At 37.2% G+C, this 72089-nt stretch overlaps 1 protein-coding gene and 1 pseudogene across 1 annotated transcript; both read left to right on the top strand.

The window, feature by feature from the left end:
• Positions 1-13408: 13408 nt before the first annotated feature.
• On the top strand, positions 13409-17199 carry Gm31230 (annotated as a pseudogene).
• Positions 17200-21802: 4603 nt separating this feature from the next.
• Positions 21803-48431, top strand: Ugt2b36 (UDP glucuronosyltransferase 2 family, polypeptide B36). Its single transcript, NM_001029867.1, has 6 exons — positions 21803-22557; positions 23372-23520; positions 24809-24940; positions 32761-32848; positions 33269-33488; positions 47888-48431. Exons 1-6 carry the CDS (start codon positions 21834-21836, stop codon positions 48165-48167), a joined length of 1593 nt encoding a protein of 530 aa, NP_001025038.1. The 5' UTR covers positions 21803-21833; the 3' UTR covers positions 48168-48431.
• Positions 48432-72089: the final 23658 nt, after the last annotated feature.

The following is a 72089-nucleotide window of genomic DNA, read 5'->3' as shown; positions in this document are numbered from 1 at the left end:
CAAAATTCAAGTCTCAAGTCAAAAACAAATATGAAAAAAATACAGTTCTCTGTAAATTTCATTTCTTCTTATGCAGAGACAAAAATACTTCAGTGAAGTTATGAGTTTAAGAACTTTTATGTAGAAACATCTCTTTTCAGTTCCTCATAGTATACATTTCTCCTTATGTTTCTACAGCTTGTAATTAATGTTAACCTGAATTCATCTTATACTAGGTCATCCGATATCCTGTCCCGTGGGATTCAGTTATTCGTGGGTGCGAGGGAGACCGCAAACCTGGAAGGAGATGGGAGGAAAAGAAAGAGGAATAGGAGATCAGGAAGGATACCTATCAAGGTCTCGTTTACTATGATGAGGTGCCTTCTTTTTAAAGCATATATTTCGGGGAATGTGGGAGGGGTCGAGGGAGAATTATACAAAGAACAAAGAAGTGGGCATCTGCTGACATAGGGGCCCAGGTCAGGCACCAGGCAGCGGGCACTCTGCATCTTATCTCTGGAACATCGATCCTCCTTGACAGCCTTGGGTGTCAGGCTGGGCTCAGGCGTATCTCTTGTCCTTGGATGGCATGGGAACTCAGGAAGAGATAGGGAAGAGGGGACTGTAATTCAGCTTTTACAGCCTCAGGTGCCAGGAATGGAATAGGGAGGAAGGGGGTGATTACCAGCTCTTAGCACAAGGCCATTTGGCCTGTTAGGGAGATTGTGAAGGGCTCACTTTCTCACGGGATGGTCTCTGACAATCCAAAACCCAAAGCCTTCCTAACTCATAGACTCATGTCTCCTGGACCCTGGCTCCTGTCAAAGTTACTGCCCTGCAGCCCCCACAGGAGAAGTGTGGCTTTTAGTCACATAGGCAATGTCCCAAGCTTCTGACCTTCAGGCTAGACTCCTTCCCAGTTACCTAGTAACACTAAAGATAACACCATACCATAAGAAGTGCTGTTTAGTCCCTTCTCTTTTGTTGCTCTGACTCCTCTTACTCCCTGTACTGCCTAGTTTTGTGTCAACTTGACACAGCTGGAGTTATCACAGAGAAAGGAGCTTCAGTTGAGGAAATGCCTCCATGAGATACAACTGTAAGGCATTTTCTCAATTAGTTATCAAGGGGGAAATGCCCCTTGTGGGTGGGAACATCTCTGGGCTGGTAGTCTTGGTTCTATAAGAGAGCAGGCTGAGCAAGCCAGGGGAAGCAAGCCAGTAAAGAACATCCCTCCATAGCCTCTGCATCAGCTCCTGCTTCCTAATCTGCTTGAGTTCCACTCCTGACTTCCTTGCTGATAAACAGCAATGTGGAAAATGTAAGCCGAATAAACCCTTTTCTCCCAAACTTGCTTCTTGGTCATGATCTTTGTGCAGGAATAGAAACCCCGACTAAGACACTCCCCTTACTCCCTTTATTCTCCTCTCTCCTCTCCCCTCTTCACTCACTCTCTCCCTCTTACTGTCTAGCCTTTCTTCTCTTGCTTTCTTTCCCCTTTCTCTCTTTTTGGCCATTGCCAGGGACTCCGGTGGAGTCAGCTTAACAGATGAAAGTCTGAAAGCTTTCTCATGAGAAAAAAGTTTCAAGGAAACTTACTCCCGGATCTTTGGCTATTTCCCTAACCCATAAAATTAATTTTCCAAATCCACTTTAGTCTAGTGTATGGATCCACGTGCACTCTATATAGCTTTACCTTATAGTAAATGCCTTTTAAGGTTGTATTCTAACATAGCTAAAGCCTTTTCCCAGTATTCTTAGACTCCAGATAGCAGCAAGGAGCTTTACCCATTCAGTAAACAATTAAGCACTTGCCATTTTACTCAGCTGTTTACAGATAGAGACTAAAATTCTCACTGAGATAGAAATTCTTATTACAGACTACATTCCATGCCAAGAGCAAATTAGTATACTATACTGAAAAGAGACAGTCTTCAGATATTGATAATAATTAATGAGGACTAGAGAATTTTGGGGTCAGTGACACTACATTATTCTTGAGGCGTGTCAAGAGTTAACTACCCTGAGGCTATTAACTCTAAGTGTAAAACTCTTGCCTGGCAGAAAGTGCTAATCTCTAATGTAAACATTTATCTGGTCCCTACAAATTCCCTTTGTAGTCACTCCCCTTGCATCTGTGCTAATTTCTAGTGTTATACATTTATCTGGTTCCTTTTGAAGTCACTCCTTTTGCACCTGGAAAAATTCAATGTGCCTTGTTCTGCAATTTATTCTGTATTATAAAAGTCTGATGCTCAACTGTAACATTACATTCAGATCCAACACCACTCGTGTGTCTGGCTGTTTGTCTCATCCTAATCTCTGCCCATCTACTCTAGAGACTCTTTTCTACACAGGCACAGGGGACCAGAGGGCCTGTGGCAGGCCATGACTGCTCTCTCTCTCTCTCTCTCTCTCTATCTATCTATCTATCTATCTATCTATCTATCTATCTCCACCTTTTCTCTTTCTCCCTGCCTTTCTATATATAATACAGTTCTAAAACTGTTTCTGTTCATCAAGACCCACTGCACTTACTCTCACCTCATAGAAATCTCTCTCCCTCAGCCCTCACCTGTAACCCTGGCTCTACAGGGTGGAAGCCCAGGGCTCCTGGTTTTGGGGGCTTTCCCTTGTCCACCCCCCACTGAGTGGGGTCAGTGGCTTAGATGCCCACCTGAGGCTGAGTGGAAAGTGTCTGACAGCCCCCCCTCCATTCACCCGGAGCATAGGAGGAACTCTGGCTGGACATGGGCTATCCTCCCTTCCCCCTCCTTCTCCTGTCCCCTTTTAGTTTCCACGCCAAGTTAAGCTGGGCACTGGACAGCCTGATCTGCAGTCTTTTCTCTGTTTTTGTCTCTGCAATTCTTTTAGACAGAAACAATTCTGGGTCAGAAATTTTAAGTGTATGTTGGTAATCCTGGCCCTCCACTTGGGGTTCTGTCTATCTATATATGATTCTTTATTCTAAGATATTTTTCTGTACATATAGCATTTATTAGGAGTACTTCAATTCTAATTTCTTCAAATGACTTGACAGCATTCTGTAGTAATTTAAAATTACCTTATTATTTCCTATTATGAAATCTTTAGAAGGAAATACATCACTTTTTCATTTTTAGCAGTCTTTTGGGAGAAAGGTTCCTGCTTCTTTGGAGCCATTTGTTGTCTTGTTCTTTCATAAAATTTGTATTACTGTGTTATGATTTGTCCATAAGGCAGGTCAATGGTTTTATTTTATATGTAGGAAAATTTGATGGCTAATTTCAACTATAACTTTAATTGATTAAGAAATACAAGGAATCCCAATTGGGTCTCTGCAGGTTGCAGCCAGCAGAGGTGAATTACACACAATCCCCTGGACTCCATTGTCTAGCTCTGGACTCACTCTTCAGTCCAAGAGGTGTTTGTAGAACCCCAAGAGTATCCTGCTTCCATATGGAAGCCTTCAGAGTCCCAAGCCAAATCATATTGGAACCTTGCCCCACCTATCTATCTTTGTCAGGTCTTTCTGCGATACAGAAAATATTCCTGACATATAATAATCAAAATATTAAACATGCAGAGCAACTAAAGAATATTAAGAGCTCTGAGGGAAAAAGGCCAACTGACATTTGATCACAGACCTACAAGAATTAAACCTGACTTCACAACAGAGACTCTAAAAGCTAGAAGGCCCTGCACACATATCATATGTGTCCTAAGAGATCACAGATATCAGTTGAGACTACTGTACCAAGCAAAACTTTTAATTACCATAGATAGAGAAACCAAGATATTCAATGACAAAATCAAATTTAAACAATATCTTTCCACTAACAGGCCCTACAGAGGATACTAGAAGGAAAACTCCAGGCCAGTGAGGCAAACTATAGTCAAGAAAACTCAAGGAATAAATAATTTCACACCATTAAAACAAATACACAAGAGAGGGAGTTATGTCATGGTCCCATCAGCAAAATCTTTCTGGCATATGCAATAGTGTCTGGGTTTGGTGGTTGAATATGGGATGGATCCCAGGGTGGGGCAGTCTATGGATGGTCCTTCCTTCCTTCTTAGCTCCGAAATTTGTCTCTGTAACTCCTTTCATGGGTACTTTGTTCCCTGGGGCTACAGAAAACAGATTTTGACACTCACAGTCATCTATTGGATGGAACACAGGGCCCATAATGAAGGAGCTAGGGAAAGTACCCAAGGAGCTGAAGGGGTCTGCAACCCTATAGGAGGAGCAACAATATGAACTAACCTTCAGAGCTGAACTAACCTTCAGAGCTGAGTCTCTAGTTGCATATGTATCAGAGGATGGCCTAGTCGGCCATCAATGGGAGGAGAGGCCCTTGGTATTGTGAAGATCATATGTCCCAGTACTGGTGAATGCCAGGACCAGGAAGCAGGAATGGGTGGGTTGGGGACAGGGCAGCATGGGGGGAGGTTGTAGAGGGCTTTGGGGATAGCATTTGAAATGTAAATAAAGAAAATATCTAATAAAACTTTCTTAATTAAAAAATAATTAATTAAGTAAAAACAAATATACACACATACAAACATATACACTAACAAACAAACAGTACCACCACCAATATCAAAATAGCAATCATTGGTCATTAATATCTCTCAACAAAAATTGGCTCAATTCCTCAGTAAAAAGACATGAGTATAAACAGAATCCATCATTCTGCTGTTTATTAAAACTAAATCGCAATAGAAAAGATAAACATTATCTCACAATAAACAGCTAGAAAAAGGTTTGAGAGCAAATGGAATCAAGAAATAAGGAATAGTAGCCAGTCTAATATCTAATAAAATAGATTTTCAACTGAAGTAATTGAAATGGAGAACGATGCTTCATGTTTATTAAAGAAATATTCACCAAGATATCTTCTCAATTCTTTTGTTAAATTTTATTTCCTTTATTTACTTTTCAACTGTTATTGCCTTTACTGGTTTAACCCTCAGAATTTCCTATCCTATCCCACTCCCCCTGCTTCTATGAGGGTGTCCCCCTACCCACCAACCCACTTCCCTGCCCTGCCATTATCCTACACTGGGAAATCAAGCCTTCACAGGACTAAGGGCCTCTCCTCCCATTGATACCTGACAAGGCCATACTCTGCTGTAGCTGAGTATGTGGCTGAAGCCATGGGTCCCTCCATGTGTACTCTTTGGTTAGTAGTTTAGTCCCTGGGAGCTCTGGAGGACTGGTTGGTTGATATTGTTCTTCCTATAGGGTTGCAAACCCCTTCAGCCCCAATGCCTCAATTCTGAACAAGTACATCATGAATGCAAGGGCAATAATATTTGTAAAAAAAAATTACTAAAGCTTAAATCACACAGAGAACCTCACACATGAAATATAGGAAACTTCAACCCCTACTCTTAACAATGGACAGGTTATCAAGACAGAAACTAAACAGAGAAATAATTAAAATAACAGAGGCCTAACATATATCTACAGAAACATTATCAGTATATACATCTTCTCAGCATCGCACAAAACTCACCAGTTTCAGACAGAAACCAAACAGAGAAATAATGAAACTAACAGAGACCTAATATATATCTACAGAAATATTATCAATATATACGCTTTTCTCAGCATCACACAAAACTTTCTCCAAAATGGTTCATACAATCAGGCACAAAAGAAGCCTCAACTGAAACAAGAAGACTGAAATAACATCTTTGTATCTTATCAGATCACCATGGATTAAAGTTGGACTTCAACAACAACAGAAACAACACAAAGCCTACATATTCCTGAAAACTGAACAACTCTCTACTCAGTGATAACTGGATCAGGAAAGAAATAAAGAAATTAAAGATTTCCTGAAATTCAATGAAAATGCTGCCAACATTTTCCCAAACATATGTGACACTATGAAAGCAGTGCTAAGAGTTCAGTTACTAGTACTAATCGTCATTATAAATAAATTGGAGAATTATCATACTAATGAGAGTAAAACTGAAGGCTTTAGAAAAAAAGGCATAAATACACCCAGGAGGAGTAGATGACTTGAAATAATCAAGCTGTGGGGCTGAAATCAATCAGTTAGAAACAAATAGAATAATACAAGCATTGAGGAAACAAAGAGCTGGTTCTTTGAGAAAATAAAGGAGATAGACAAACACTTAGCCAGCCTAACTAAAAGACATAGGGATAGTACTCAAATTAACAAAATCATAAATAAATAGGAAGACATAACAACAGATACTGAAAAGATTTAAAGAATCATTAGTTCTTAATTCAAAATATTATACTCCACAAAATTTGAAAATCTAAATGAAGTGGATGATTTTCTAAACATATCCCAATTATCAAAGCTAAATCTGCATCAGTTAAACGATCTGAATAGTTCTATAACCCCAAAGAAAATAAAGCAGTCATTAAATGAATCACAACAACAAAACAAAAAGCAAAAAACAAACAAACAAACAAAAAACACCACAGCCAGAGGGCTTTATCACAGAGGTCTACTAAACTTTTAAAGAAGAGCTAATTCCAATACTTCTGAAAGTATCCCACAAATAGAAACAGAATAGAAATAAAAGGAACACTAGAAACACTGCCAAATTCATTTCATGAGGACACAGTCACCCTGATACCTAAACCACATAATTACTCTAAAAGAAAGGGAATTTCAGAACAATTTTTCTTATGAACATTGAACATAAATACTCAATAAAAATACTCACACACTGAATCCCAAAACACATCAAAGACATTATCCACCATCATCAAGTAGGCTTTATCCCATGGGAATAGGGGTGGTTCAATATATGACAATCCATCAAAGTAATCCACAATATAAACAAGCTCAAAAAATAATCATCTGATTAGATGCTAAAAACGGAATTTCATAGAATTCAACACCTCTTCATGATAAAAGTCATGGAGAAATCAGGGATATGAGGTGCATACCTAGACACAATAAAGGCTAAAAAGGCTAAATACAGAAACCCAATAGCCAAAATCATGTTAAATGGAGAGAAATTTAAATCAACTTCACTAAAAGTGGTGAAAAGAAAAGGCTCTCCACGCTTTCTTTATCTCTTTAATATAGTATTTGATGCTCAAGCTAGAGCAATAAGAAAACTAAAGGAAATCAAGGCTATATAAGTGAGAAAGATAGAAGTCAATTTATTCCTTTTTGCACATGATATAATCATATACATTAATAGCCCCCAAAATTCTACCAGGGAAGTCTGACAGCTGAAAAATCACCTTCAGCAAAGTGACTGAGTACAAAATTAACTCAAAGAAATCAGTAACCATCCTTTATACAACTGCTAAATGGATTGAGAAAGGAGTTAAGGAGACAATACTTTTAACAATAGCCACAAATAATACTAAATATCTCGATGTAATTCTAACTAAGCATGCAAAAGACCTATATGCCAAGAATTTTGAGTGCCCTAAGAAAGAAATTGAGGAAGATATAAGAAGATGGAAAGATCTGCCATGGTCGTGGTTCAGTAGGATTAACATAGGGGAAATGATCATCTTACAACAATCAATCTCCAGACTTAATACAATTCCTATCAAAATCCTAACACAATTCTTCACAGATCTTGAAAGAACAATTCTCAACTTCATATCGACAAAAACAAAAATTCCAGGATAACTTAAGGAATCCTGAACAATAAAAGAACTTAAAAAAAAAAAAAAAAGACAGTGAATATATCACTGACCCCGAGATCAAGTAGAACTAGAAAGCAATTGCAAAAAAAAACAAAAAACAAAAAAACATCGTATTGGTATTGCAAGAGAAACGTGGGTGAATGAAATTGAATTGAAAACCCAGAAATAAACATGCACGTGTATGCACAATTAATTTTTGACAAAGAGGCCGAAACCATAGGGAAAAGGGAAAGCCTCTTTATCAAATCCTGCTGGTCTAACTGTATATCAGCAGGTAGTAAAATGCAAATATATATATATATATATATATATATATATATGTTTGTGTGTCTCTCTGTGTGTGTGTATATATATATATATATCCCTGCATAAAATTCATGTACACATGGATCAAAGACTTCAGCATAAAACCAGATCCACTAAATCTAATAGGGCAAAAAGTAGGGAATAGTATTGAACTTGTTGGTACTGGAGAAAACTTCGTGAACCAAACACCAGTGGCTCAGTTGCTAAGGTCAAGAATTACTAAATAGGACTTCATGGAACTGAAAAGCTTCTATAAGTCAAAGGACACCATTGTTAGGAAAAAACAGCCTACAGATTGGGAAAACACCTTTACCAACTCTTCATCTGACAGAGGTCTAATATCCAAAATATATAAAGGAACCCAAGAATTCTGACAACAACTAACCAAACATCCATTTTAACACTGAAGTTGAGAGTTAGACAATTCCCAAGAGTGAAATCTCAAGTGGATGATAAGCACCCAAGAAAATGTTAACACTCATCAGGTAAATGCAAATCAAGACATCTCTGAGATTCAAACTTATACCCTCAGAATGCCTATGATAAAACTCAAGGGACACATATTCCATCAGGGTTGTAGAGCAGGGAAAGCACTCCTCCACTGCTGGTGGGAGTTCAAACTTGTGTGACCACTCTAGAAATTAATTTGTGGGTGTTCTCAGAAATTTGAGAATAATTCTACCTCAAGACTTAGCTATACAACTCCTGGGCATATACCCAAAATATGTTCCAATATCCCTAATTAGTGCAGACTTTGAATATTTCTTTATGTGTTTCTCAGTCATTCAAAATTTCTCTGCTGTGGATTCTGTTTAGCTCTATACCCAATTTTTTATTGGAATTTTTTGTTTTTGTGGAGGTTGGTTTCTCAAACCTTCATAGTACCAAGTGTCTCTCTTCCTACTGATAAGCTAGAAGGCCATTCTCTGCTACATATAGACCAAGGGCCTTCAAAGGACCAAGGGTCTCTCCTCTGATTGATGACCTAAAAGGCTATCCTCTGCTACATATGCAGCTGCAGCCATGGGTTCCTCCATGTGAACTCTTTGGTTGGTGGTTTAGTCCCTGTGAGCACTAAGGTCACTGGTTAGTTCATACTGTTGTTCCTCACATGCAGCTACAAATCCCTTCAGCTCCTTGGGTCCTTTCTCTAGTTCCTCCAGTGGGGACCCTGTGCTCAGTCCAATGGTAGACTGAAAGCATCTACATCTGTAATTGTGAAGCACTGGTAAAGCACCTTCGGAGAGAGTTGTATCAAACTCCTGTGAGCAAGTATTTGTTGGCATCTATAATAGTGTCTGGGTTTCCTGACAGTATATGGGATTGATCACCAGGTGGGGCAGTCTCTGGATGGCCTTTCCTTCTGGCTCTACTCCACATTTTGCCTTGGTAACTCCTTCCATAGGTATTTAGTTCCTTATTCTAAGAAGGAACAAAGAATCCACACTGTGGTCTTCCTTTTCCTGAGTTTCATATATTTTGCAAATTGTACCTTGGGTACTTGGAGCTTGTAGGCTCATATCCATTTATCAGTGAGTCCATACCATGTATGTTCTTTTGTGATTGGGTTACTTCACCCAGGAAGATATTTTCTACTTCCATCTATTTGCATAAGTATTTATAAATTCATTGTTTTTAATAACTGAGTAGTACTCCATTGTGTAAATGAAGCACAATTTCTGTATCCATTCCTCTGTTTAGGGACATCTGGAATCTTTCCAGCTTCTGACTATTATAAGTGAGGATGTTATCATCATAGTGGAACATGTTCCATTATTGCATGTTGGAGCATCTTCTGGGTATATGCCCAAGAGGGGTACTATTGGGTCCTCAGATAGTACTATATCCAATTTTCTGAGTAACCACCAAACTGATTTCCAGAGTGGTTGTACTAGCTTACAATTCCACCAGCAATGGAGAATCGTTCATCTTTCTCCACATCCTCACCAGCATCTGATAGCATCTGAGTTTTTCAACTTAGCCATGTGACTGGTGTGAGGTGGAATCTCAGAGTTGTTTTGATTTGCATTTCCCTGATGACTAAGGATATTAGACATTTCTTTAGGTGCTTTTCAGCCATTCAGTATTCATCAGTTGAGAATTTTTGTTTATCTCTGTACCCCATTTTTAATAGGGTCATTTGGATCTCTGGATTCTAACTTCTTGAGTTCTTTGTATATATTGGATATTAGCCTTCTATCAGATGTAGGGTTGGTAAAGATCTTTTCTCAATCTGTTGGTTGTCATTTTGTCCTATTGACAGTGTCCTTTGCCTTACAGAAGCTTTGCAATTTTATGAGGTCCCATTTGTGAATTATTAATCTTAGAGCATAAGCTATTTTTTTTCTGTTCATGAAATTTTTCTGCTGTGCCTATGTCTTTAAGGATTTTCCCCCACTTTCTCTTCTATTAGTTTCAGTGTATCTGGTTTACATGGAAGTCATTGATTAACTTAGACTTGAACTTTGTACAAGGAGATAAGAATGGATCAATTTGCATTCTTTCACATGCTAACCACCAGTTGAACCAGCACCATTTGTTGAAAATGCTGTCTTTTTTTTCCACTTAATGATTTTAGCTCCTTCGGCAAAGATCAAGTGACCATAGATCTGTGTGTTTCTTTCTAGTCCTTCAATTCTATTGCACTGATCTTCCTGCCTGTCACTGTACCAATGCTGTGCAGTTTTTATTGCAATTGCTCTGCAGTATAGTTTGAGATCAGGGATGGTGATTCCATACCAGAAGTTCCCTTATTGTTGAAAATAGTTTTCTATATACTAGGTTTTTTGTTATACCAGATGAATTTGCAAATTGCTCTTTCTAACTCTATGAAGAATTGAGTTGGAATTTTGATCGGGGTTGCAATTAGTCTGTAGATTGATTTCAGCAAGATAGTCATTTTTACTATATTAATCTGGCCAATCCATGAACATGGGAGATTTTTCCATCTTCTGCTATCTTCTTCAATTTCTTTCTTCAGAGACATGTTCTTCTCATATAGATCTTTCACTTGCTAAGTTAGAGTCACACCAAGTTTTATGTGTATGTGTGTATGTGTGTGTGTGTGTGTGTGTGTGTGTGTGTGTGTGTGTGTGTGTGTGTGTGTAATTTGTGACTATAGTAAAGGGTGTTGTTTCCCTAATTTCTTTCTCAGCCTGTTTATCCTTTGACTAGGGAAAGGACACGGACTTGTTTCATTTAATTTTATATCCAGCTACTTTGCTGAAGCTATTTATCAGGTTTATGTGTTCTCTGGTGGAATTTTTGGGGTCACTTAAGTATACTATCATATCATCTGTAAATAGTGATATTTTGACTTCTTCCTTTCCAATTTGTATCACCTTGACCTCCTTTTGTTGTCTAATTGCTCTGCCTAAGATTTCGAATACTATATTGAACAGGTAGGAAAAGAGTGTGCACTCTTGTCTAGTCACTGGTTTAGTGGGGTTGCTTCAAGTTTCTCTCCATTTTTTTTGACTTTGACTACTGGTTTGCTGTATATTGATTTTACTATGCTTAGGTAAGGGCGTTGGATTTCTGATCTTTCTGAGATTTTTATCATAAAGGGCTGTTGAATTTTGTCAAATGCTTTCTCAGCATCTAATGAAATGTTAGTATGGTTTTTTCTTTGAATTTGTTTATATAGTGGATTACATTGATGCATTTCTATATATTTAACCATACCTGCACCCTTGGAATGAAGCCTACTTGATCATGATGGACGATCTTTTTGGTGTGTTCTTGGATTCAGTGTTTGAGAATTTTAGTGAGTTTATTTTTGCATCGATAATCTTAAGGGATATTGGTCTAAAGTTCTCTTTCTTTGTTGGGTCTTTGTGTGGTTTAGATGTCAGAATAATTGTGGTTTCATAGAATGAATTGGGTAGAGTTTCTTTTGTTTCTATTTTATGGAATAGTTTGAGGAGAGTTGGAATTAGGTCTTCTTTGAAAGTCTGATAGAACTGTGTATTAAAGCCATCTGGTCCTGGACTTTTTTCTGGTTAGGAGACTATTAATGGCTGTTTCTATTTCTTTAGCGGATATGGGACAGTTTAAATTGTTTATCTGATCCCAGTTTAACTTTGGTACCTGGAATCTGTCTAGAATATTGTCTATTTCATCCAGATTTTCCAGTTTTGTTGAGTATAGCCTTTTGTAGTAAGATCTGATGAATTTTTTTGGATTTCTTCTTTTCTGTTGTTTTATCTTCCTTTTCATTTCTATTATTTTAAATTAGGTTACTGTTGTGGTGCCCTCTGCTTAGTCTAGTTAAGAGTTTATCTATCTTCTCGATTTTCTCAAAGAGCCAGCTCTTCGATTTGTTGACTCTTTGTATTGCTTTTTCTGTTTCTACTTGGTTTATTTCAGCCCTTACTTTGATTATTTCCTACCATCTACTCTTATTGGGTGTGTTTGATTCTTTTTCTTCTAGAGCTTTCAGGTATACTGCAAAGCTGCTAGTGTATGCTCTGTTCCATTTTTTTTTCTTTTCATTTTTTTTTTCATTTTGGTTTTTTTCTTTGTTTGTTTTGGTTTGTTTTGGTTTAGTTTGATTTGGTTTGGTTTTGAGTCACTCAAAGCTATGAGTTTTCCTCTTCACATTGCCTTCATTGTGTCACATAAGTTTGGGAATGTTGTATCTTCATTTTCATTAAATTATAACAATTCGTTAATTTATTTCTCTATTTCTTCCTTGACCAAATTATAATTGCATAGACCATTCTTCAGCTTCCATGTGTATGTTTACTTTCTGTTGTTTTCCTTGCTATTGAAGACTGAACTTAATCTGTAGTCATCTGATAGGAGGCATAGGATTATTTCAATCTTCTTATATATGTTGAGGTCTAATTTGTGATGGATTATATGGTCAATTTTGGAGAAGGTACCATGAGGTTCTGAGAAGAAGGTATATTCTTTTGATTTAGGATGAAAAGTTTGATAGATATCTTTTAAATCCATTTGGTCTGATACCTCTGTTAGCTTCACTGTGTCTCTGTCTAATTTGTGTTTCCCTGATCTGTCCTTTGCTGATAGAGGGGTGTTGAAGTCCACTACAATTATTGTGTAAGGTATGTGTACTTTTAGCTTTTGTAAAGTTTCTTTTATGAATGTGGGTACCCATGCATTTGGAGCATATATGTACAGAATTGAGCATCCTTCTTGGTAGATTTTTCCTTTGTAGAATATCCTTCCTTATTCTTTTTGATGTCTTTTGGTTGAAAGTGGATTTTATCCCTTATTAGAATGGCTACTCCTGCTAGTTTCTTGGGACTATTTGCTTGGAAAATTGTTTTCCAGCCCTTTACTCTGAGGTAGTGTTTGTCTTTGACACTGAGGTGCATTTCCTGTCTGCAGCAAAATGATGGGTCCTGTTTACAGATCCAGTTTGTTAGTCTATGTCCTTTTATTGGAGAATTGAGTCTATTGATGTTAAGAGATATTAAGTGGTTGTTCCTGATCTGCTGCTGCTGCTGCTCTCTAGTGATGCTGCAGGCCTGTGGAAGTCCAATCAAGCCATACATGAGTGGAGTGCAGCTGGCCATTTTGTGCAAAAAGACAAGGTAGCCTAACATAGTAAAGCTTTCATCTCTGCCAAGTCTTGCCAGAGAACTCAACTCAAGGAGGGCTTTCTGCCAGTACCTAAAGTTGTATTTTCGTGTACTACAGGGAACCATCACCCAGCATATGCAAGTGAGTTTGGGCGCTCCCTTGCAAAAGCCAAATGTCTGATCTGCTTCTTTAGATTTTCCCCATTGCCAAGGGTTACCTTTTTACCAAAAATGGTCAAGTATAGTTAGCCAGCAGAATGCATTGCAACGCTGTGGATTTGGATACTTGAAATTCAGGACCTAGTCCTCCTACTGGTGACTTAGAGGGTTTTAAGCTATCCAAAGCATCAGCAGCACCCAGGTGATTCTGAGGATTAAAAAAGTCAGCAGGTTGCTATGTTAGGCTGCTTGTCTTTGAAGTATTGCTTCATGAATTCCCATAGATTGGCCAAGATGAGGCTCATTCTGAGCCTGAAAATGTCCCAGGCAAAGCCCTGTACAGACTACTCCAGCCTCCATCTCCCAGAGAAGTGCGTTCCCTTCTTGCACAATAACAGGCATGTTGCTTCTGTGTGCAGGGAGGATTCCCACTGTCCATATAAGAAATGTTTAGAAAATCTAAACACATTAAAGCAATCATCCATCCTGACCAAGTAGGTTTTATTCCAGGGATGCAGGGATGGTTTAATATACGAAAATCCATCAATGTAATCCATTATATAAACAAACTCAAAGACAAAAACCACATGATCATCTCGTTAGATGCAGAAAAAGCATTTGACAAGATCCAACACCCATTCATGATAAAAGTTCTGGAAAGATCAGGAATTCAAGGCCAATACCTAAACATGATAAAAGCAATCTACAGCAAACCAGTAGCCAACATCAAAGTAAATGGAGAGAAGCTGGAAGCAATCCCACTAAAATCAGGGACTAGACAAGGCTGCCCACTTTCTCCCTACCTTTTCAACATAGTACTTGAAGTATTAGCCAGAGCAATTCGACAACAAAAGGAGATCAAGGGGATACAAATTGGAAAAGAGGAAGTCAAAATATCACTTTTTGCAGATGATATGATAGTATATATAAGTGACCCTAAAAATTCCAACAGAGAACTCCTAAACCTGATAAACAGCTTCGGTGAAGTAGCTGGATATAAAATTAACTCAAACAAGTCAATGGCCTTTCTCTACACAAAGAATAAACAGGCTGAGAAAGAAATTAGGGAAACAACACCCTTCTCAATAGCCACAAATAATATAAAATATCTCGGCGTGACTCTAACGAAGGAAGTGAAAGATCTGTATGATAAAAACTTCAAGTCCCTGAAGAAAGAAATTAAAGAAGATCTCAGAAGATGGAAAGATCTCCCATGCTCATGGATTGGCAGGACCAACATTGTAAAAATGGCTATCTTGCCAAAAGCAATCTACAGATTCAATGCAATCCCCATTAAAATTCCAACTCAATTCTTCAACGAATTAGAAGGAGCAATTTGCAAATTCATCTGGAATAACAAAAAACCGAGGATAGCAAAAACTCTTCTCAAGGATAAAAGAACCTCTGGTGGAATCACCATGCCTGACCTAAAGCTTTACTACAGAGCAATTGTGATAAAAACTGCATGGTACTGGTATAGAGACAGACAAGTGGACCAATGGAATAGAATTGAAGACCCAGAAATGAACCCACACACCTATGGTCACTTGATCTTCGACAAGGGAGCCAAAACCATCCAGTGGAAGAAAGACAGCATTTTCAACAATTGGTGCTGGCACAACTGGTTGTTATCATGTAGAAGAATGCGAATCGATCCATACTTATCTCCTTGTACTAAGGTCAAATCTAAGTGGATCAAGGAACTTCACATAAAACCAGAGACACTGAAACTTATAGAGGAGAAAGTGGGGAAAAGCCTTGAAGATATGGGCACAGGGGAAAAATTCCTGAACAGAACAGCAATGGCTTGTGCTGTAAGATCGAGAATTGACAAATGGGACCTAATGAAACTCCAAAGTTTCTGCAAGGCAAAAGACACTGTCTATAAGACAAAAAGACCACCAACAGACTGGGAAAGGATCTTTACCTATCCTAAATCAGATAGGGGACTAATATCCAACATATATAAAGAACTCAAGAAGGTGGACCTCAGAAAATCAAATAACCCCCTTAAAAAATGGGGCTCAGAACTGAACAAAGAATTCTCACCTGAGGAATACCGAATGGCAGAGAAGCAACTAAAAAAATGTTCAACATCCTTAATCATCAGGGAAATGCAAATCAAAACAACCCTGAGATTCCACCTCACACCAGTGAGAATGGATACTAGCCCAAAACCTAGGATACCCACGATATAAGATACAATTTCCTAAACACATGAAACTCAAGAAAAATGAAGACTGAAGTGTGGACACTATGCCCCTCCTTAGAAGTGGGAACAAAACACCCATGGAAGGAGTTACAGAAACAAAGTTTGGAGCTGAGATGAAAGGATGGACCATGTAGAGACTGCCATATCCAGGGATCCACCCCATAATCAGCATCCAAACGCTGACACCATTGCATATACTAGCAAGATTTTATCGAAAGGACCCAGATGTAGCTGTCTCTTGTGAGACTATCCCGGGGCCTAGCAAACACAGAAGTGGATGCTCACAGTCAGCTAATGGATGGATCACAGGGCTCCCAATGGAGGAGCTAGAGAAAGTATCCAAGGAGCTAAAGGGATCTTCAACCCTATAGGTGGAAAAACATTATGAACTAACCAGTACCCCTGAGCTCTTGACTCTAGCTGCATATGTATCAAAAGATGGCCTAGTCGGCCATCACTGGAAAGAGAGGCCCATTGGACACGCAGACTTTGTGTGCCCCGGTACAGGGGAACGCCAGGGCCAAAGGGGGGGAGTGGGTGGGTAGGGAAGTGGGGGTGGGTGGGTAAGGGGGACTTTTGGTATAGCATTGGAAATGTAAATGAGCTAAATACCTAATAAAAAATGGAAAAAAAAATAATAAATAAAGTGAAGTTTAAAAAGGAAAAAAAAAAAAAAAAAAAAGAAACGTTTAGAAAATCTACACTACTCCTGGGGTTATAGCAAATCCTACATACCAGAGTTCAGATTCAGTTTCCCCATTTGCAGTTATGTCAACTTGGGATAGACAAACAAACTGGAGTCATCCCAGTACACATTCTGGAAACAAGCTGACTTTGGAAATGCACAAGAGCAGCTGGAGGAGATAAGAACATTCTACCAGCCAGATAGAGCAAGCAACTCAAGTCTGGTTTGCTCTCATCATCTTCAGTATTTTAGAGCTATTGGTCGATACCTGGACTTAAGAAACATCAAGAGAAATCTTGACAGATTCAAGGAAGATTTTCTTCAGGGTGGTGAAATTGGAGGATACTGTAAACTTGACATGTACACACTGGTGTCTGAATGTCAGCAAGAGCCCTCTGCAGTCCTGGTTTGCTGATCTACTAGGCTACATTCAGCTCAATTTCAGGCCTATAGAAGATGCTAAATGTGACATTGCTTTTGAAAAACCAAGTATTTCATGAAATTAGATGCACATATTAACATGTACCACTACTTGTATGATTTCCTGAATCTCTATCTCACTCAGCACATTAACAATTCTTTTAGTTCAGATATTTACATCATGATGTGAGACACCAGCTCTTATGAATATGGTGACCTCTTCTCCAATATCTGTTGCCCTGGGCATTGAGAATAAACATATGAAGACTGTGTCTACAAAACCATCCTCTTACCTCATTTCAAGCTGCACAGGGACATATGCTTTCATAGACTACCAAGGATTCCAGAAACTGAGAACAGTTTCATACTGAAACTCAATTTGAATATTATGCATTTAGAATATACTTTATATAAAGAGAGTCATTTAAAATTTCAATTAATTGGATTAACTTGTTTATCAGACTTTTGTGGGAGCAGAAGATCTGTACATTGTAAAATCTAAAATGTAGATATGGCCCTTTTTTATTAAGTATGTAAGGAGATGCATTTCATTGTATATTTTGGATGTAGCCTTGGAATGAAGTTTTCTATAATTCATTTTAACAAAGACATATTAAGGAATAATGCTTGTTGTTCCCTGTTATTACTGATATAATTTTTATGTTTGTGTGGTTATCTTCTTTTGGGTTTGTTGAGAGAAGATTAGTTTCTTGCTTTTTCTAGGGTGTAGTTTTCTTCCTTGTGCTGTCATTTCCTTTCTATTATTCTTTGTAGGGCTGGATTTGTGGAAAGATATTGTGAAAATTTGGTTTTATCATGAAATATCTTGGTTTCTTCATCTATGGTAATTGAGAGTTTTGCTAGGTATAGTTGTCTGGGTTGGCATTTGTGTTCTCTTAAGATCTGTATAACTTCTGCCCAGGATGTTCTAGCTTTGATAGTCTCTCATGAGAAGTTTGATATAATTCTGTCAGGTCTGCCTTTATATGTTACTTGACTTTTTCCCCTTATTGCTTTTAATATTCTTTCTTTGTTTAGTGTGTTCGGTGTTTTGATTATTATGTGACAGGAGGAATTTCTTTTCTTGTTCAGTGTATTTGGAGTTCTGTAGGTTTCTTGTATGTTCATGGGCATCTCGTTCTTTAGGTTATGGTAGTTTTCTTCTATAATTTTGTTGAGCTTATTTACTTGTCCATTAACTTGGGAATCCTCACTCCCTTCTATAACTATTATTCTTAGGTTTGTTATTCTCATTGTGTCCAGGATTTCCTGGAAGTTTTGGGCTAGGAGCTTTTTGCATTTTGCATTTTCTTTGACTATTGTGTAAGTGTTTCTATGGTATCTTCTGCACCTAAGATTCTCTCTTCTATCTATTGTATTCTGTTGGTGATGCTTACATGTATGATTTCTGGCCTCTTTCCTACTTTTTCTATCTCTGGTGTTGTCTTGCCTTGTGATTTATTTATTGTTTATGTTTCCACTTTTAGATCCTGGATAGTTTAGTTCCTTCACCTGTTTTGTTGTGTTTTCCTGAAATTCTTTGAGAGATATTTGTGTTTCCTCTTTAAGGTCTTCTAACTGTTTACCTGTGTTCTCTTGTAGTTCTTTAAGGGAGTTATTTATGTCCTTCTTAAATTCCTCTATCATCATCATCATGAGATGTGATTTTGATACAGAGTCTGGTGTGTTGGGGTAACTAAGATTCACTGTGGTGGGAGAACTGGGTTCTGATGATACCAGGACAGTCTTTGTTTCTACTGCTTATGTTCTTACTCTTGCCTTTCACCATCTGGTTATCTATGGTGTTAACTGGTCTTTCTGTCTCTGACTTTGGCTTGTCCCTCCTGAAAACCTGTGTGTCAGTACCAGTTCCCTCCAGGAGGGATTTGGGTATGGAAAACTATGGTACAGGGTCAGCTCTCAGGTGAAGACAGAGACCAGAAGACTCCTGTACCAGGCAGCCTCTCAGCTCCTGTGTCCTGAGGGTTCTGGGCAGGTTCCTCTGAGCAGCAGTGGTGGACCTACCTGCACTCATAGGCAATCCTGGGAGGTTTTCTCCCTCCTGGCACTATGGGTATATTGTCAGAGGATCTGCTAGAGGCAGAGATGGAAACTGGAAGGCCTGTTTTCATATTTTTCTTTTTTTTTTAAAGGTGACAATAATTTTAATGGATTTCTTATTGCTCAGTTTTATTGACTTGTGGCCCAGACAACACAGCCATGAAAGTCATTCATTCAAAATCACCATAACTTAATGCTATGAGATATTTTTCTACAAAAAAAAAATTACCTTCTTTATTTCACATCTTGTAGCTTCTATAATGTTATATATATTTATAATATTTTCAAATTGTATTAGCAAATATCTACATTTAAATATTTCAGGAAAGACTTTAATTTTTTATTTCATTAAATTCTTCATTTTAATAATGCATTTGATTGATGTGTTGAATTACTTTGACTTTAGGTAGAAGATCATATACTCTGTACATTTAATGTTATATGTCTGGTGATTCTGGCACAAGGGTTTTTCTTTTTTGTTTCTTTATTAGATATTTACTTTATTTACATTTCAAATGTTGTCCACTTTCCTGGTTTCCCCTCTGAAAACCCCTATTCCCTTCCCCTCTCTCTGCTCACCAACCCACCCACTCCTAATCCTGGCCCTGGCATTCCCCTACAATGGGGCATAGAGACTTCACAGGACCAATGGTCTTTCTTCTCATTGATGTCTGACTAGGCCATCCTCTGTTACATATGGAACTGGAGTCATGAGTCCCACCATGTGTACTCTTTGGTACACCTACTGCTGGTTAGACCAGCATCATTCATTGAAGATGCTTTCTTTTTTCCCTTGTATATTTTTTGGCTTCTTTGTCAAAGGTCAAGTGTCAATAAGTGTGTGGTTTTATTTCTGTGTCTCAATTCTATTCCATTGATCAGTTTGTTTGTCTGTGTATCAATACCATGCAGTTTTTAATCACTATTGCTCTGTAGTACACCTTGAGTTCAGAGATACTGATTCTCCCAGTTTTTTATGTTTAAAAATGGTTTTCCCTATCCTGGATTTTGTTTCCCTTATCAATTTAAGAATTGCTCTTTCCTTTTCTTTGAAGAATTTATTGGAATTCTGATGGAGATTGCATTGAATCTGTAGATTGCTTTTGGTAAGATGGCCTTTTTAACTATGTTAATCCTACCAGTTCATGAGCATGGGAGATCTTTACATTTTCTGAGGTCTTTAATTTCTTTTTTGAGAGACTTGAAGTTCTGGTTATACAGGTTATACAGGTCTCTCACTTATTTGGTTAGAGTTACCCCAAAATATTATATATTTCTGACTATTGTGAAGTGTGTCATTTTTTTTTATTTTCTTTCTCCACTCCATTTATCATTTGTAGAAATGAAAGGATACTGATTTGTTTGAGTTCATTTTAAATCCAGCCACTTAGCTTAAGTTTTCAGATTTAGAGTTTCCCTGGTAGAATTTTTGGAGTCACTTATGCATACTATAATATCATCTACAAATAATGATACGTTACCTTCTTCTTTTTCAAATTGTACCTCCTTGATCTCTTAGCTAGAGTTAGGAAGAGCCTTGTCTTGTCCATGATTATAGTGGGATTGCTTTAAGTATCTCTCCACTTTTAATTTGATATTGCCTGTTGTTTGCTGTATATTACTTTTATTATGTTTAGGTATGGACCTTGAATTCCTTATCTTTCCAATACTTTAACATGAAGGAGTGTTGTATTTTGTCAAAGGCGTTTTTAGCATCTAATGAGATGATCATGTGATTTTTTTTCTTTGAGTTTACCTATATAGTGGGTTACATTAAAATATTTGCATATATTGAACCAACATTGCATCCATGAGATGAAGTCTACTTGATCACTGTGAATGATGGTTTTGATACATTCCTTGGTTCAGTTTGCTAAAATTTTATTGGGCATTTTTGCATTGATATTAATAAGGAAAATTGGTTGGAAGTTTTCTTTCTTTGTTGTGTCTTTGTGTGGTTTAGATGTCAGCGTCAATATGGTATTTATTTGTTTCCTTTTTAAGTGCTTCTACCTATTTACCTGTGTTTTCCTGTTTTGTTTTGTTTTGTTTTTTGTTTTGTTTTTTGTTTTTTTAGGGGGGTATTTATATCCTCCTTGAAGGACTCGATTATGTTCATGAGATAGGATTTTAGGTCAGCATCCTAGTTTTCAGGTGTGTTGGGATATCCAGGTCTTGCTGTGATGGCAGAACTGGGTTCTAATGCTGCCAAAGTATGTTAGCTTTTGTTGCTTGTGGTCTTGTGCTTGCATATCACCATCTGGTTATCTCTGGTGTTAACTGGGTTAGGTTTCTCTGTCTGTAGTCTGTCTCATCTGTCCATGGGTTGCTACACATCTCCTGGGAGACCTGTGACTCTGACTGTAACAGGTATCCTGGGAGGACTTCAGCCTGTGGAATCTGTTGCCATAGGTGTAGCAGATCTCCTGGGAGGCCTTCAGACTGTGGGGACTTCACAGTAGCAGACAAGCTGATGATTTGTCATGGTGGAAGGCTCAGGCTAGGGGGCAGGTGGAGTTTGAGTGGAGGTGATGTGTTCTGAGTCTGCTGGGCTCCTCAGTGTCCCCAACTGCTGCAATTATTTGGGAGGGTCCCTTATCTGTTGCCCTGGATACAGGAGATCTCCTGGGAGGCCTTCAGACTCTGGGGTATTCAAAGGGGCAGATAAATTCATGATTTTCCACCAACACAGTAATGTTCATTTCCTTATCAGCTTTGAGCAATTCCAGTTATATTTTAACTTCTTGGCAAATGCTTCTTAGATAAAAGGTCAAGCAGTGACAGATGGATTACACTCTGAAGAGAAGAACATTGATTTTCAGAATGCTTTGGAAGTGGATTTCTGCTCTGCTGCTGCTGCAGATAAGTTGCTGCTTCAGATCTGCAAAGTGTGGGAAGGTGTTGGTATGGCCGGTGGACTACAGTCACTGGATGAATATAAAGATAATACTGGATGAACTTAAACAGAAGGGCCATGAAGTCACTGTTTTGAGACCTTCAACTTCCATTTTTCTTGATCCCAAAAAATCGCCTGGCCTTAAGTTTGAAACTTTTCCTACATCTTTCAGTAATGATGTCATGGAAATTATTTTTGCAAAGGCTGTGGAAAGATGGACTTATGAGGTTCCAAGAGATACATGTTTATCATATTCTCCTTTATTACAAAATATATTTGATGAATATTCTGATTACTGTTTAACTCTTTGCAAAGACACAGTTTCAAACAAACAGCTCATGGCAAAACTCCAGGAATCCAAGTTTGATGTCATTTTGTCAGATGCTATTGGTCCCTGTGGGGAGCTCATAGCTGAACTGCTCCAAATTCCTTTTCTATATAGTCTTCGCTTCTCTCCTGGCTACTATCTTGAAAAATACAGTGGAGGACTCCCTCTCCCTCCCTCTTATGTACCTGTAATTTTGTCAGGATTAAGTGGTCAAATGACATTCAAAGAGAGGGTAAAGAATATGATATGTATGCTTTATTTTGACTTTTGGTTCCAGACATTTAGGGAGAAGAAATGGGATCAGTTTTACAGCGAAACTTTGGGTAAGTTATGCTTCTCTTCACAGGCTTAATGTTCTAAGTTTCACATGCATGTTAGGATGCATTTCCATTAAGTGCAAAGTGAAGACTTTTACAGGTCGTCAAATGTAATTATATTAGCTATCAAACTCTCTGTAAAAGCTCGTATAATTGATCAAATAGAAGGTAGCAATCCTGATATAAGACATTCTGGTTACCTATAAGGTTACAAAGACATGCAGTTAGACAGTCTTTAAAAATATACCATACTTATGACTGTCTAAAAATACCTAGCCTCATAATTTTTGAAAATATTGTGATTGTTTTATAGAATAAGTACATTAAATGTGTTAGTAAGAAACAAGGTATGAAGCACTAACCAGAAATCCAGCCATTCATAAATTTCACATTTCTGTAGGCAAAAGAATAAAGATTAGCTACAAACTACCATGACCATGAGAATCATGGGCAAGGTACAAAGCATGTTGTGACATTTGTACCTAGATTATAAATTTATGTTTACACAGTGTCATTTGAAGATTTAGAGAGGAGTAAACTGTGTACTTTTACACAGTGGATTTTTCATTAACTATTTATGAGGAAATAATTAAATTAATGAGGAAACATAAGTTAAGTCCTTTAAAAACAAATCCAAACTTACATTTACATATCTTGTATGAGCCACAAGTCAATTACTGATGCAAATTATATTACATATAAAAAGCATATTTTCTATATCAAACACAATTTTTCCAACATTTTTAAGGGACTATAATTCATACTCAGAAGACATTCTTGTCAACTTTTCTCTGTCTCATTTGCTCTTTTCTCTGTCTAGGAAGGCCAACCACCTTAATTGAGACAATGGGCAAAGCAGAAATGTGGCTCATTAGATCCTATTGGGATTTGGAGTTTCCTCACCCAACCTTACCAAATGTTTACTATGTTGGAGGAGTCCATTGCAAACCTGCTAAACCATTGCCTAAGGTAAATATATTCTTTATATCTCTTTTTCATTTCATTTCATTCCTTGTGAAAGTGATTCTCTATCTGTCGTTACCCTTTTCTCCCAATAATAGAGATGTATGGGAAGTGGAATTAAGAGTCCTGCTAAGTAGGAAGTCAATAAACTCAGGAAAGGACATGATAGAATTGGGAAATCAGTGAGTTAATTTAAGTCATACAGAGGACTATAGTGATTAACCATTGGTTAAAGTCCTTACTAAACAATGAGGACATGAGTTTGAGTCCCAGTATGCATAGAAAAAGTTGGGTGTCCATGATGACCTTAGTACTGAGGTTGCAGAAACTGGTTAATACTGAAGCTTGCTGCATATAGACCAGATAAAAATGGTGAGAATCATATTCAATGGCAGACAGTCTCAAAAATTATGTTAAAGATTGATAGAGAGATCATCTGAATTTAACTTTTGGCACCCATGTGTTAAAACAAAGGCAGGGAACCCCATAGGCACTACTAATCTTCAATACACACACATACACACTCATACACACAGGTGTAGAGACATACACATGCACACATATATATAAACATACATATAGAGAAATTAAGTCAGTTCAATTCAGCACATCAGAAACTTTCAGTAATTCAAAAGCTGTGATTACCATATATAAGGTAATTATTTTTTTATCCACAGAAAAAACATTGACATAGTTTCTGTTTCAAAGAATGAATTGTGGATGTCATCTTTGGAAAATACTCTTAAATATACACTATATTAGGAAAGTATTACATAATATATATATGTATATATATATATCATGCAGTTATGATTACTTTATAAAGACTAAAACATTTAATTAATTATAGGAAATTTGTGTTAACTATCACATATTACATACTACAACTCAGATATTATTCCATCAAATACTAGATAGTAATGTTAAATCAGCCATCATAGGAAGGAAATAAAACAGCAAGGAAACTTTATACTTTCTGTAGAATGAAAATGTAACAAAGTTACCATTTTGCAAATATTTCACAAACTGCATTTGCACTCTGAGCTTTTATTTCACCAGAGGAAAATAGATAGAATATTTGTTGAACTTTTGAGTGTAGACTTTGAACTGCTGCCTGTGATGTTCAAAGTGTTCGACTGTGCCAGTTCTGTCTTCATAATGTTTTAACACCATTATTCTAAAACCTTCTAAGAATACTTCAGTTTTGATTCTTCTAGTTTTTTTTTTGTAAGAGTTTCACAAGTGATTTTTCTACTACTGTTATTGTGTGATAGAACAAATTCTTTCTTCTCAGGAAATGGAAGACTTTGTTCAGAGCTCTGGAGAGCATGGTGTGGTGGTGTTTTCTCTGGGGTCAATGGTCAGTAATATGACAGAAGAAAAGGCCAATGCAATTGCATGGGCTCTTGCCCAGATTCCACAAAAGGTGAGGTAAAGTGCCCACAGGAAGTTACTGCATACTAAGTCTGAGAAATTCCATAAAAGGTGTCATTCCAGGAATGTCTGTGTGGAACCTAAAGGTTTAGGTAAGCTCTAATTGTCCTAAGCCAATTTTGAAACAGATACACACAAGAGATGTTACAGCACTATAGAAGGTGTTTTGGCTATGAGTACCTTGGATATGAACATTGTGACTATTGTGGACACATTCTGAAATGCTGGCGTTATGATGCCATCACTGCCAAGGGCATGTAGACATAGCAAATTCTTTAGAGTTACTAATTTCATTTTTCAATTATTTAAGTCACTGTAAGATTTTTCAGTGGAGAGTTAATTTTTATTATTTTTTCTAGCACAAGAACATTAAGCACATATTTAAAATGTTTGAAATGTGGCATGAGTTTGCATTCTAACTTTGATGTAGGTCTGTTCAATACGCAGTTCAGAGAGTGGTTTAAAGAAAGAGGGAGTCCAAGACTTGAGTACCCTTTTGGCTAACTGAGAGAAAAAGAATTAAAAAGAGAAAGCCTACACATCTGGGTACCCGACCAGTATTTGTAGAAAAAATATCTAAAGGAAAGGGTAAGGTGAGTGTTGCAATTACAATCATCTCTATGCATCATAGCACATGAAGCATGTGACTCAGCTTCTAACCAGTCTGAGTGAAAACTGGACCATTCAAAGAAGAAATACAAAAATAAGAGCGCAAGAGTTGGATGTGAAAAATTATCAGATGAATCAATTCACACATCATACTGTAAAGTGATATAATTTGAATCTTTAAAAAATTATGAATGTCTTAAGTTTTCTACTGGAAAAGCTTCTTTATAACCACAATATATTTTTGGAATGATCCAATACTTAATTGATTCAGTCACTTCAGTCACAAAGAAATTCCTTTTTTTTTTTTTTTTTTTTTTTTTTTGTTTTTGTTTTTGGAGACAGGATTTCTCTGTGTAGCTCTGGTTGTCCTGGAACTCACTCTGTAGACCAGACTGGCCTCAAACTCAGAAATCCACCTGCCTCTGCCTCCCAAGTACTGGGATTAAAGGTGTGTGCCACCACGCCCGGCTGAAATTCCATTTTAGATGTGAGGATAATGGTCTATTTTATGAGACTGTTCAGAGAATTTTTTTATTTTTTTGAGTTTTTCAAGACAGGGTTTCTCTGTGTATTCCTGGCTGTCCTGGAACTCACTCTGTAGACTAGGCTGGCCTCAAAATCAGAAATCCACCTGCCACTTGGTCCAAGAATTCTAGTACTAGCACCTATCATGGGCCTGGGTTTGTAACTATTATATCTGTCATAAAACACTCTGTTCTCTGCAGTAAAACATTGAAATTTGTCATAAGGACTACATACCCATCAGTAGGTCAAAAGTATTGTTGTTAGACTTGGTGAGGGCTTTCAATAGCCATATCACTTGTGATCCCAAATTGTTTACAATAGAATGCAAAAAGATTTTGTACAGGGTAATATTCTCATTTTATCTGAATCAGTTTCAATTTAGGCCCCAAGATAATAATTTCTGAACTCCCAGACAAACCTCATAGGATGGAGGTTAACATGTATATGTTTAACATATATTTGCTATATTTAGTGAATGTTTAAGCTACAGAGGTGACTCAGTGCGTAAAATGTTTTCAATGCACTGTGAGCAGTTCATATTAAATCCCATTAATCCACATAAAGTCAGACATGGAATTGTATGACACTATGGCAATAGAGAGAGGAGGCAGAAATAAAATTCCTGGACCTTTGCGGGCCAGCAGTAGAAAAAAAAATTAACAAAAAAAAGTCTATCTAAAACAGAAAAGACATTCTATTGAACATCTGAGGTAGTCTTCTCTATGTCTCATGCTCCCCTTAGTACTCATAAACATGTATTTGCACACATCAATCAGCTCACCCATGTTCCAACACACTCAGAACACACAGGGATGAAGACAGATAAAGAGTTGGATTGGGGAAAGAAAGTTCTAGTCTCAGTGATAATTGTAATAATGTGGATGCTCAACCAAATATTATATGAAAATTGTCTAGCCCTTAATGACTAGAGATGTACAGGTCTCCATTAATTTTTTTAGAATCACAAAGTCAAATTGATTTCTCATGAAGAGATAAAATTATAGAATTTTGAATTCATGTGAATAAAATGCATCATGTATGAAACCTGTGCAACATGAAAACAGACCAAATCTGAGCATGGAGAGGGAAGAGGGGCCCTCAGTCCACTCGGCCAATGACTCTTGACAACAATTGGCTTTTGAAAGGGGAAGCATGCAGCCCGTGCAAAGTCAACCATTCTCTAGTGGGATAACACATACACAAGAATATTTGGAGTGCACAAATTGGTCTTGAAGGCTTTTGTTGTTGTTGTTGTTGTTGTTGTTTTGCTTTGTTGTGTTTTGTTTTTTTAAGGAAGTTAGGTTGAAAGGAAAGGGGTGATTTACGGAAGATTGGGGTAGGTAGAAATTAATTTTAAAAACACATGATATGAAATTCTTAGAGAAAAATTTAAAAATGAAATATTGTTCTCACTTGCTGTGGTCTTAATTGTCATTTGGAGAGCAGGTGGAAGTCCATTGTGCATATGATGCAGACATGTTCTGAACCATTGGTCTACAGGAATTTCTCTGCAAATGATATGTGTTTATTTGGGTAGAGATGATGCAGTAGGTTCAATACCTGACTTTAAAACCTACACTGTCAGTGCTGCAGACAAAGAGAAAGACTAAAGTTTCATGCAACAGCTAACTTTACTCAGAGACTCAGACAATTTAAACTCAGAAAGTTAACAAAGGTCATATTAGTACATATCACATGAGTTCAAGCTCCTTATAATCATAAAGATGAGCTGCATGTGGTAAAAACCTGCTATTCCATAGAGGAACACAAAGGACACTTTAAACACTCTCTAGATAACAATATCAAGTAGAAGCAGTTAACCTGCAACACACCCACACCTATCACATACACCCAAGAGAAGGGCAAACAAACATCCTGAAAACAATCTTTTGTTTGAAGAAACTGAAGTCAATGTCTCGTGTACTATTTTCTTTGAGTGTTCTCAGAAACAATCAAAAATCAACTCACGTGACTATTCCTGGAACACTTTCAGACATCTGCCTCGTTTTACTTTTTTAAACACAGAATACCCAGAGTGTTTTGTTTTGTTGTGTGCATGCATGTATGTGTTTTGTTTTTGTTTTTGTTGTACATGTAGATAAATCTAATTGTCCTTTGATGCATGTGTATCCACAGACACAAAGGTCAAAGCAGCTAGAATCAACAGAATGAGATTCTCAGCTGACAAAGGGCTCTGTATAACTTTTTCCTAGGTGCACTGGGTCTTTACCTGGCTCAGAAAGGCAGACTTGACCTGATGGTTTGGTTTTGTCAATAAGTCCTTTGCCCTTCCATCTGGAGGCTTACTGTCTTCATGATGACTGCACTATTCTCTTTCTCCACCTTTGTTCTTCATGGTCCAGGGCTGGAGTGGCCTGAGAGGAATCTATAATCTTCCAATGGCAATATCTGCAATGCCTGATGCATATCCTTTCCCAAATTTCTTCAGCTAAACAGGCTTCCAAGTCTCAAGTTATTTAAACCCCACAGGCCTGTCTAAAGGCAGTGCAGAATGTTCTGGGTATAAATGAGTTTGAGTTCCTGAACATGGGTCACCTTGGGGTAAATTGCAAAATAAGTGTAAGTAAGCAAAGTACAAGGATGTACTTTCATGTCTCTCGGTTTTTATTTTTAAAATAGTTGTTATTTTAATGTTCCTTTTACTCTTTCAATTATGCTCTGGCCTTGTGGATTATGAAGAAGTCTTACCATATGATTAATATTCCATCATTTACAAAAGTCGTTATTTTTTTTTTACTAAAGATTGGTTCATGGTCACTTTTTATTGTAGCAGGCACTCTCACTAGGACAAATGTTTGCAGCATTCTCTGGGTATAGAGGTACAACTCAAATAAATTTAGAGTATGAGTCAATGCACACACACATGTGCAGAATCCACTGCAGAAGAGCTACATCTATTTTCCATAACTCACTAATAGTTTTACCTCTTGGATGAACTCTAACTGTAGGACTGTGACAGCGTAAGGAAGAACAAGTAGGACATTCTTCTATAATCACTCTCACATGTCTAAGTGGGATGTGGTATTGTGCGTGAACTCTAATAGCATTAGTGTATAAATGGTGATGCTCACATTGCGGAGAGGTAAAAATAATCAGTTAATGCATCAGCTTCTGCAATTGGATCATGGAGGTTAGAGTATACAAAAGTATACATAAGTAGGAGCAATAAGTACAGGATGAGTGCAGGTTTAATCAGTCATTGTAGATCCTGGAGTAATGGGAGCATGGTAGGTTCGGCAATCGAACCAGGGAGGTTAAAGTGTACAAAAGTAGGATCAATAAATACAGAATGAGTGCAGGTTTAACCAGTTGTTATAGATCCTGGAGTAATGGGAGCATTGTAGGATGTGAAGATGAAATTTAGAGGTTCCTATCCTACTATAAGAATCTTGAAAATCACAGAGTTCTGCAATTCTCTTTAAAACTTATTGTTGGTTAGGTGTACAATAATACAGCAAGGAATATATCCATATAATTGTTGACATTATATCCTTGCCTGGTTTACTAATTGAACAGGAAAAGAAAGGCATGCAGTTTGCATTTTATGGAATAAATAGATTTATTTCAAAGATGTTTGAATAAAAGCCCAATGTTTTACTTTCGTGCATATAGGGCTTAATTCAGGAGCTCCTTGATTCTGAGCATTCAATTGTTGTAAGGTGAACTTACAATACGCCTTAACCAACATCAGCTTTGGTTGGTAATGTGGCCACTTTACCAACATCATCTTTGTTTAGCAAAAATTCCTATAGCAGTTAATTTTGCTCTTTGTTTGTAGGCCCCTACATTTCTATGTAACTTCAGAAAGTCCATAACATTTTCTATCTCTCTTTATGGCTTGATTAACTCTTGGCAATCTTCATTGTCATTATCAAAAGCACCTGTTTTAATAAGAACTCTTGATATTGTTACCACTTTAATTGTTTTCAGTAGCATCTTTGAGTCTCCCTATGAAATCAACATAAGGTCTAAGGGACTTCGTATATTTTGTATATAACTATACCCGAACACAGATTCCTCATCAGTTTTCTTGCAGGCAGCCATAGCTATATTCCTAATATGTAAGGAGGCTGAAGAAGGTATATTATGCACCTGATAATACCTGTTAATACTCATATACCAATCCCTGCCAGAATTTTATTGTGACATTTCTAGAATTACCCCTCAGTCCTAACTGGCAAATTTTTTCATAGGCTTTGCCTGTAAGCCAAATTTTCCATGGAAGATATTGGAAAGGGCTAAAAACCACTTTGGCATTTATATGAAAATCATATAGCAAATATTGCACATTATTGGTCCAACCAAAAAGATATTCACAATTATATGGAGCATTAGGTCCAAAGGAAACACAGGCCTTCCTAAAATTTTTCATAATATCCACAAGTACAGGTTGTTTATTTGTGATAATATTGCTTTGTTTCCAGTTTGGGAATGTGATAAATAAAGCATAAATAAAGCATTCATACTCCAAAAAAATTTCATAATACCCATGTCTAATTCCTTATAAACATTTTGATTTTACTGAAATTTCACAGGAAACCCAAACATAGCTCATGAGGCCAGGGAAGAGTTGGTAAATGAATTTCTTTTCCCTGCCATGCCCTCACTTACCTAGGTTGTGAAGTTAACATTTTTATAGGCTCTTCTAAATCCTCATCAAAGAATGGAGAAATCCTAGGTTAGATTGGTGATCAAATTCATTATCCTATGCTTCAAGGTCATCAGGAATCCATCTCTTGCATAGTTATTAATGATGCTGTTCTTTTGATTTTGTCAGTACTAGGAAGATCTTTTTTTTTTTTGCCTCTTTTACTAATTTAAGATAGATACATCCAGTTTATATTCATGCAAGGAATTACCCAACTCTTCCTCATGATTATTAACCTCCTTATCTTTGTTAAGTATTTTGAGAACAGTCTAAAGCAATGCCCATATGACCCAAAATTGAAAGATGATCTTTTCCCTCTTGTTTATATGCTTTTTCAATATTTAGTCAGACTCTGCCCCATACTTCTTCACCTAAGCTGACATATACTGCAAATTAGGAATTATAATCATAGGCAATTTGAAATCAATCTAATAGTTGTGACTTTGATATGTGTGCTCCTGGTTTCTTAAAAGAAATAATGCACAAGCTCATTGTAAGGCAAAGCCTTCCCAGTTTTCTGCCTCACTATTCTCATTCTCCTGTTTCTGTGAGGGTCCTCAATTTCCTATCACAAAGGCAACTTAAGGTCCCTGTTCAGTACAACTTGTCACAGCTCCAGAGACAGCGAGACCTGGTAGAATGGAGTTGATAAATTATGCAGATTAAAATCTCATAAAATGTGCAACTTTATTCAGATGATCAAATAATGAGTACTTTGGGGGTTCACAAATGTCATCTGAGTAAAGATCACATGATTTCAAGCTGTATACAATCACAAGGACAGAACACATATGACAAAAACATGTTTTCCTTAGAGGTACATGGAAGACAGTTTAAACACTATCTGAATAACAGTAGCAAGCAATATATAGTACTGTATATACTCACTACTGTCTGTTACACCTGAGAAGTTGGCATATACACATACCAAGAACAACCTTGTGTTTTGAATAAACTGAGGTCACAGACTTCATCTGTTTTTAGAAATCTACTGACATGACTCCGTTCCAGGACAGTGTTACAACATTACACTCCCACTACAACACCATTACTCCCATGATGGGCCAGATGATTACATATTTCTATTAATAAACACAATGACATTACTTCTAAGAACTCCATTCAGAGAGAATTGTGAATGAGGAACATCTGCCATTGGTAAATAATTTAAAAAATTGAAGTCCGGCAGTGGTGGCACATGCCTTTAATCCCAGCACTTCGGAGGCAGATGCAGGAGGATTTCTGAATTCAAGGCCAGCCTAGTCTACAGAGTGAGTTCCAGGACACCCAGGGCTACACAGAGAAACTCTGTCTTGAAAAGGAAAATTGAAATTCATTAAAATTACCATAAAACAAGTGAATAAAAGTAATATCTAAAGTATTTATTTATTTATTTATTTTTTAATATTACATATTTTCCTCAATTACATTTCCAATGCTATCCCAAAATGTAATGATATTAAAACTGGAATATTAGAGCTATCAAAATAATTTATATAAGATATAAATTATAAATAATGTGGCACATCTCGGTAGCTGAACTATGTTCCAAAGCAATGAATTAAATACTTTCACGTGTAAACTATTTCATTTTTCTAAATGTCTTTGCTTGGAAAGTGATGGTTATGTGCAACCTGTCTAAATGTAAAAATAACCCAGAAACTGTTAGCATACTCTTGCTCAGTCTTTTAAGAATTCCCATTGCTCACCTCTCCTGAGTTGCTCATCTATCTGATAGGAGGCATTTAGCTAAGTTTTCCATTTAAAAAGTTATGTTTTTAATAATTTCTCTTTGGAAAATTATACTGATCTAATTTCTTCCTTTCAATTCCTCCCTCTAAACACTCTCATATCCGTGCCCTTGCTCTCTTTAAAACTCATGTCATCACATTTCATTAATTGCTAGATACACACAAACATACACACACACATATTCCTAAATATAACCTGATCAGTCTTTATAATGTCAAATTTGTCTCCATCAACACAGATTATCTAACATTTAACAGGTTCTTTGGAGATTTGACGGCAAAACTCCAGCCACCTTAGGACCCAATACCAGAATCTACAAGTGGCTTCCCCAAAATGATCTTCTTGGTAAGACTGAAAAACAAATGTGTAATTGTATCTGGCTCTCTCTAATTCGTATACCAATCTTTGTTGACTTCAAAATCTTCCATATTATACTTAGGGAATTTGTTATTTATTTAAGAAAACAAGTTCTGAAATGCATTTCATCTTTTTAAAAACTCATTATTTTTCTTTTCTACTATGGGCTCCCCGTGTTCCACTGGAAATCTGTATTTCATTGTTCAAGTCTCATGCCTCATGCAAACTTGCAAAAATAGTTCTCTGTAAATTTAGTTCTTCTTGTTCTGAAGCAGAAAGGCATTTTAATGACGTTATGAGTGTAACAATCTTCATGAAGAAAATCTCCTTTCAGTTCCAGGTAGTATACAGGTCTCTTTTCATTTCTAAGACTCTCATTAATGTTATCATGAATTCATCTTCTTCTAGGTCATCCAAAAACCAAAGCCTTTATAACTCATGGTGGCGCGAATGGACTCTACGAGGCGATCCATCATGGAATCCCTATGATTGGCATTCCTTTGTTTGGAGAACAACATGATAACATTGCTCACATGGTGGCCAAAGGAGCAGCTGTTACATTGAATATCAGAACGATGTCAAGGTCAGATTTGCTCAATGCACTGGAGGAAGTCATAGACAATCCTTTGTAAGTATAACCTTTGAAAGTGTGATTGGTTGATTGATTAATTGATTGATTGATTGGTTAGTTATTCATTCATTGCCCGTCTTCCTGAAGGACAAATGAGCAACAATTATTCTGATTGTAAAAGTAATGGTAGGAACAGAGATATATTAGGGCAAGATTCTGTGTATATGTTATTCTTTCCTTTACTTATTTTTTAATTCTGTTATTTTTTTTATGTTTCTTTGCTATTCAAATAGCACCATCTTAAATATAAAACTCTGCTGTTTCATCCTCTACACTGCTTGACAAAAAGGCATGTGCCATCAAATCTGGACAATTTTTCTTTTCAATTTTTTTAGTAAAGAAATTTGACAGAGTTTTAAAGATAGTACAAATTGTTAATAGCCAATGAATGAAAACAAAGGAAATACTAAGTGTGGTATCAGATGGATTACATAGAAAAGCCATAGGAAAACATTACAGTGGAGAAACCTGAAATGTTATAAAAGAGATAAGCTACTTTTATGGCAATTATAACTTTCATCATCGAAATAGGATAGATATGAGCATAAAAGTAAGTATATAGTTGGATGTGTAACTGTGCAACCTAATATTTTAGGATAAAAGTGAAAACCCATTAGAGTAAAGCAAATGAATATGTCCATAATAATATTTTTATACATGATTTGGATAGTAAATAGCATCATTTTTTGGCTTTATCAACATTCTTCTTGTTATTTTCTCCATTTCCTTTCTCTTTTTGTTTCCCTCTCTGGCCCTTTTTCCCTTTTCCCATATCCTTTATCAGATCTGTTGAATTCTGCTGTCTCCCTTCACTGTCTTCACACCTGGTTCTGTATTTATCTCCCTCACCATCTCTGAAGAAAACTCTCCTCTTTCCATTCCTCTATCCTAAATTTACATAACTGGAATATGCATACTAGGAAATGAGGATGATTTAGTGAGAAGAAAAACACAAGTTCCCTATTGTACTTTGTAAACAGTAGAAGTGTAAATTACCACTATTGTAATCTCTACCTGTTGTGCTACATAAACTGATATTTAGGGCTGGTGACTCATGTCTCTGAGTCACATTTTTCCTTTATATACTCATCAATAATCTTTTCAACAATAGAAGCAAATGCATCTCCATGTGAAATGTTGACAACTCTTACTTCTTTTTCTTTTAATTGGTATTTTATTTTTCTTAATTGTTTATTTTATTTACATTCCAAATGTTGTCCCACCACCTGATCCCCACTCCCATAATTCTTAAACCCATCCCCTCCCCTTTACCTCTGAAAGAGTGGTCCCCCACCCACCCAACAAACCACCCCTTCAATATCCCACCACTGCATCTCCATTCCCTGGAGTATCACATCTCTACAGGATTAGGCACATCCTCTTCCACTGAAGCCAGATGAGGCAGTCCTCTATTATACATGTGCCTGGGGCCACAAACCAATCCATGTATGCTCTTTGGTTGGTGTCTTAGTCTCTAGGAGCTCTGAGAAGTCCAAGTTAGTTGATATTGTTGTTCTTCCTATGGGATTGCCTTTCCCTCCAGCTCCTTCAATTTTTCCTCTAACTCTTCCATAGGGGCTCCTGACCTCAGTCCAATAGTTGAATGCAAATATTTGCATCTGTCTCAATCAGCTTCTGGTAGAACCTCTCAGAAGACAGCCATGCTAGACTCCTGTCTGCAAGCACAACATAGATTTAGTAATAGAGTTAGGGCTTGGTGCCTGCAATGGAATGGATTTCAAGTTGGACTAGTCACTGGATAGCCATTCCTTCAGTCTCTGCACAATTTTTTGTCCCTGCATTTCTTTTAGATAGGGACAAATCTGGGATACAATTTTTGAAAGTTTATTGATGGCTCCATCCATCTATTGAGTGTCCCAACTACTTATTGGAGGTGGAATCTTCAGGTCCTGTTTTATCATTGTTTAGCATTTTGGCTAAGGTCATTCCCACTGAGTACCGGATGCTTCTCAAATCCCATGTTTTGGGGGCTTTCTAGAGGTTTGCCCCACCCCACACATCTCACAGCTGCATATTTCTATTCTTTCTCTGGTAATTTGGGCTTCTTTCTTATCTCCCTTCATACATGATCCTGTCCCCCTTTTCCTCTCTCGCTCCCCTCTCCAACCCAGGTCCTTTCCCCCCTCTGCCTCCTGTGATTATCTCCTTCACACTACTAAGTTGAGTTTTATATTCACTTGGGGCTTCCATCTTCTTAAGCATCTTGCAGTCTATGGATTATATCATGGGCATCCTGTACTCTTTGTCTAAAATCCATTTATCAGTGAGTAGATAAAATGCATGTCCTTTTGAATTCCTGTTACCTCACTCATGATGATATTTTCTACTTCCATCCATTTGCCTGAAAAATACATGATGTCCTAGTATTAATAGCTGAATAGTGTCCCATTGTGCAAATGAACCACATTTTCTGTATCTATTCTTCCCTTGAAGAAGGGTTGTTTCTAGTTTCAGCCTATAATGAATAAGACTGCTATGATCACAGTGGAGCACATGTTCTTGTGATATGGTGAAGCACCTTTTTGGTATATGCCCAAGATTAGTATAGCTGGGTCTTCAGGTAGAACTATTTCCAATTTTCTGAGGAAACTCCACATTGATTTCCAGAATGGTTGTACAAGTTTGTCATCCACCAACAATGGAGAAGAGTTCTTCTTTCTCCACATCCTTGTCAGCATACGCTGTCACATGAGTTTTGATCTTAGCTATTCCAATTGTTGTAAGGTGGACTCTAAGGTCATTTTAATTTGTATTTAGTTTTATTTTCAATTTGCATTTTAATGTTGAACATTTCTTTAAGTGCTTCTCAGCCACTCAAACTTCCTCTGTTGAGAATTCTCTGTTTAGCTCTGTACCCCATTTTAAATTGGGTTGTTTGGGTTTTTTTTTGTTTGTTGGTTTTGGTTTTGGTTTTGGTTTTGGTTTTTTTTTTAGTTTGAGTTCTTTATATATTTTAGATATTAGTCCTCTAGCAGATTTAGAATGAGTGAAGTTTTTTCCCAATCTGTAGGTTGCTGTTTTGTCCTATTGACAGTAACCTTTGACTTACAGAAGCTTTTTGGTTTCATGATATCCTATTTGTCACCTATTGATGATCTTAGAGCCTGAACCATTGGAGTTCTATTTGGGAAATTTCCCCCCAAGCATAATGAGTTCAAGGTGCTTTCTATTATATCTTCTATTAAAATCAGTGTATCTGCTTCTCTGTTGAGGTCCTTGATCCACTTTGACTGTGCTTTGTGCATGGTAAAAAAATATAGATCAATTTGCATTCTTCTACATGTAGATCACCAGTTAGACCAGCACCATTTCTTGAAGATGCTTTCTTTTTCCACTATATGATTTTGTCTTCTTTGTCAACGATCAAAAGTCCAAGGGGTGTGGTTTATTTCTGGGTCTTTAATTCTATTCCATTGATCAACCTGTATGTCTTTGTACCAAATCCATGGAGTCATAACATTTGTCACTATTGTGACCAGTGTTTTTTCACTAATTTCTTTCTCAGTCCATTTATCATTTTTATAAAAGACGGCTATTGGTGTTTTTGAGTTAATTGTATATCTGGCCACTTTTCTGAAGTTGTTTATCAGCTTTAGTTCTCTGGTAGAATTTTGGGAGCCCGCTTATGTACGCATCTGCAAACATTGATACCTTGACTTCTCCCTTTCCAAACTGATCTCCATTCATTTAATTGCTCTAGCTAGAAGTTCAATTAATATATTAAGTAGATGGGGAGAGAATGAGTAGCCTTGCCTTGTCCCAGATTTTAGAGGGATTCTTCAAGTTCTCTCATTTTAATTTGATGTTTGTTATTTGTTTGCTGTATGTTACTTTTATGTTTAGGCATCTGGCATAAATTCCTGATCTCTCCAAGACTTTTAACAAGAAGGGGTGTTGGATTTTTTTAAAAGGCATTTTTAGCAATTAATAACATGTTCATGTGATTTTTTTCCTTTGAGTTTGTTTATACACTGGATTGTGTTGATGCATTTTTATATAGTAAACTATTCCTGAATCCCTGAGATGAAGCCTACTTGACCTTGATGAATGATGGTTTTGACTTGTTCTTGGATACCATTTGTGATAATTTTACTCAGTGTTTTTGCATTGATATTCAGAATCAAAACTGATCAAAAGTTCTCATGCTTTGTTGCATCCTTGTGTGGTTTAGGAATCAGAGCAACTGTGGCTTCATAGAATGAATTAGATAATGTTCCTTCTGTTTCACACACACACACACACACACACACAAAAATATCGAATAGTTTGATGTACTAGTTTTTCCTTGAAGAAAACAATCTGGCCCTGGGTGACTGTTAATGATTGCATCTATGTCCTCAGGTGTTATGGGATGGTTTAGATGGTTTATATGATCCTGATTAAACTGTGTTACCTGATATCTGTCTAAAATCATCTATTAAATCCAGATTCTCCAGATTTGTGGGGTTTAGGCTTTTGAATTGGGATCTGAAGATTTTTTTTTAATCTCTTCAGATTATGTTGTTTTGTCTCCCTTTTCACTTCTGATATTGTAACTTTAGATACTTTCTCTGTGCCCTTTAGTTAGTTTGGCTAAGGGTGTATCTATCTTGTTGATTTTCTCAAAGAACCAGTTTTTGGTTTTGTTGCTTCTTTGTATTATTCACTTTGATTCTACTTGGTTGATTTCAGCCCCAAATTTGGCTATTTCCTTTACTCTATTCCTCTTGGGTATGTTTGCTTCTTTTTGTTCTAGAAATTTCAGGTATGATGCTAAAGTGCTAGAATGGGATCTCTCCAATTTCTTTATAAAAGCACTTAGTGCTATGAATTTGCATCTTAACACTGCTTGCATTGTGTCCCATAGATTTGGGTTTGATGTGTCTTCATTTTCATTAAATTATATAAAGTATTATATTTCTTTCTATATTTTTCCATGACTATGTTACCATTGAGCAAAGAGTTATTCAGTTGCCCTGAGTATGTGGGCTTTCGTTTGCTTTTGTTGTTACTGAGATCCAGTCTCAGTCCATGGCAATCTGTTAGAAGAAATGGGATTATTTCAATCTTCTTGTATCTATTAAGCCTTTTTTGTGTCTGATTATATGATTAGTTTTGGAGAAGGTTCTATGAGGTGCTGAAAAGAAGGCATATTCTTTTGTATTTGGATGAGTGTTTTATAGATATCTGTTAAATCCCTTTAGCTCATAACTTCCATTGGTTTCACCCTGTCTCTGTTTAGTTTGTGTTTCAATGACCGGTCCATTGGTGAGAGTGGGTTTTTGAAGTTTCCCACTATTATTGTACAATGTTCAGTGTATGATTTGAGCTTTGGTAATGTTTTTTATAAATGTGTGTGCCTTTGCATTTAGGTTATAGATGTTCAGAAATGAGTCTTAATCTTGATGGATTTTTCCTTTGATGAATATGAAGTATTCTTCCCCATCTCTTTTAAATACTTTCTCTTGAAAGTCTATTTCATTGGATATTAGAATGACTACTCTACCTTGTTACTTGGAATCATTTGCTTGGAAAATTTGTTTCCAGCATTTTATTCTGAGGAAATGCCTATTGTTGTTGCTGAGATATATTTCTTATATGTACCAAAACTATGGATCCAGTTTGTGTATCTCACTATTGGCCTTTTTTTTTCCTTTTTTAAAATTAGATATTTTCTTCATTTACATTTCACGTGCTAACCTGCTTTCTGGCCTGGACTGCACCTGTACTAGGGAATACAATCTTCCCAAGACCAAGAAACTCTCAAACCATTGATGTCCTACTAGGCCATCCTCTGCTACATATGCAACTAGAGACACAAGCTCGGGGTTGGGGGGTACTGTTTAGTTCATATTCTTGTTCCTCTTCTAGGGTTGCAGACCCCTTTGGCTCCTTGGGTACTATCTCTAGGTCCTACATTAGGGGCCCTGTGTTCCATCTAATAGATGACTGTGAGCATCCACTTCTGTATTTGCAGGCACTGGCATAGCCTCAACAGAGATAGATATATCAGGGTCCTGTCAGCAAAATCTTGGTGGGATATGCAATAGTGTCTGGGTTTGGTGTTTATTTATGGGATGGATCCCCTGGTGGGGCATTCTCTGGATGGTCCTTCCTTCCATCTCAGCTCTAATCTTTGTCTCTGTAACTCTTTCCATAGGTATTTTGTTCCCCATTCTAAGAAAGAACGAAGCATCTTTGGTCTTCTTTCTTCTTGAGTTTCATGTGTTTTACAAATTGTATCTTCGGTATTCTAAGTTTCTGGGCTAATATCCAATTAGCAGTGAGTGCATATCATGTGTGTTCTTTTCTGATTGTATTGCATCATACAGGATGATATCCCCCAAATCCATCCATTTTCCTAAGAATTTCATAAATTCATTGTTTTGAATTGCTGAGTAGTACTCCATTGTGTAAAAGTACCACCACATTTTCTGTATCCATTTCTTTGTTGAGGGACATCTGGGTTATTTCCAGCTTCTGGCTATTATAAATAAGACTACTATGAGCATAGTGGAGCATGTGTCCTTATTACAAGTGGGAACATCTTCTGGATATATGCCTAGAAGAGGTATTGGTGGATTTTCTGGTAGTACCATGTGCAATTTTCTGAGGAACTACCAGACTGATTTCCAGAGTGGTTGTACCAGCTTGCAATCCCACCAGAAATGGAGGAGTGTTCTTCTTTCTCAACATCCTTGCCAGCATCTGCTGTCACCTGAATTTTTGATCTTAGCCATTCTTACTGGTGTGAGGTGCAATCTCAGGGTTGTTTTGATTTGCATTTTTATAATTATTAAGGATGTTGAACATTTTTTTCAGGTGATTCTCAAACATTCAGCATTCCCTAGTTGAGAATTCTTTGTTTAGCTCTGTACCCCATTTTTTAATGGAGTTATTTGATTTTCTGGATTCCACCTTCGTGAGTTCTTTGTATATATTGTTTATTAGTCCACTACTGAATTTAGGATTGGTAAAGATCCTTTCCCAATCTGTTGGTGGCCTTTTTGTCTTATTCACAGTATCTTTTGCCAATAGAAGTTTTGCAATTTTATGAAGTACCATTTGTCAATTCTCGATCTTACAGCAGCAGCCATTGCTGTTCAGTTTAGTGATTTTTTTCCCCTGTGCCCATATCTTCGAGGCTTTCCCCCACTTTCTCCTCTATAAGTGTCAGTGTCTCTGGTTTTATATACAGTTCCTCGATCCACTTAGACATGAGATTTGAACAAGAAGATAAGAATGGATCAATTTGCATTCTTCTACATGATAACTGCCAGTTGAGCCTGCAACATTTTCTGAAAATGCTGTCTTTTTTCTGCTGGATGGTTTTACCTCCTTTGTCAAAGACCTGTATGTTCATTTCTGGGTCTTCAATTCTATTGCATTGATCTCACTGTCTTAGTACTATGCAGTTTTTATTACAATTGCTCTGTAGTACAGCTTGAGGTCAGGCATGGTGATTCCACCAGAGGTTCTTTTATTGTTCAGAGTAGTTTTCACTATGCTAGGTTTTTTGTAATTCCAGATGAATTTGCAAATTGCCCTTTCTAACTCTGTGAAGAATTAAGTTGAAATTTTGATGGGGATTGGATTGAATCTATAGATTGCTTTCGGCAGGATAGCCATTTTTACTATATTAATCTTGCCAATCCATGAGCATGGGAAATATTTCCATCTTCTGAGATCTTCTTCAAATTCTTTCTTCAGAGACTTGAAGTTTTTATCATGTAGATCTTTCACTTCCTTAGTTAGAGTTGAAACAAGGTATTTTATATTATTTGTGAATATTGTGAAGGGTGTTGTTTCCCTAATTTCTTTGTCAGCCTGTTAACCTCTGTGTAGAAAAAGGCCATTGATTTGTTTGAGTTAATTTTATATCCAGCTACTTCACTGAAGCTGTTTATCAGGTTTAGGAGTTCTCTGGTGAAAGTTATAGGGTCACTTATATATACTATCATATCATCTGCAAATAGTGATAATTTGACTTCTTCCTTTCCAATTTGTATCCCATTGACCTCCTTTTGTTGTCTAATTGTTCTGGGTAGGACTTCAAGTACTATATAAAATAGGTAGGGAGACTGTAGCCAGCCTTGTTTAGTCCCTGATTTCAGCTGGATTGCTTCAAGTTTCTCTCCATTTAGTTTGATGTTGGATATTTGTTTGCGGTATATTACTTTATTATGTTTAGGTATGGGCCTTGAATTCCTGATCTTTCCAAGACTTTTATCATTAATGGGTGTTGGATTTTGTCAAACGATTTCTCAGCATCTAACGAGATGATCATGTAGTTTTTGTCTTTGAGTTTGTTTATATAGTAGATTACATTGATGGATTAGTGTATATTAAACCATCCCCACAGCAAGCCTACTTGATCATTATGGATAATTGTTTTGATGTGTTCTTGGATTCGGTTAGTGAGAATTTTATTGGGTATATTGGCATCGATATTCATAAGAAAATTGGTCTGAAGTTCTCTTTCTGTGTTGGGTTTTTAATGTGGTTTAGTTATCAAAGTAATTGTGGTTTCATAGAATGAATTGGGTAGAGGACCTTCTGTTTCTGTTTTGTGTAATAGTTTGAGGAGAATTGGAATTAGCTATTCTTTGAAGGTCTGAAAAAACTCTGTAGTAAATCCAGCTGGTCCTGGACTTTTTTGGTTTAGAGAATATTGATGACTGCTTATATTTCTTTAGGGGATGTGGGACTGTTTAGATGATTATTCTCATCCTGATTTAACTTTGCTACTTGTTATCTGTTTAGAAAATTGTCCTTTTCATTCAGGCTTTCCAGGTTTGTTGAGTATAGCCATTTATAGTAGGATCTGATAATATTTTGGATTTTCTCTGGTTCTGTTCTTATGTCTCCCTTTTCATTTCTGATTTTATTAATTAGGATACTGTCCCTATACCCTCTAGTTAGTCTGGCTAAGAATTTATCTATCTTGTTGATTTTCTAAAAAAAAAAAAAAAAAAAAAAAAAACCAGCCTCCCGGTTAAGTTGATTCTTTTTATAGTTCTTCCCCCCCCCCCCCCAACTTGGTTGATTCCAGCCCTGAGTTTGATTATTTCCTGCCTTCTACTCTTCTTTGGTGAATTTGCTTCCTTTTTTTTTTCTAGAGCTTTTAGTTGTGCTGTCAGGTTGCTAGTGTATGCTCTCTCTATTTTCCCTTTGGCAGCACTCAGAGCTATGAGTTTTTCTCTTAGGACTGCTTTCATTATGTTCCATAAGTTTGGGTATGTTTTCACTTCATTTTCATTAAACTCTAAAAAGTCTTTAATTTCTTTCTTTCTCTCTCTCTCTCTCTCTCTCTCTCTCTCTCTCTCTCTCTCTCTCTTTCTTTCTTTCTTTCTTCCTTGACCAAGTTGTCATTGAGTAGAATGTTGTTCAGCTTCCACATGAATGTTGGCTTTCTATTATTTATGTTGTTATTGAAGATCAGCCTTAGTCGATGGTGATCTTATAGGATGCATGGGACAATTTCAATATTTTTGTATCTGTTGAGGACGATTTTGTGACCTATTTTATGGTCAGTTTTGGAGAAGGTACCATGAGGCTCTGAAAAGAAGGTATATCCTTTTGTTTTAGAATAAAATGTTCTGTAGATATCTGTTAAATCCATTTGTTTCATAACTTCTGTTTGTTTCAATGTGTCTCTGTTTAGTTTCTGTTTCCAGGATCTGTCCATTGTTGAGAGTGGGGTGTTTAAATCTCCCACTATTACTGTGTGAGGTGAAATGTGTGCTTTGAACTTTACTATAGTTTCTTTAATGAATGTGGATGCCCTTGCATTTGGAGCATAGATATTCAGAATTGAAAGTTCCTCTTGGAAGATTTTATCTTTGATGAGTATGAAGTGTCCCTCCTTCTCTTTTTTGTTAACTTTGGGTTGGAAGTAGATTTTATTTGATATTAGAATGGTTACTCCAGCTTGGTTCTTCAGGCCATTTGCTTGGAAAATAGTTTTCTAGCCTTTTACTCTGAAGTAGTGTCTGTCTTTGTGCCGGAGTTGAGTTTCCTGTATGCAGCAAAATATTGGATCCTGTTTATGTAGCCAGTCTGTAAGTCCATGTTGTTTTATTGGGAATTGAATCCATTGATATTAAGAGATATTAAGGAAAATTAATTGTTGCTTCCTGTTATTTTTGTTGTTAGAGTTGGGATTCGGTTCTTGCGGCTATCTTCTTTTAGATTTGTTGAAGGATTACTTTCTTTTTCTTTCTAGGGCATAATTTACCTCCTTGTGTTGGAGTTTTCTCTTTATTATCCTTTGAAGGGCTGGATTCATGAAAAGATATTTTGTTAATTTGGTTTTGTTATGGAATACTTTGGTTTCTCCATCTATGGTAATTGAGAGTTTTGCTGGGTATATAGTAGCCTGGGCTGGCATTTGTGTTCTCTTAGGGTCTATATAACATCTGTCCAGGATCTTCTGGCTTTCATAGTCTCTGGTGAGAAGTCTCATGAAATTCTAATAGGTTTGTCTTTATGTGTTACTTGACCTTTTTCCCTTACTGCTCTTAATATTCTATCATTATTTAGTGCATGTGTTGTTCTGATTATTATGTGTCCGGAAGAATTTCTTTCCTGGTTCAGTCTATTTGGAGTTCTGTAGGCTTCTTTTATGTTCATGGGCATCTCTTTCTTTAGGTTAGGGGAGTTCTCTTCTATAATTTTGTTGAAGATATTTACTGGTCCTTTAAGTTGAAACTCTTCAGTCTCATCTATACCTATTATTCTTAGTTTTGGTTTTCTCATTGTGTCCTGAATTTCCTGGATCTTTTGTGTTAGGATCTTTTTGCATTTTGCATTTCCTTTGACTGTTGTGTCCATGTTCTCTATGGAATCTTCTGCACCTGAGATTCTCTCTTTCATCTCTTGTAGTCTGTTGCTGATGCTCGTATCTAATGGTTCCTGATTTCTTTTCTAGAATTTCTATCTCCAGAGTTGTCTCCCTTTGAGTTTTCTTTATTGTTTCTACTTCCCGTTTTAGATCTTGGATGGTTTTGTTCAATTCCATCACCTGTTTGGTTGTGTTTTTCTGTAATTCTTTAAGGGATTTTTGTGCTTCCTCTTTAAGGACTTCTACCTGTTTAACAGTGTTCTCTTCATGAGATATGATTTTAAATCTGAATCTTGCCTTTTGGGTGTGTTGGAGTATCCAGGACTTGCTATGATGGGGTTCTAATGATGCTGAGCGGTGCTTTCTGTTAGTAAGATTCTTACATTCACCTTTCACTGTATGATAATCTCTGCTGTTAGCTGTTCTAGCTGTCTCTGGATGGAGCTTGTTCTTCCTGTGATTCTGTTAGCTTCTGTCAGCACTCCTCGGAGTCCAACTCTCTCCTGAGTCCCAGTGGTCAGAGTACCCTCTGCAGGCAAGGTCTCCTCTTGCAGGGAAGGTACATAGAGTTCTGACACTCAGATCTACCTCCTGGCTGAAGACTAAGGCCCGAAGGGACCATGTCCAAGAAGCTCTGTTGCTTCTATGGCCTGCCTACTCTCCTGCACAGAGTGGTCTCTGAGAGACCAGTGATACAAGATGGCTCTCTCACCTGAGGCCCCGGGGTCAGAGCCCTCTCTGTAGGCTGACTCTCCTCAGTGATGCTAAGATGCTGGGTGTGCTAGGGTGCCTGTGGTGGGGAGAGTCCTCTGGGGACTATGGGACTGTCCACAGTGTTTGTGCCCAAGGTGCCCCACCAGAACCAACCCCAGCCACTGTTTGGGTGGGATTTCTGTCTTCCTGTTCCTGCTGGCACAGGCCCCTCCTGGTTGTTTTGGAACAGGTATTATGTTCCACTCACCAGTGATCCTAAGTTCCTGGGTGTGCTAAGATTCCTGCAGTGTGAAGAGTCCTCTTTGGACTGTGGTACCATCCATGAGTTCGAGTCCAAGGTGGCCTGGGGCTGGTACCGACTGGAATGGACCCCAGCCACTGGTTGGGCGGGTTTCTTGTGTCCCTGTTCCTGCTGTATTAGCCTTTGTTTATGGAACGGATAATTGAGTCTGTTGGTGTAGAGATGTACTAAAGATGACTAATTGGTAGCTCCTGTTATTTTCGTTGTTGGATATGGTATTATGTGTGCATTAATCCCTTCTTTTGTGTTTGTTGTGAGATGATTAATTTCTTATGTTTTCTTATATATAGTTACCTTCCTTTTATTAGAGTATTGCTTCTAGTAAGACTGTATTAGTAAAAAGATATTGTTTGAATTTGGTTTTTGTCAAGGAATATCTTGGTTTCTCTATCTATAGTGATTGAGGATTTTGCCAGGTACAGTTGTCTGGGCTGACATTTGTGGTCTCTAAGTGTCTGCCTGACATCTGTCTAGGATCTTCTTGCTTTTAGCATCTCTTTTGAGAAGTCACGTATGATTCTGATAGGTCTGATTTTATATGTTACTTAGCCATTTTCCCTTACAGCTTTTAATATTATTTCTCTGTTCTGAATATTTAATGTTTTGACTACTATGTGACAGGAGGATTTTCTTTTCTGGTTCAATCTATTTGGTATTCTGCAGGCTTCTTATAAGTTGATGGCCATCTCTTTCTTTTGGTTATGGAAGTTTTCTCCTACGATTTTGTTGAAGCTGTTTTCTGGCACTTTGAACTGGGAATCTTTATACTCTTCTATTCCTATTATTCTTAGGTTTCACCCTTTCATTGTGTCCAAAATTTCCTGGGTGTTTTGGGTAGAAACATTTTACACTTTGTATTTTCTTTAATTAATGTGTCAATATCTTCTATGATATCTGCTATATCTGAGATTCTCTCCTCCATCTGTTGTGTTCTGTTGGTCATGTTTACATCTTTAGCATCTGATCTCTTTCCTAGGTTTTCTATCTCCAGGGTTGCCTCTATTTATGGTATCGTGATTGTTTCTATTTTCTTTTTAAAGCATGGAGTGTTTTAGTAGAATCCTTTACCTTTCTGAATTTATTTTCCTGTATTTCCTTAAGGGATTTTGTTGTTGTTGTTATTGTTTCCTCTTTAAGGGCATCTACCTGCTTGCCTGTGCTTTTCTGTGTTGCTCTAGGGTAGTTCTTTATATCCTCCGGAAAGGCCTCTATCATCTTCATGAGATGGGATTTTCAGTCAGAATCTTGCTCTTTAGGTGTGGTAGAATATCCAGGACTTGCTATTGTAGGAGAACTGAGTACTGGTGGTGCCAAATTACATTAGCTTCTATTGCTTACATTCTTGTGCTTGCATTTTGCCATCTGGTTCTTTGATGTTAACTGACCTGGGTGTCTTGGATGAAACAGGCTTCCTTGGAAGCATTAGAGCTGTGAGACCTGGGTTAGCGCAGGCCTCCTGTGAGGCAGGAAGTGCTGTCTCTTGTTAGGGCAGGCCTTCTATATCCTTGGTTAGAGCAGGCCTCCTTTTTCCTATGTCTCCCGTTTGGTCAGACCTCCTGGGAGACAGGTAGGCTTTGGGGTCCAAGTAGTGACACAGTGATCTTTCTTTCTGGTTAAGGCAGAGCTCCTGGGAGGTAGGTAGGGTGTGTGGTCCTATGGGGGTGCAGGCAAGCTGATCCGCCATGGGATCAGGTGGAGGTGCAGACCTGAAGGGGGATGGACTCTGGCAGAGCAGTGTAGATCCCATCTCTTAGGGCTCTGTGGGGGTCCCAGCTGGCATGGATATTGAGATGGGGGTCTTACCTGTGCCCCAGGTTAGGGCAGACCTCCTGTGAGACAGACAGGCTGTGGGACCCTGGTGTCAGAGACAAGGATTCAGGTGGTGGTGCAGAAACACTCTTACCTTTCAAATGACGATGCTAAAAAAAATGAAGATCATTAATAATAACAATCACAAGAGCAAATGATACATGGCCAGTAAGCCATACACAGTGAAAAATTATTTTCCACAGAAGCATAAGAACAAATAAATATACTCACATGTAATGAATAACCTGAGGTAAGCTCAAACCTATCTGCCACACTTGGAAAGGGCACAAAACCATAATCAATGAACACATCTATGCTTTTTAAGAAACTGAGGTCACAAAACTCTTGTTTACAATAGTGTTTACTCACAAATTAGAAATCTCTTTACAAGATTCTATTCTTGGACCATATTCTGACACTAGGTACCTGAGGTTTCATATACTCAAATAAAAATATCTCATTTTAATATTTTTGTATTTATAGTTTAACTGTCTATAAACTCTAATTTAAAATATTTGACCTTTTCCAACTTTTCTTTTTACATGCTTCCATCTTGTTTACTCAAGAAGTTTAGACATTCTTACATCATTTTAGGCATGAATATAGAACATAATTTATTTTTCTTCTAATTTTTATATATCACCTTTACTAATCTCTACAAAAATTTATAACTGTGTGTGTTTTTCATTCATTCTGTGATTTTCCTAATGACCACTTTATCTCTTACAGCTATAAAGAGAATGCTATGTGGTTGTCAACCATTCACCATGACCAGCCTATGAAGCCCCTGGACAGAGCAGTCTTCTGGATTGAGTTTGTCATGCGCCACAAAGGGGCCAAGCATCTGAGACCACTTGCATACAACCTCACCTGGTACCAGTACCACTCTCTGGATGTGATTGGATTCCTGCTTGCTTTTGTGACATTCATTGTAGCCCTCATTGTAAAGTGCTTCTTGTTTGTTTACCGATTCTTTGTAAAGAAAGAAAAGAAAATGAAGAATGAGTAGAACTCATTGATAATGCATTACATGAATAAAATTTTACCATCATTCTATGTTATGAACTATCTTTTAAACACTCACTTATCACTTTACAGAAGCATATCTTTTTTGGAGTTTTATAACATGTGAAAACAAAACACATATAATTCTGGGGCTACTGATATGTTATCAAAGAATCCTATCATTTATTTTAATTGTCAAACTATTAAATGTAAAATAATTTGCATGTATAGAAACATATGAAAAATAAAAATTTACTTGATAGAGCCTTAAAAATCAAAGTATTATCCTTCCAATATTTGAAATTTTTCTATTTGTCTCTATCTTCAAGACCAATTCTACAGATGTCATACATTTCCAAAATATAAAAAAATTAGCTTACTCAAACACTTTAAGTGTGTGTGTGTGTGTGTGTGTGTGTGTGTGTGTGTGTGTGTGTCTGTGTGTGTCTGTGTGTGGTTTTCCTGAAGTAGTCTTAATTTTTTGTAGTCTGAGGAAAAGGGTGATTTATTTTGGACATTTGTATTAAATAATATGGAGATGTAGAGTCCACAGAAATTATTAGCAAAAATAGAGTTATCAAAATTTCATTCTATAATAAATACATGAAACTATTCATATACTTCAGGTACAAATAATGAATATTCTGAATCGATAGCTATATAGTATGTTTTCACTCTTAAAAGATAAACAATTGTGGCAAACTAAAACAAGGTTTTTTCTTCCATATGTTATTATAGAAAATGTGGTTTTAAAATATACTTTCAGGTATTAAAGTTGATAAAGAACAATTTATCAACAATCTGCAATTGGGTAGAGAAAATTATTTCAAGGCTTTATTCAACAGTTTGCAAGGTGAAAATTTAAAGCTGATAAAATAAGTTAAAAAAACAGGGTTAGAATATGTATTATTTACTATATTGTTGCTGTAATCAAGTGCGCTGACCAAAACCATCTCAAGGGAAAAACAGAACAGTTTATTTTGAGTTGCGTTTACAGGTCCTTGTACTGCTGGGAAGGAAGGGCAGCAGATAGCGAGAGGAGAAAGCTCACTCATCACATCTCAACCACATATTGAAAGCAGAGAGAATGAGCAGAAAGTGGGGCTAAGCTATGAACTTTCAAAGCTTGCTCTGGTGATGTACTCCAGAAGCTGTATATATCCCCCCACCCCAATAACTGGAATGGAGGCTCTACCTAAAGCTGTAGCACATGTGTGGTTATCCATTACCCAGACAGGGTTGCCTAGTTCTCAGTAATAGAATCAAGCCTCAAATCAATAAAATTAGAAATGAAATGCATTATTTTTAATGGCAATTTAAAATTTTTAAAGTAGAATTCATCTTAAAACTTATATTACATTGGAAATAAATCTTTTTTCAATTTTTATTAATATGTTATTCATTTACATTTCAAATGTTATCCCAAAAGTCTGCTATACCCTCCCCCTGCCCTGTTCCCCTACCCACCCACTCCCACTTCTTGGCCCTGGCTTTCCCCTGTACTGGGGCATATAAAGTTTGCAAGACCAAGGGGCCTCTCTTCCCAATGATGGCCAACTAGGCCATCTTCTGCTACATATGCAGCTAGAGACACAAGCCCTGTACTTGCACATTCATACAATCTACCAAAATTAAACTAAGATGAAATAAAAAGAAAAACCTTAAACAGATCCATAACAATCAATGGGAAAGAACCACTAATAGGAAAATCTCCCAATCATTGTAGATCATAAATATTGCAGCATAGCTCCTGCATATATGGCCCAAGGAACATTATGAAGAAGGGATGAAAAGTTCATAAGATATAGACTACTAGCAAGTTTCCATGATATTCTAATAGAAATGGCTACAAAAACAAGACCAAAGAACAGCATTCAATGTCAGGGGTTACACCCCTAGACCAAAAATTGATGTAAATTTAGTGGCTGTAGTTTCTTCTTGAATACCTAACTACATTCTAAATATTGATCTTTATGTCTACCATAAAGTCTCAGGAACATAACTGCCTAAACATGCGTGGTCAAACACAATACACATACTAGCATGGATGAAAATTTTTACAATGTCATTTTAAACTTTTCCAATTTTGTCCTTAATTTTTATGTTTTATTTTTAGGACAACTCTTATTTGTCATACAATAACTGAAACCTCAACTTTCCATCGGTAGTTCTTCCTGTTATCCACCTCCGGAATATTTCTAATATCATTGTTTTAAATGAGAATTGAGTCCAAGTAACAGCAGGGTACATTTAGCAAATTAAAAATGCCTGAAGATGCACAATTAGCCACTAAACACTTTCCTTTTGCAAACACCAGACAAATATTTCCTCTGCTTGGGTATTTATTTATACCTCTCCTGCTCCTGTTTCCTCTCCTACCTTTTGGTTTTACAAATATGAGACTTACAAAAACAAAAAAGAGGTTGTAATTTAGCAAAAATCTTGGCATATTATCAAAATGGACTTGACCTGAGGCAATACTCACTGCAAACCTGAAAATGTAGAAAAGCAAGCAAGTCCAGAGACTCTAATCTCCATCAACTCAGTAATTGTAGTTCCCAGTGACAAATGATTTCACAAATACCTTTTAATCCTCACCAAAGTCTGAAGAACATGATTTTCTCTTGTCTTTTCAAGATAAAGCATTTTGTCTTGAATGCCCTCTCTTTCTACATTTATAACATTTGCTCTCTTCTTTCTACCTGGACTCTGTCTCCATTCTTATCCTGTTTGAAGTTTTTGCTTGAGGATTTGAACCTTGAGTTCCTCCATATCCTCACTCTCTGTTCCCTTTTAATTTCTTATAATGACCTGTTGGCACTCTCTCAGTGACTTTTAATTTTCTGCCCTTACAGCCTTATGGAGCTTTTATCATTAGGATATTCTGTAAGAGGTTGTCATACCCTGTCATTGTTTATTGGTCCTTCTTTCTTTAGGTTTGTCTCCCCAGTTCTAGAGTGAGCTTACTTGAGGGCAATCTGAAGAAAATTCATTCTTATTGCTAGCAGATGTTTTATAGTTCCCCTTATCTAAGAGGAAGCCTAACTTCTTATCGCTATCACATCTGTGATGGCAAGTGTTGTGATAATATCCCACCTGGAATCCTATTTTATAATATATGATGTTCTGTTTCATATATGCCATGTGACATCCTAAGTCCTGACTATCGTATGTCATATGAAATCCTGAATATCTTATGCCATATGAAGTCATCCTCCACAATAGCCATCTTAGGACTCATGGGGAGGTTTCTTGCACTGTACTCAATTCCCTTGTGCAGTCTTGAGTCAGGCCCCTCAAGAGAGACTGGAAGCTCAGACTGTGCAACCCCACTCACTTACTTGGAGTTTGATTACAAGTCTCATTCACAGCCACACAACCTCTGCGATGCCCAAACCATCAAATCAGTACTAAGACTTGAGTATTTTCCATTGTCAGTATAAAATTGAATCAGCAAGGTTTTATAATCTCGGAGCTTCACTACATCATGCTGGGGAAGGTGTGGCAGAGGAGAGCAGCTCTGGTTCTGATGGGCACCAGCAAAGAAGTAAATTTCTGCATTATCTTCTTTTTGACTTATGTTTCATTTATATTCCCAGTCCAATAAATGATTTCTCCAAATTCAGCTTTGAGCATTCCTTTCCTTTAGTCACTTCTCCCTTGAAGTATCTATGAGTATTAATTTGCTGGTTTCTTGGGCACTTCTCAATCTGATCAAATTAATAATCAAGATTAAACATTAAGCCCCACATGTCTATCTCTCATCAATTTAACATTAAACACATCTTAAACTATAATGTGTTACCCCTAAGCATTGTGGAATGTCATTTTAATAATGGAAATGGATCCAGTTGTTCTCCAACACCATCCATAGTTTCAACAGTTTCAACATTATTCAAAACAAATGTTGAAGACTCTTCTGAGACTCAGGGAACAAACTTGGCTTTGAAGCTGTATTTTTAAAAAGGATAAATTCAGAATCTTGCAATACTACTCACACATATTCAGTTTCATCTTATCTCAGAAGTTAATATTGGGGTCTGAGAGTTGTCAGACTGCATAAACTCACAAACTTCCATAGCAGTAATTGCTCTAGCCCCATAGTACTTGCTTGTCTTATGTTTATGGGAATTTTGCCTGCATGTCTGGTATCTGGTACCCACCCACCAATGACAGAAGAGGGGTCAGCTGCCATGGAACTGGAATAACAGATGTTTATGAGCCACTAGGTGGGTACTAGGAGTTGTAGTTTAGGTCTTTTGGGGATAAAGGCCAGTAATCTTAACTTCTGAGACTTCTGCGCCACATGATATTACACTTATTAAAAAGATATGTGTTGACAAGTATGATGTCAATTTAAACATTATAATAATATTGCAGATAGGCATATAGAATGACTAAATGATGCCCTTTAGCTATGTATTTTGCTAGCTCAACTCCTAAAAGCAATGTGGCACACACCACCAAACTTTAGTTGGTTTAGTGAATGAATATGATACAATCTAGAAAATATTATAAAATTCTAATTTGTCTCATATAGTATATGCTTGATACACAATCTGAATCTTGTTTGTATTGCTTATATATTGGAAGTTTGTTCATATGTTTCTAAAAGAGATACTCAGAGGGAAAGGTGGATGAGACACACCAGTTATGAGTCTAAACATGTACCATTCTAAATGTCTTTAGAGGCAGATAAAATCAGTCTATTCATGGAATTATACTGATATTTCTGTCTGAATAAAAAAGATGTAAAAGAAAGCAGCAAGTAAGTTTTAGAAAAAAATAAAATAAATCATGTATTAAAATTGATTGCAGTACCAAAGTGCACATCATATTTTAGGATACTGCAAGATAGTGTATCATAAAGCTTCAATCTGTGGCAGTTCTAATAGAGTAAATATGGTAAAAATGATAAGTGTTTTGATCTGGTATAATATTGGACACTGCATTTTAACATAGATTTTAAAGTAAAACTGTTGATCTGGTGTTTCTAGAGCTAGCTGGAAATTTTTTGTTGAGCCATGTTAATAGGTACTAACCTTTAGATTACAGCCATAGTGATATAATAAGATTTAATATCATCATTGTTAACTCCATTTTTATTACATTTTGTTTCTGATTAGACCCAACAGTCTGAGAATTTGAGATAGTTTAGTGAGGCAGCACGATTATGAAAAGTTGGCCTTAGGATATGTAAAAGCCATGGCTTCTATTCTGTGCTTGCATTTTATTGTATATGTGTTATCTGATCCCCATATATCAAGATGCCACTATCACTTCTCAATAATCTGAGTTTTCTGTGTATTAATGTGTGTTCATAAAACTTCCTACCTTACTTAATCCAAGTTTTAACATAAAGAAAACAATAAAATATTTCAGGATATGAAAAATTCCCTTGTTATTCCTCATACTTTGCTAAAATTTTTCATTTTATATGGGCAAACCATTATTATAAATCTATGCAAGGGATATCCTTATTTGATGGTTTGTACTTCATACCTAAAATCATTTAACAAAGCAATAGAACATCTTCCTAATAAGGAAACGATGAATATGCATGCTATGTAACTAAATAGATCCTGGATTATGGTGTTAAGTAATATTGAAGAGATAATGCAAAAATCTCCCATATTCTTTAATACTTTGTGGCAACCTATGTTTTCTGCTAAACAATACAAATCTCATGGTAATGACATGACCTATAATCATAGTGTGAATCCATATGCCAACAGAATGATATGTAACCATATATGTTATCCACATGAGTTCCAATCTGTAGGTATAGCTCACCAGCTCAAATCCCAAGTAATGTGAATATGGCTACCAGATCTGAAAGGCTATTGGAAGTTCTACATTTTCAGATGCTATTTGCCTAGGAATCACTTCTCTTTTTGTCTTATATGAGCACCTAAATTTTGGTTGAGCTAATGTACAAAATAAAGTACAAAAAAATAAAATGGTCTTCAATGTCAACAATATTTGTGGTGCATTTATCAAAACTGACTAAATGTTAGACTCTATACTCAAAAGATTCTCCAATAGAGGTATAGGACTAGACTAGGAACTTTAAGTCAAATTTTATTTTTTGTAAATAAAGAAAGACATACATTAAGACATGTACAGAGGATTCTCTATAAGTAAGGAAAAAAGAGGATCTCTTTAAAATAAAACTGCTTATTTTATTTTGAAAATAAATACGTGATATATGAAATAAACAGGATTGTCTATAAACCTGAAGGTCGGAGAAAAACCTTGATCATTTAAGCTCACAGAAATCACAAAACTTACATATACATATTTTGTTAAGAAAAGGAAATGAGTCCTGGTGCAAGTCATGAAATCAGAACCCTAAAATGTCAGAGAAGTAGATGAGTGGGTGTATTTATTATACAGAATTGGATCACAATTATCCCTTCCATACTGCTAGCTTAAACTTAACTATTGGAGTATAAATATTTTCAAGCTCTTATTAGTATTCTCCTCCTGTTTATAATGGTAATATTAGTTTTTTGATATATGCCCTTAAGAGGTCAGAAGTTGCTAAGTGGAGGGAGCATTTTAATGTTTACTGAATAGTCAATACCACACAAGCAAGCACCACAAGAAAGCTACTCACTGAGAATGTACTTTGTTAATTATGGGTGTTTATGAGAGAGGGAGAGAGGGAGGGAGAGACAGAGACAGAGACAGAGACAGAGACAGAGACAGAGACAGAGAGAGAGAGAGAGAGAGAGAGAGAGAGAGAGAGAGAGCAGGCAGGCCTGAAAGTAAGTAGTTAGTCAAATCTTTAGCTTAGTTGAGTTAATTACATGACAGGGTAACTGTATACATACAATAAAATGCAAGGATAAGATACAAGCCATTGTTTTAACATATCCTAAGACCAACTCTTCATAATTGTACTTCTAAACATTAAGCTATCTGTTCTTCACAGACTGTTAGCTCTAATCAAAAATACAATGTAATAAATTGTGGAGTTACACTGATGGTATTAAATCTTATAATATCACTAGGGCTGTAATCTAAAGGTTAATCTATTAACATGACTTAACAAATTTTTGCCAGTTAGCTCTAGACACACGAGATCTCTCAGTGTATGGTATGGTCCCTGCTCACTGCTTCAATTCAGATCTGCCTGGGATACAGCAGATAGTTATGAAAAAATGTGAAAGTTGCCAAGGAAAAGAGCATGAAATTATTTAAGTTGCCAGCAAGAAGAGTACTGAAAAAAACAGCTATACTTGTTGAAGAAGTTAGCACCATTAAAGAGAAATCTTGTCCCTTCTACAGGTTCAAGATGAAAGAACATAACTCATCTATCATAATCTCTATCTTATGAATATCCAAAACAATTAGAAAATAAAGCTCCTAAGTTAATACTACTACACAACTGTAGTTTTAGAAACAAGACCCTAAAAAAATTTAGTTGCTGGGCATGGTGGCACACACCTTTAATCCCAGCATTGGGAGGCAGAGGCAGGTAAATTTCTGAGTTCGAGGCCAAAGTGAGTTCCAGGACAGCCAGGTCTACAAAGAAAAACACTGTCTCGAAAACAAACAAACAAGCAAACAAAAAGAAGAAAAGAAGAGAAGAGAAGAGAAGAGAAGAGAAGAGAAGAGAAGAGAAGAGAAGAGAAGAGAAAGAAAAGAAAAGAAAAGAAAAGAAAAGAAAAGAAAAGAAAAGAAAAGAAAAGAAAAGAAGAGAGTACTAAGTTAGGGATAGTGTACATCCAGATATAGCAGGCTGCTCTACGGTGGCTGTGATATGTAATGATCTTGATGAAGAATTTGGCAGCATCAGCCACACAGTATTGGTTCCACAGACATGAAAGATGCAACACTAATATGACCGTGAAGGCTCTGCTGAACTTATTGAGTAGTAAGTAGGTGCCTATTCTGGGAGGCCATGAAAGGCTATAACACGAAGCTCTTAAGTTGAAGTTTCAGTTTCATTGGAAATTCCAGGCTATTGGAAATGCAAGGACCATGGACTTTTTTTATTATTATGTATTTTCCTCAATTACATTTCCAATGCTATCCCAAAAGTTCCCCATACCCTCCCCCCACTCCACTACCCACCCATTTCCACTTTTTGGCCCTGGTGTTCCCCTGTACTTTTGAAACCTACATTAAGCAATATAGTATAGAAAAGCCCACATCCAATATCCTAGACTTTTCTAGATTGCCCTGCTTGCTATATCCTCAAACTCCCTGTTCCACACAGAACCCACTCCATCCAACTCAATGTATAGGTCTACACCCAACCTATCAACCCAGTTCGTATGTATAGATATCCTATCAGAATATGGCTAAGTAAATCTACCTGATTCTCCTCTCCACTGACCCTCCTTAACCAATAGATGTACTCCTAAGCATTGGAATTCAATCAGAAAATTGGTCTTATACAACTTCTCAACCCTCTGTGTCCACTAACCCATATCGAGCCTTTATGCTCCATGTATGTGTATATACAGTGTCCAGGTCTCTGTGGACATAGTAATTACAAACTAACAAAAGGAGTTCTCGAGTCCAAAATGTAAATACTATGAAAGGTCAAGGACATATTACCTCCACTTCTATAGATGTGGTCTCCAATGGGAATCATGTAGATGAAACAGCATACGAAATTTAAAATAACAATCATAAAGTTAATCAAACTATTCAAGAAGTTTAAATTAGACAAAAGAATCCACTCAATAAACTTAAAGATAATAAAATTAAACAGAAAAAAACTTCTGAATTTGCCTCAGATTTCACAAACACAAAACTGATGGAAATGATGAAGACCATCCAGAATTTGAAAACAAAATTAATGAAATTATATCATTAAAAGAACTCAAGCAGAAATGGAGGTGAAAGTGAAAAACTGGTTTCCCATGCTTGGAACAGAATTTTTTGTTAATAAACTACTGCTCCTGAGGATATCAATATTACCCCCACCTGACATGACTCCATCAAAATTAAACACACACACACACACACACACACACACACACACACACTTATAAAATGTGTATAGTACAAAGAAATTCTATACAAACACGTTTTCCTTTGAATTTCTCAAGTAGTATTAGTCCTGTTTTTTAGCTTGCAAGTGAAGAAAAGGATAATGGGTAGAAAGATAGAGGAAAGAGATAAATGGCATTAAGAATGTATTATTTCTTGAAGATTGGTGGGGAGTGAAAATTACAGTTTTCTTTGATAATAATGGAAAATATTTATAGTTAGTTGTTAAGGTTAATGTTAGTTTAGTAAATTAGTGACCATAGATTCTCCTTCAATCACAATGACTTCACTAGCACTGAGTGAATACAGAAAAGCTCCCAAGGCCTCAATCTTACATGAAGAAGTCTAGGTAACTGAAGAAAGCTGGAAGCAGAAAGGTTGTGTCCAGCATGGAAGAACACATCAACTGGTTGTTTTGTAATGGATGGTTATCCCTGAAAACATATGTACAAGTAACAACATATGGACTGAACAGGTTATCATTAGGACTATATTACATATAATATGTAAGTACATAGATACATACAATGACATTTAGTGAAAAAGAGGCCATAAACTTGAAGGAGAAAAGTGAGGCATGTATGAGAAGGTTCAGGAAGGAAAAAACAAGAGGAAATGTTGTAATTAAATTATAATCTCAAAATTAATTAATTATTTATTTAAAAAGACAGCAAGCTCTAACACAAGACTTATATTCCATAATATTGATTTTCTTCCAACCATTATGAACTCTATGTGTTCAAATGAAAAGTCACTTTTCATTTTTCCAGGGTCAAGTCACATGCCACATCTGTCATTCATCAGTCAAAAACTTCTTCTGCTATCCATAGGATCACATTGAAAGCATTATAATAATAAAATAAGAAGTGAAGTTCCTGGTTATTCTACAGCACATTTGGTGTTTCCTCTCTTAGATATTAATAGAATTTAATATTTTATATTAAGGAAAACTACCCCTTTGTGACCCATCCAGCAGATCCAGTTATTAATGGGTCTCGAGGGGACTCCTCCTAAAACCAAATGGGGGGTGAGAGAGAAAGGAAGCCAAGCTCAGTAAAGACACGGAGTCAATCTGAATCTTGTCAAGGCTTCGTTGTATTCAGCAAAACTTGTAGTTTTTATACAAAAAGGGGAAATAACCCTTACGCAGAAGGGCACGGGAGGGGGTAGTGGTAATTTTCCTTGGTGACTACAATGATATCTGAAAGTACATCTTGTGGTTATGACATCTGCTGTTTGTGTCAGTCAGGTCTGGCGTCATCTTGTGATAATTGTTGGTGACCTTCATCTGGACTTAGTCAGCTTGAGGAGGGGGTCCATCTGGGAATAGTCCGTTGGTGACCTTTGTCTGGACTTAGTCACCTTGGGGAGGAGGTACAACTTTATGTCCTAAGACTTGGTAGTTCACTTGGATTATTATAAAGAATTTAGTTTTGGCTCCCAACACCTTTGGGCATGTTATTAGACAATTTTTACTTACATCAAGATTCCCCATTAGTATATTTTATGATGTTTGTTTGATCCTTGGTCATCTAAATACTAAAGCTTTTATAACTCATAGTGGAGCCAATGGCATCCATGAATCAATCCATCATAGAATTCATATAGTTGTCCTCCCTGTGTGCAGAGAGCATGATAAGTTTGCTGACTTGTTGGCCAAAGGAGCAGCTGCTTCAGGAGACTTTTATACAATGCCAAGTTTAGATTTGTTCAATGCACTGAAGGCAGTCATTAACGACCCTTCATGAGCATAACCATTTGTTTGTTTGCTTGCTTGCTTGCTTGCTTGTTTGTTAATTTGTTCATCTTTCTATCTTGTATTGGAACCCAGACTTTATACAAGCTAAGTGGTCAATACAAATTTTTCTTGGCTGCAAATCCTTAATCAGCTTTGCCCAGTTATATACCACAGTGGAAATGGCATGGATTTTCCATCCATCTCTAAACTGTGCTACTGTTTTGAAATCTTCATATTAACTACAATACTAATTGCCTTCTGGGTAACTCATGTTTCATAACTTCAAAGTCTAGCTCATATTTATTTGATTATTTTGCTTTGGTGGCTTAAGTGATTTGAGTCTTCTATTGGGAATATTTATTATGTCCTAGCATTTCTCTCTATATATTAAATCTGTATGCTCGATAACTTCTAGCCTATACATTAATAAGATCTTATCAGAGAGTATACAGAATTTTTTTATATTTTCATGTAATAGTCTGTATCATCTACACAAATTTTTATGTACATATATATTCGTGCTGATTCTGTAAGTCAAGATCCATTTTATTTTCTTTTAGCTATAAAAATAATGTGATCTGGTTGTCAATCATTCACCACTAGGAGCCTATGAAGTCCCCAAACAGAATTATCTTCGGGATTGAGTCTGGATTGAGTTTGCTTTGTGCCACAAAAGGACCAAGAACCTGAAGCTACTCACCTATAACTTCATGTTGTACCAGTACAACTCTCTGGATGGGGTTGAACTCCTACTCACCTTTGTGGCAGCCATTGTTTTTTCTTGCTGTCACATGCTGCTTGTTGATTTCCTAATTGTTAATAAGGAAAAGAAAGTATAAAAGGAACTAGGGCTCTTTAAGAATAAAAGGTATCATCTATAGCCATGATGGACAAGACTATAGAATTCAATTTTAACACTGTACATCAGATGTGGCAAGATTGTCCATCTTGTTTTAAAAATCATTGATATACTTAGTTTATCTGTATATCTTATACCTTAAAAGCAAGAAATTACCTGTTTTTAAATATTAATTTTCTCACATTATTATATTTAATGTAGATTCATTGATGTCATAATCCTTAGACTAGTAATAACCAGTGAAACAGCACCTGGAAAACACTAAAATGCCTTAAGTTTTAAATTTTCAGAAACATCATTTAAAAAAAACAAACTAGAAAGAAATGACATACTAGCATTAAAGAAAACAAGAACATGATCTGTTGAAATGTGACTAGGCAGGTTATAGTCAAACTACCAAAACAGAGGAAAGAGCATCCGGTATACACTAAACCCAATAATATAAAGAAAACAACAACTGAGACTGTCATAGAAATAAATGTGAAGGGCAGCAAGATATTTCATGTTGCACAAATCTGACCACTTGAGTTTAAGCTCTAGAAACTACAGATGGGAGGAGTAGAAAATCACCACCACAAAATTGTCCTATGTCTCTTGTTCATGATTCACATCAAACACCTGCCCATGTATACACATGATACATATATATACCACCAACACACCACTACCACTACCTTCAAAACAACAACACCAAGAGTCGTAATAAATACAAAGTGAAGTTTAAATGTGAGTAGAGGAGAACAAAGAAATAAGAATTTAAAAGGATTTCAAGAGTAAATGCAAAATTACAGCAGTAGATAGTAAAGATTATTTAAATCCCCTGGTAATGGAATGAACAATGTACAGTTTGTAATTTTGCAGAAATACATATGCACATGCATAAATGTTTAAAGTGAAATAACTTTTAAGACATAATCCATGACAAAGAGGAAGCAGATTCTATGATAACTTGATCTAATCTAGGTGCATTTTTAGCCAAGTCCCATGTACTACATGAACATAAAAATACATCCCTCAAATACAAAGTACTTCACCAAGATTCTTTTTTTATTTATCCCATCCACTAGAGATTTTTCCTCACACATTTGCACTAAAAGCATGATCTCCTGGTCAAATTTAGGGAGATGGAAGGCTTATTTTCCACATGACACCTCTGATATTCTTTTTCCTTAATGGTTCTTTGCAATTGGACAGTATAAACATGTGCAACAGAACTCAATCTGCTTATCTCAAAGCAATTGCTGAGTACCCAATGCTTAATCCAGTGTGCTTGGAGTTATAGTATATTTCCCTCCTGTAGCAACAAGGTTACCTGGACCTTTCCTCTGCTCATCTATCTTGACATTTCTATCTGCTTTGCTACCTGGAACACATAGCGAAAAACATAAACTAGGTACATTTTACTTGTACTCTGTTAATAACACATAAAAAAAAATAATTGCAGATGAAATAATCAAAATTGGGTAGAGGAATTTAATACCTATACTGGAAAGCATATTTTAATTTGTAAAAGGCTCTGAGAAAAACCTGCAAATATATACAATTAAAATTTTTCAAAGAATAGTCAGCAAAGCAAAACATAGGGAATAAAGAATCATGATATTTCATTCCTTGAGACTGGGAAGTCATTGGTATAGAAAAGTCAGAGAATTTACTTAAATAACACCACAGTGCATGTTATTTGTACTTTATTATAGAATTGTAGAAATGTTTCAAATAATTTAAGCCATGAACACTTTTGTAAAAATGTAACTTTGCCACCTGTCATCACCAGGTCACACTCCAAACTATGAGTATCTTCTGGATAAATTCACTCTCTTGCATAACAAATATTATTATAGGATACAATAGTCAGGCTCAGCTGGAAGATTTACATGCAGGAAAACACATAGCTAAACTGTAGAACTGTTCTTTGTTACACAAACTAAAAGAAAGGGAAAAAAGAAAAGGAAAGGAAGGAGAGAGAGAGGAAAGAAAGAAGGAAAGAAAGAGATAGAGAGAGAAAGAGAGAGAGAAAGAAAAAGAAAGAGGAAGGAAGGAAGGAAGGAAGGAAGGGAGGGAGGGAAGGAGGGACGGAGGGACGGAGGGACGGAGGGACGGAGGGAGGAGCAAAGAAAGAAGAAAAGAAGAAAGAACCTACATCTCTTAACACAGGATTCTAGTTAGTTACATTAATAATCAAAGTATGTCCTGTTTAAAATTCTTCTGTGAAGATGGCATGCATCTGGTGATAGAGAGTAAAATTTATACTGGGTATTTTTACTCTGGTAAAATGCAGTAGTGTGCTAACTATGAAGCTCACTAAACCAGCTAGAAATACTGAGAGACAAGGTCTTCTCCCATCCAGGGCGTGACAAGAAGCTCCTAAGAGTCCCTGCATTCTCTGACAGGCCAGGATAAGGTCGCTTTGATTCATATTTCTTTTCTGAGACCAGACCATAGCTGCCTTGTGCTCAGTTTCTTTTTAAACAACCGTTATTTTACTGTTTGAGAATTTCAGACATGCATATAAAATGTTTTGATCAAATCCCCATTTACATTAAATCATTGGTCACAGAATGTTTAGATGGGAATGAAGAAATGAGGAAATCATATTCTTTATAGGTTACAAATAAATAACTTCCGGAGTCATATGGATCAGAATTAATAGAGGCAGACACTGTGAAGAACTAGATTCAAGATGATTAAACATAAAAAGGTAAAGATTCTCAGGAAATTGAACAGAGGTATGTAACAACGGAGGACGGGGACCTGGCCGTAGCCAACAGAAAGTCCCAGACAGTAGGGAAGCAAGAGGCTCCCAGGACCCAACAGGGATGACGTTAGCTGAAATACTCAACAAAACTTTTACATAGATAGAAAGTTTTCAAAAACATCAGAAATCTTCAGAATGTGACATTTAGTGTTATTTAATCAATTGCTGTTGAGACATATCTGCTCCTGACACCGCATTCTTGAATCCTAAGAAGAAACTAAGCATCTCTACCTCCAGGTGAGGTTACACATTGTGGCAAGGTAGCCACTGGGTGCTGCAATTGCCTATTCATCTACAGATTTATTGCTGTCCAGAAAAAGGACACAGTTGTGGAATAGTAGACTGACTATCTTCTCCAAGAGAGGGTAATCAATCCTTCATAATTCTGCATTACAGAGGTCTGTCAGATAATCGTGAGCCAGAAGTCTGAAGAGTGATGCTCCAATGCTTTGAGGAATGAGGAATGAGGAACTGTCCAGGTAACCAGCGGTCTCTATAAATTGGCTGAGTTTAGAAGCTATGTTTTGTGCTCCTTGTATTTTCAGATATTAGTTATTAACAGATTTCTGATGGGGTTAAAGACTGGTTATAGTTATAGCCAACCCAAGCTGGTTTAGCAGTGAGAATGACGGTACAGAGTTGAGAGGGTGGTTTTAGTTAGTATACAAGCTAAACCAGGAGACAACAGATATTGAATTATAAGCCTTTTTAAGATAGGACAGATAACAGAGTGCTTTATTTAATTGACAAAAATGGTGGACTGGGTTTTAGGCGTATCTTATACTTTAAAAATTACAAAATGGTAATAGTTGTGTTCATTTTACATTTGAGAGGCAAGAGCCTTTTAATGGAACAAAATTGGAGGAAGTGGATTGCTGTCTGTATGCAGGTGAGGGCAGGCACAAAATATGGCTAGAGCCTGTGATTGGGCAATGGAAAAAGAAGGCAGACTGAGAGTTTTAGAAATGGGACAGAGAGGAACAGAAGGACAGAAGAACAGAGAAGATGGAGGATGAAGAGGACAGACAGGATCCATGTGGCTTTAAATAGTCCCAAGTAGCTATGAATATCATAGGAGGGATAAAATAATATAGGACAATTTGTCTAATCTAAGTGCGAAGCTTTTATCAATTGGCTCAGGATACATTGTGTGGGCATTTTGTTAGTTAAGAATTTACTGTTATAAATATGACTGATAAATGACAAGCCTCTAAAGTTTTGATTTTACTGGGTCATGGAGATTTATGGCAGCTAGTCACAGGGAGCAGAAGACTGGGAATGTGAGCATGTTCCACAGCGAGCAAACTGCAAGTTGGATGGACACCTCATGGGGTTAGCCATGGGTACTGGGAGACTGCTGGTACCAGACAGTAGCAGGCAATAGCATGGTTGCTTGTTTGTTTGTTTGTTTGTTTGTTTGTTTGTTTGTTTGTTTGAATATTACATGCAACATGCAGAGACCAAAACCCAAAAGTTAGAGATAGAAAGACAGTGATTGCAGCATCATCTCAGCTTTGCTGGAACTCTGACAAGCAGCTTCGCTGGCTTCATGACTGTCAGTGTTTCCAGTGGATGTGCCAGTGCCACACCAGAAACATATAACAGATGTATTTTTCGTTTTCTGAGAGTTCTCAAAACTGACATTGAGACTGATGAGACTGCTTTGAATCCCACTAACACTACAGTGGGTTCCCTGTCCCCCACATCCTCACCAGTATTTGTCAACCATTTTTCTCATCTTAGTGATTCTGCCTGGGATAAGATAAAAATGCAAAATTGCTTTAATCTGCATGTTTTTAAAGTCTTACACAGAAAGTAATATAGAAAAATATGTGCACACGAGGATAAATTTTACATTTAATTTTACATGTGGAAATTTTAATTACATACTTAGTACTTCAAGTTTAAATATCACCCAAAATTGCTTCAAATCTGATTTTATAATATTACAAATGTACCATCTACTAAAAGTGGTATAATATGGAAAGCTGTGAATTTTCATATGTTAGGGCAAAAATCATATAAATGTATTCATATTTAAAATTTCTTGGCAGCATTATATTTCTTTTAGATATAATGCATATGTTAAATGCTTAAAGACATAAATATAACCATAACTACAGGGGGGCAACTAAACAATCATGAGTTTATTTTTGAAGATGGCTCATGAAGCTTAGACATCAACATGAGGGTGGACAACTGTTAAGTGAGAATTTCCTTCACTAACTTACAGAATGAATTAAATTAATAGGAGTTAAGAATCGATAATACAAATGTGCTAACTGGAAGACAGCTTCTTAGTACTCTTTAATCATAAAACCCAATATTTAATATATAACACAGAAACATTTTTCAATAATTTACTTTTTATTCAGTTTACATACTCATCACAGCCCCTATCCCTACCTTACAAATCCCTCCCATTTATCCCCTTTTTCTCTGAGGAGAAGGGGAAGTACCCCTTGAGTACCACTCTACCCTGGGACATCTACTCCCAGCAGGAACATACTCTCCTGCTGAGGCCTAAACAGGCTTTCTAGGCTGGCAACAGAGTCAGAGACAGCTCCCATTCCAATTGTTATGGGATACACATGAAGGCCAAGCTCTGCATCTGCTACAGATGTGTTAGGGGCCTAGGTTTAGCCTCTCCATAATCTATGAGTGGTGGTTCAGTCTCTGTGAGCTCCCATGGGCCCAGGTTATTTGACTCTATAGACCTTATTGTGTTCTTGACGTCTCCAGTTCATGCAATTCTATCCCCCTCTCTTCTACAAGACCCCCAAGATCTGCATAATGTTTGGCTATGGGTGTCTGCATCTGTTTTCACCAGTTGCTGTATGAAGCCTCTCAGGAGACAGTTTTGCTAGGCCCCTGTCTACAAGCAGAGCAGAGTATCATTAGTAGTGTCTGGGGTTCTCACTCTGAAATGGGCTGGGTCTCACATTAGGGTAGTCTTTGGTTAGCTATTCTTCAGTCCCAGCTCCATCTATATCCCTGCATATCTTGTAGGTAGTACAATTTGTGGGTTGAAGGTTTTATGGGAAGTTTGATATCCCCTTCCTCCACTTGATGTCTTCTCTGGCAAAAGGAAGTGACCATTTCTAAGATTCTACCATACACCCATCAGAATGGTAAAGATCAAAAACGCAAGTGACAGCACATGCTGAAGAGGTTGTGGAGCTAGGGGAGCACTCTTTTTTTTTTTTTTACGTTTTTTTTATTACATATTTTCCTCAATTACATTTCCAATGCTATACCAAAAGTCCCCCATACACTACCCCCACTTCCCTACCCACTCATTCCCATTTTTTTTGGCCCTGGCGTTCCCCATTATACAGGTTGCTTGTCCAATGGGCCTCTCTTTCCAGTGATGGCCAACTAGGCCATCTTTTGATACATATGCAGCTAGAGTCAAGAGCTCCAGGTTACTGGTTAGTTCATAATGTTGTTCCACCTATAGGGTTGCAGATCCCTTTAGCTCCTTGGGTACTTTCTCTAGCTCCTCCATTGGGAGCCCTGTGATCTATCCAATAGCTGACTGTGAGCATCCACTTCGGTGTTTGCTAGGCCCCGGCATAGTCTCACAAGAGAAAGTTACATCTGGGTCCTTTCGATAAAATCTTGCTAGTGTATGCAATGGTGTCAGCGTTTGGATGCTGATTATGGGGAGGATCCCTGGATATGGCAGTCTCTACTTGGTCCATGCTTTCATCTCAGCTCCAAACTTTGTCTCTGTAACTCCTTCCATGGGTGTTTTGTTCCCAATTCTAAGGAGGGGCATAGTGTCCACACTTCAGTCTTCATTCTTCTTGAGTTTCATGTGTTTAGCAAATTGTATCTTATATCTTGGGTATCCTAGGTTTTGGGCTAATATCCACTTATCAGTGAGTACATACTGTGTGAGTTCCTTGGTGAATGTGTTACCTCACTCAGGATGATGCCCTCCAGGTCCATCCATTTGGCTAGGAATTTCATAAATTCATTCTTTTTAATAGCTGAGTAATACTCTATTGTGTAAATGTACCACATTTTCTGTATCCATTCCTCTGTTGAGGGGCATCTGGGTTCTTTCCAGCTTCTGGCTATTATAAATAAGGCTGCTATGAACATAGTGGAGCATGTGTCCTTCTTATCGGTTGGGACATCTTCTGGATATATGCCCAGGAGAGGTATTGCTGGATCCTCCGGTAGTACTATGTCCAATTTTCTGAGGAACCACCAGACTGATTTCCAGAGTGGTTGTACAAGCCTGCAATCCCACCAACAATGGAGGAGTGTTCCTCTTTCTCCACATCCAGGCCAGCATCTGCTGTCACCTGAATTTTTGATCTTAGCCATTCTGACTGGGGTGAGGTGGAATCTCAGGGTTGTTTTAAATTGCATTTCCCTGATGATTAAGGATTTTGAACATTTTTTCAGGTGCTTCTCTGCCATTTGGTATTCCTCGGATGAGAATTCTTTGTTCAGTTCTGAGCCCCATTTTTTAATGGGGTTATTTGATTTTCTGAAGTCCACCTTCTTGAGTTCTTTATATATGTTGGATATTAGTCCCCTATCTGATTTAGGATAGGTAAAGATCCTTTCCCAATCTGTTGGTGGTCTTTTTGTCTTATTGACGGTGTCTTTTGCCTTGCAGAAACTTTGGAGTTTCATGAGGTCCCATTTGTCAATTCTCGATCTTACAGCAAAAGCCATTGCCGTTCTGTTCAGGAATTTTTCCCCTATGCCCATATCTTCAAGATTTTTCCCCACTTTCTCCTCTATAAGTTTCTGTGTCTCTGGTTTTATGTGAAGTTCCTTGATCCACTTAGATTTGACCTTAGTACAAGGAGATAGGTATGGATCGATTCGCATTCTTCTACATGATAACAACCAGTTGTGCCAGCACCAATTGTTGAAGATGCTGTCTTTCTTCCACTGGATGGTTTTAGCTCCCTTGTCAAAGATCAAGTGACCATAGGTGTGTGGATTCATTTCTGGGTCTTCAATTCTATTCCATTGGTATAATTATCTGTCAGTATACCAGTACCATGCAGTTTTTATCACAATTGCTCTGTAGTAAAGCTTTAGGTCAGTCATGGTGATTCCACCAGAGGTTCTTTTATCCTTGACAAGAGTTTTGGCTATCCTAGGTTTTTTGTTATTCCAGATGAATTTGCAGGTTGCTCTTTCTAATTCGTTGAAGAATTGAGTTGGAATTTTGATGGGGATTGCATTGAATCTGTAGATTGCTTTTGGCAAGATACCCAATTTTACAATGTTGATCCTGCCAATCCATGAGCATGGGAGATCTTTCCATCTTCTGAGATCTTCTTTAATTTCTTTCTTCAGAGACTTGAAGTTTTTATCATACAGATCTTTCACTTTCTTAGTTAGAGTCACGCCAAGATATTTTATATTATTTGTGACTATTGAGAAGGGTGTTGTTTCCGTAATTTCTTTCTCAGCCTGTTTATTCTTTGTGTAGAGAAAGGCCATTGACTTGTTTGAGTTAAGTTTATATCCAGCTACTTCACCAAAGCTGTTTATCAGGTTTAGGAGTTCTCTAGTGGAATTTTTAGGATCACTTATATATACTATCATATCATCTGCAAAAAAGTGATATTTTGACTTCCTCTTTTCCAATTTGTATCCCCTTGATCTCCTTTTGTTGTCGAATTGCTCTGGCTAATACTTCAAGTACTATGTTGAAAAGGTAGGGAGAAAGTGGGCAGCCTTGTCTAGTCCCTGATTTTAGTGGGATTGCTTCCAGCTTCTCTCCATTTACTTTGATGTTGGCTACTGGTTTGCTGTAGATTGCTTTTATCATGTTTAGGTATGGGCCTTGAATTCCTGATCTTTAAAAAACTTTTATCATGAATGGGTGTTGGATCTTGTCAAATGCTTTTTCTGCATCTAAGGAGATGATCACGTGGTTTTTGTCTTTGAGTTTGTTTATATAATGGATTACATTGATGGATTTTCGTATATTAAACCATCCCTGCATCCCTGGAATAAAACCTACTTGGTCAGGATGGAGGATTGCTTTAAGGTGTTCTTGATTCAGTTAGCAAGAATTTTATTGAGTATTTTTGCATCGATATTCACAAGAGAAATTGGTCTGAAGTTCGCTATCTTTGTTGGATCTTTCTGTGGTTTAGGTATCAGAGTAATGGTGGCTTCTTAAAATGAGTTGAGTAGAGTACCTTCTACTTCTATTTTGTGAAATAGTTTGTGCAGAACTGGAATTAGATCTTCTTTGAAGGTCTGATAGAACTCTGCCCTAAACCCGTCTGGTCCTGGGCTTTTTTTGGCTGGGAGACTATTAATAACTGCTTCTATTTCTTTAGGGGATATGGGACTGTTTAGATTGTTAACTTGATCCTGATTTAACTTTCCTACCTGGTATCTGTCCAGAAATTTGTCCATTTCGTCCAGGTTTTCCAGTTTTGTTGAGTATAGCCTTTTGTAGAAGGATCTGATGGTGTTTTGGATTTCTTCAGGATCTGTTGTTATGTCTCCCTTTTCATTTCTGATTTTGTTAATTAGGATACTGTCCCTGTGCCCTCTAGTGAGTCTAGCTAAGGGTTTATCTATCTTGTTGATTTTCTCTAAGAACCAACTCCTCGTTCGGTTAATTCTTTGAATAGTTCTTGTTTCCACTTGGTTGATTTCACCCCCGAGTTTGATTATTTCCTATTTGATCTACTCCTCTTGGTGAATTTTCTTCCTTTTTTTCTAGAGCTTTTAGATGTGTTGTCAAGCTGCTAGTGTGTGCTCTCTCCAGTTTCTTCTTGGAGGCACTCAGAGCTTTGAGTTTCCCTCTTAGAAATGCTTTCATTGTGTCCTATAGGTTTGGGTATGTTGTGGCTTCATTTTCATTAAACTCTAAAAAGTCTTTAATTTCTTTCTTTATTCCATCCTTGACCAAGATAATATTGAGAAGAGTTTTGTTCAGTTGCCATGTGAATGTTGGCTTTCTATTATTTATGTTGTTATTGAAGATCAGCCTTAGTCCATCGTGGTCTGATAGGATGCATGGGACAATTTCAATATTTTTGTATCTGTTGAGGCCTGTTTTGTGACCAATTATATGGTCAATTTTGGAGAAGGTCCCGTGAGGTGCTGAGAAGAAGTTATATCCTTTTGTTTTAGGATGAAATGTTCTGTAGATATCTGTTAAGTCCATTTGTTTCATAACTTCTGTTAGTTTCACTGTGTCCCTGTTTAGTCTCTGTTTCCACAATCTGTCTATTGATGAAAGTAGTATGTTGAAATCTCCCACTATTATTGTGTGAGGTGCAATGTGTGCTTTGAGCTTTACTAAGGTGTCTTTAATGAAGTGAGTTATGAAAGTCCTTCTTGGTGTCCTCTACCATCATCATGAGAAATGTTTTTTTTTCCATTTTTTATTAGGTATTTAGCTCGTTTACATTTCCAATGCTATAACAAAAGTCCCCCATACCCACCCACCCCCACTCCCCTACCCAGCCACTCCCCCTTTTTGGCCCTGGCGTTCCCCTGTACTGGTGCATATAAAGCTTGCATGTCCAATGGGCCTCTCTTTCCAGTGATGGCCAACTAGCCCATCTTTTGATACATATGCAGCTAGAGTCAAGAGCTCCAGGTTACTGGTTAGTTCATAATGTTGTTCCACCTATAGGGTTGCAGATCCCTTTAGCTCCTTGGGTACTTTCTCTAGCTCCTCCATTGGGAGCCCTGTGATCTATCCAATAGCTGACTGTGAGCATCCACTTCGGTGTTTGCTAGGCCCCGGCATAGTCTCACAAGAGACAGTTACATCTGGGTCCTTTCGATAAAATCTTGCTAGTGTATGCAATGGTGTCAGCGTTTGGATGCTGATTATGGGGAGGATCCCAGGATATGGCAGTCTCTACTTGGTCCATCCTTTCGTCTCAGCTCCAAACTGTCTCTGTAACTTCTTCCATGGGTGTTTTGTTCCCACATCTAAGGAGGGGCATAGTGTCCACACTTCAGTCTTCATTTTTCTTGAGTTTCATGTGTTTAGCAAATTGTATCTTATATCTTGGGTATCCTAGGTTTTGGGCTAATATATACTTATCCGTGAGTACATATTGTTTGAGTTCCTTTGTGAATGTGTTACCTCACTCAGGATGATGCCCTCCAGGTTCATCCATTTGGCTAGGAATTTTATAAATTCATTTTTTTAATAGCTGAGTAGTACTCCATTGTGTAGATGTACCACATTTTCTGTATCCATTCCTCTGTTGAGGGGCATCTGGGTTCTTTCCAGCTTCTGGCTATTATAAATAAGGCTGCTATGAACATAGTGGAGCATGTGTCCTTCTTACCAGTTGGGGCATCTTCTGGATATATGCCCAGGAGAGGTATTGCTGGATCCTCCAGTAGCACTATGTCCAATTTTCTGAGGAACCGACAGACTGATTTCCAGAGTGGTTGTACAAGCCTGCAATCCCACCAAAAGACCCTTCTGCCCCACTCGAGCACCCGGGTACCTTGCCAGCGGAGTCTCCCGACACCAGCAAGGGCCCACACAGGATTCCCCACGGGATCCTAAGACCTCTAGTGAGTGGAACACAACTTCTGCCAGGAGGCAGGTTTGAACACCAGATATCTGGGTACCTTCCCTGCAAGAAGAGAGCTTGCCTGCAGGGAATACTCTGCCCACTGAAACTAAGGAGAGAGCTAGCCTCCCAGGTCTGCTTATAGAGGCTAACAGAGTCACCTGAGGAACAAGCTCTTACCAGAGACAACTATAACTGCTAGCTTCAGGGATTACCAGATGGCGAAAGGCAAACATAAGAATCCTACTAACAGAAATCAAGACCACTCACCATCATCAGAACGCAGCACTCCCACCCCACCTAGTCCTGGGCACCCCAAAACAACCGAAAATCTAGACCCAGATTTAAAAACATTTCTCATGATGATGATAGAGGACATCTAGAAGGACTTTCATAAGTCACTTAAAGAATTACAGGAGAGCACTGCTAAAGAGTTACAGGCCCTTAAAAAAAAGCAGGAAAACACAACCAAACAGGTAGAAGTCCTTAAAGAAAAATAGGAAAACACATCCAAACAGGTGATGGAAATGAACAAAACCATACTAGAACTAAAAAGGGAAGTAGACACAATAAAGAAAACGCAAAGTGAGGTAACTTTGGAGATAGAAACCCTAGGAAAGAGATCTGGAACCATAGATGCGAGTATCAGCAACAGAATACAAGAAATGGAAGAGAGAATCTCAGGTGCAGAAGATTCCATAGAGAACATCGACACAACGGTCAAAGAAAATACAAAATGCAAAAGGATCCTAACTCAAAACATCCAGGAAATACAGGACACATGAGAAGACCAAACCTATGGATAATAGGAGTTGTTAAGAATGAAGATTTTCAACTTAAAAGGCCAGCTAATATCTTCAACAAAATAATAGAAGAAAACTTCCCAAACATAAAGAAAGAGATGCCCATGATCATACAAGAAACATACAGAACTCCAAATAGACTGGACCAGAAAAGAAATTCCTCCCGACACATAATTGTTGTGTCTGGCCAGCAGACCACAACCTGGGTTTTAGCCT

Source organism: Mus musculus, chromosome 5 (genome assembly GCF_000001635.26).
Source record: "Mus musculus strain C57BL/6J chromosome 5, GRCm38.p6 C57BL/6J".
In the NCBI taxonomy this organism is placed as follows: Eukaryota; Metazoa; Chordata; class Mammalia; order Rodentia; family Muridae; genus Mus; species Mus musculus.
The sequence above is the reverse complement of the archived record's forward strand: the minus strand, read 5'-3'. Positions and strand labels throughout refer to the sequence as shown.

Excerpts from the sequence above, each read along its gene's own strand:
- Ugt2b36 (NM_001029867.1), top strand. The coding sequence starts at position 21,834 with ATGCTTTGGAAGTGGATTTCTGCTCTGCTGCTGCTGCAGATAAGTTGC. Across the intron at positions 24,941-32,760 it reads TTGCCCAGATTCCACAAAAG|GTTCTTTGGAGATTTGACGG; the intron begins GTGAGGTAAAGT and ends AACATTTAACAG. Across the intron at positions 32,849-33,268 it reads TCCCCAAAATGATCTTCTTG|GTCATCCAAAAACCAAAGCC; the intron begins GTAAGACTGAAA and ends ATCTTCTTCTAG.